General features: G+C 40.4%; 3 protein-coding genes and 2 long non-coding RNA genes across 7 annotated transcripts in view; 3 read left to right on the top strand and 2 right to left on the bottom strand.

Moving 5' to 3' along the window:
* LOC117817945 overlaps positions 1-7,884 on the bottom strand; it is an 11,685-nt gene extending 3,801 nt beyond the window's left edge. The window contains exons 1-2 of the long non-coding RNA XR_004632267.1: positions 7,771-7,884; positions 6,866-6,961 (exon numbers count right to left, since the gene is read on the bottom strand). This is a non-coding gene — a long non-coding RNA (uncharacterized LOC117817945). The remainder of the gene's footprint in view (positions 1-6,865; positions 6,962-7,770) is intronic.
* A 1,945-nt stretch (positions 7,885-9,829) lies between these two features.
* Positions 9,830-23,362, top strand: LOC117816519 (nuclear factor of activated T-cells, cytoplasmic 2). Its single transcript, XM_034688825.1, is given in 24 exon segments — positions 9,830-10,186; positions 12,622-12,920; positions 12,922-12,979; positions 12,982-13,263; positions 13,266-13,605; positions 13,768-13,939; positions 14,448-14,462; positions 14,464-14,553; positions 14,555-14,605; positions 14,607-14,653; positions 15,184-15,274; positions 15,276-15,357; positions 16,086-16,178; positions 16,181-16,225; positions 18,263-18,317; positions 18,394-18,470; positions 18,592-18,723; positions 19,981-20,192; positions 20,194-20,282; positions 20,284-20,381; positions 20,384-20,421; positions 20,423-20,506; positions 20,509-20,611; positions 22,940-23,362. Coding segments are annotated over 24 exon segments (2,724 nt in total). The 5' UTR covers positions 9,830-10,062; the 3' UTR covers positions 22,987-23,362.
* Positions 23,363-24,429: 1,067 nt separating this feature from the next.
* manbal (mannosidase beta like) lies at positions 24,430-27,357 on the top strand. The gene is made up of 3 exons (XM_034690749.1): positions 24,430-24,594; positions 25,833-26,016; positions 27,082-27,357. Exons 2-3 carry the CDS (start codon positions 25,867-25,869, stop codon positions 27,190-27,192), a joined length of 261 nt encoding a protein of 86 aa, XP_034546640.1. The 5' UTR covers positions 24,430-24,594; positions 25,833-25,866; the 3' UTR covers positions 27,193-27,357.
* Positions 27,358-30,506: 3,149 nt separating this feature from the next.
* LOC117811665 (proto-oncogene tyrosine-protein kinase Src-like) lies at positions 30,507-53,494 on the top strand. Its single transcript, XM_034682079.1, is given in 14 exon segments — positions 30,507-30,969; positions 41,778-42,059; positions 43,345-43,444; positions 45,632-45,730; positions 45,980-46,083; positions 49,381-49,530; positions 49,624-49,779; positions 50,978-51,018; positions 51,020-51,158; positions 51,441-51,461; positions 51,464-51,516; positions 51,603-51,756; positions 51,900-52,031; positions 52,250-53,494. Coding segments are annotated over 13 exon segments (1,632 nt in total). The 5' UTR covers positions 30,507-30,969; positions 41,778-41,785; the 3' UTR covers positions 52,459-53,494.
* Positions 45,535-56,439, bottom strand: LOC117811671. 3 transcript variants are annotated; one of them, XR_004631044.1, is made up of 6 exons: positions 56,391-56,431; positions 52,220-52,349; positions 51,880-52,049; positions 49,902-50,011; positions 49,613-49,771; positions 45,535-46,055 (listed from the first exon to the last, which is right to left on the bottom strand). It is a non-coding gene; the product is annotated as an uncharacterized LOC117811671 (long non-coding RNA). The 3 variants fall into 3 exon arrangements; XR_004631045.1 differs by having other exon boundaries at positions 52,220-52,346; XR_004631047.1 differs by lacking the exon at positions 52,220-52,349 and having other exon boundaries at positions 56,391-56,439.
* Between the last annotated feature and the right edge of the window lie 15,650 nt (positions 56,440-72,089).

The raw sequence follows: 72,089 nt of genomic DNA, 5'->3' as shown, positions 1-72,089 counted from the left end.
CCTATGCTGTCCCAGACTCTCAAGGAAATTAGATTGAGACCCCCTTCCTGTTTAGTGACTTGCATGGACAAGTTTTGTAACCCTTAGGCTAGCAGAGCCCAGGAAAGTATAATAAATAACAAGAGGTTAAGATAAGTTTGGGCTTGGTAGTAGGCTATGTCATTGGTTCGCAGACCTAGAAAAGGTGCTGGTCAACAGCATTCTGGGAGTCAGCAGATTTGCAGAGCTGTTCTCCCAAGCATTCCGGGTGCTTGTTCGATACTGGTTTTGATTCTTGTAATAAACGTGTTACTATGCAAGCAAGCCAGTGTCACGAAGATTCCTTCTGCATCTACACATCATGGGCAGTCAAGATACAACAAGGTAAAGAGGTAGGCTTTGTGCTTCCTAGCCAACAGCTACAGTGTTCCCACCTTTCAGTCAAGTCAGTCATGTCCTTATTTAGGCAAAACTCGTAATCTTAATATCTTCTGAACTGTTGCGTTAGTAAAAAAATTCACCCCAACAGTAGTGTGCTGATGGAGGAATTAGCTCTTCAGGCCGAAGCCCTTTTTTGAACCAGGCTGTATCGTCTTTTTTTGAATGGGTGTGTATGTGGTTCCCGATGTTTCTGCAGCCAGCCTCAAGTGGACGCTCGATGAGGTGCTGTTAAAACACTTCCGCATGGGCTTCATATTTTGAGACCGGAGTTTGCCGCTTGGTTGAGCTGCAAATTAAATTAAAGAATTATTAAACTGACCAACCCCACAGCAGAGTGACAAAACTTTACAGCCTGTGATGAACAAAATACTTAAGGTATCTGTTGCTAAGGTATCTGTTGCTAATGTCCTCATACATGACGAAAGAACTGGAGCTGAATTTTTATACAACTTAATCATTTAGGGACTTCTGGTTGACAGGCAGATGGAGTAGACGTGCTGCTGAGGTGCTCCGGTGAATTCTCAACTTTCCACACCACCCAGCCCAACTGAATCCAAACTCGACCAGACACGAGTCGCAGTGGAAGAAAATGGCCAACGTGTCTCCTCTCTTGAGCTCGCCAGTGAAGACCTCAGCCAGAGGTCGTCTCATCAGAGAAGCGCGGCGGAGAGGGAAACTCGAATTCCGTGGCCAATCAGTTCGTGTTGTGGAAGACTTCAGTCCAGAAATCATCAACCAGCGAGCAGAATATAAGGTCAGCATGGCAGAACTTTACAAGCGTGGTCTGAAGCCTGCTCTACTCTTCCCGGCGCGGCTGCGCCTCACGCTGCAGAGCGGAGCCAGAAAGTGGATCGGCTCCGTTGTGGAGGCACAAAAATACATCGACGGTCTTCCTCAGCCACCGTTATCTACCTGAACGGGAAAACCGGTCATTCTGGACACTTAAAGAGGTTTAATGGATGGTGCTTGGCACTTGCAGCATTAGTCTGCACGTTTTACATTCATATAAACATGTCACTCATGCACGTGAGTAACTCTGTTCTGCGTTCTCTGTTGATATTAACATGCGGTTTATAACTAAGTCTGGTTCTAGAAATATATGTTTATGTATACCTTCTTCTTGTGTCAGTATTATCACAGATTACTACTGTTCAGTTCTCACTAGTCTTCAGTTCAGTTATGGCGGACCAGCATTTACTTGTTCATATTCAATTTACCTATTAGTGTGGCTCTGATTGCTCGCTTAATTCCCGACGCCCTGTGATGGGTCTGTTTGTTCTTTTTTACCCCTCTTTTTGTATTTCGCCACAACTATGAAAAATGTAAGAACATAATTTTACGAGGGCATTTATGCACGATTCTTTTTCTCTTTTACTGGAGCAACACCATAGCTAGTGTAAGATAGGACGTGTGTGTTTTGACGTTGGTTGTGAAGAGCTTGCTGCTTTCTTTTTTAGCAGCTTTCTTTTTGGGGGAGGGAAGGGAGGTAAGGGGCAATGTCACTGCCAGTGATCATTTAGTAATCTATATTCCAACTTTTGGTACCAGTCTCATAATACCAGTTCTCACCCTTTTCAGTTTTAACAGAAAACTGCTCCATGGTCTACCATTTTTACATTTCAACCTTCTTTGTCAAGATGTATGGATAGGCTCCTAACATTTCTAAGTTGGAATGTCAAAGGCCTAAATCATCCTATTAAAAGAAGAAAGGTTTTCTCACACCTCAAACAGATTAAGGCTGAAATAGTGTTCCTCCAGGAAACTCACATTCGTAGCTCAGATAATGATCGCCTTTTACAGTGTTGGAGAGGACAACGTTTTCACTCCTCCTTTCAAGCTAAAGCCAGGGGGTTCTCAATACTTATTAATCAAATATCTCTTTTCACCCTTATAATGTAGTCTCTGACAAGTTCGGTCGTTATGTCATCGTCTCTGGAAAACTGTTTAATACACACGTTTTTGTAAATGTCTATGCCCCTAATTCTGATGACGCCTGTTTTTTTGAGAAACTGTTTTCACAACTCCCAGACCTCAACACATACTCCGTCATATTCGGAGGCGATTTCAACTGTTGGTTAGACTCAGTTCTAGATCGACCCTCTTCCAATAATACTACGATAAGTAAATCAGCCTCTCTTATTCAAATATTCCTCTCTAAATACGGAGTCCGCGACGTGTGGCGCTTCTTGCACCCCAGCGATAGAGAATATTCCTTCTTTTCGCACGTCCATCACACCTATTCCAGAATCGATTATTTTTTCCTTGATAGCCAGCTTCTTCCGCTTGTCCATTCCTGTGCTTATGAAAGTATAATTATCTCTGACCATGCTCCCATCACTATGACCTTATCCCTGCCTGGCCTCCCACAAAGAAGCAGGCAGTGGCAACTTAACAAAACTTTGCTGTCAGACGACAAATTTGTCAAATTTATGGAGGAAGAGATTGCCTTTTTTCTTGCCACGAATACATCGCCTGACATGTCTAGTTCAATTGTGTGGGACGCGCTTAAAGCTTATCTCAGGGGACAGATCATATCATACTCCGCCCAACTAAAAAGAAGGACCTGTAGAGAGCGATCAGAGCTGGCTGACCAAATTAAAGACATCGATAATCATTACGCCCAAACTCGAAACCCAGACCTCTATAAAACACGTGTAGAACTTCAAACCAAATTAGATCTTTTCACAACTCATTATACTGAAAATGTACTTTTAAAAAGTAAGACCATGTTCTACATACATGGTGACAAGCCTGAAAAACTGCTCACCAACCAACTCAAAGGGTACAGAGTTAAACAAAGTATCCCTGAGATACGGCTGTCCAATGGTCTCAAAACTTCAGACCACTTAGAAATAAATGATGCTTTCAAAGACTTCTACTCGCAGCTCTACGTCTCAGAGTCTCATGTTAACCATGATGCTACTGTTGACTTCTTAAGAAATCTTTTAATTCCCAAACTTTCACCAGACTGCAGAAAGAGGCTGGAAGAGCCTATAACCCAAGCAGAAGTCATCTCAGCCATTTCGTCAATGCAGTCTGGCAAATGTCCTGGCCCTGATGGCTTTCCAGTCGATTTTTTCAAAAAAGTTTCCTCTTTACTCTCTCCACAGTTATGTGCAGTTCTGTGCAGTTCCCACACAAAGCGCTCTCTCCCTCCATCATTCAATAGGGCTTATATTACTCTCATAGCAAAGGAAGCAAAGGACCCACTGGATTGTGCTTCTTATAGACCCATCTCTCTCTTAAATACAGACTATAAAATCCTAACCAAGATCTTAGCTCGCAGATTAGAAAATACACTTCCCACTGTCATTTCAGAAGACCAAACTGGATTTATAAAAAACAGACAATCTTATTTTAACATAAGGTGTTTACTTGACATTATCTATACGTCCTCCGAAGAGACCCCTGAGTGTGTTGTTTCCCTGGACGCTGAGAAAGCTTTCGACCGCGTTGAATGGAAGTATTTATTTGCCACCTTAGATGAGTTCAGCTTTGGTCCGACTTTTACTTCATGGATTAAGTTGTTATACTCTCATCCCTCTGCCTCTATCCGTACAAACTCCCAGCGGTCAAAACCATTTAATCTACATCGCGGAACCCGTCAGGGCTGTCCTCTGAGCCCAATGCTGTTTGATTTAGCTATTGAGCCACTAGCCATTGCCCTCCGTAGTTGCAAAGACATATCTGGTGTTAAGAGAGATGGCAGAGAACACAAGGTCTCTCTTTATGCGGACGACCTCTTGCTGTTCATCTCTGACCCGAGTACCTCACTACCCCATGTCCTATCTCTGCTCAGTCAGTTCGGTCAACACTCTGGGTACAAATTAAATCTCCATAAAGTGAAATATTCCCCATCAACAATATAGCACGTTCATTAGACTTAGTAACTTCCCTTTGAAAGTTGAAAATAACAAATTCTCTTATTTAAGTATTTCAGTTACTCATAAATATAAAGATTTTTTCAAGGAGAACCTTGTCAAAATGATGGACCAAACAAAACTAAAACTCTCACAGTGGTCCCCTTTGTCCATATCTCTCATGGGACGTATCAATGCTGTGAAAATGAACATCCAACCAAAATTTCTGTATTTATTTCAGGCCTTACCGATCTTTGTCCCTAAAGCGTTTTTTGTCAAACTTGATTCACTCATTTCATCATATTTATGGCAGGGTAAACATCCTCGTCTTAATAAGATCCATCTTCAGAAAACCAAAGCTAGCGGCGGCCTAGCTCTCCCAAATCTCCGTTTCTATTACTGGGCTGTGAACTTTCGCTGCTTCTCATTCTGGTCTTTCTTTTTGAACCAGCCCAACTGCCCTGACTGGGTGGGAATGGAGCTAAACTCCAACAAAAACATGTCTATTCCTGTGCTGTTAGGATCTTCGCTTCCTCTCCCTCCATTCAATTCCATTAAAAATCCAGTGGTTAAACACTCTCTCAGAATATGGGCCCAATTCATGAAATTCTTTAGGCTAGACAGATTTTCTCTTCTAAGCCCTGTTAAAACAAACCACCTTTTTGAACCTTCTATGCATGACTCTGTTTTTCGTGAATGGCACAGGAAGGGTATTATACACTTTAAAGATCTGTTTATGGACAACAACTTGCATCGTTTGAGCAGTTGAGCAAAAAGTTTAATCTACCAAAGTCGGACTTCTTTAGATATTTACAGGCAAGACAGTTTCTCATCTCAAAGTTTTCCCATATCCCATTGTCAGCAGAAACCACCATTGTTGACTCGGTTCTGTCCCTGAACCCAACTCGGAAAAGACTCATCTCAGTGCTGTATAGCATGGTGGCAGACCTAAAGCGGGACACTACAGACATTCTTAAAAGATCATGGGAGGAAGACTTGGGCCTGTCTTTATCCTCTGAGCTGCCGTAGACGTCCTCCTGCTGTGGACGATCTGGACTCCAGCTGATACGGACGTGCTGGACTCCAGCGGCAACAGCTTCTACGACTCGTCTCATCACTATCACCTCTCTCTCTCTTTTACTCCCCTCTATCTGTCTTTCCAGACCCAACTCAGTCGAGGCATGATGGCTGTCTAACATGAGTCTGGTTCTGCCTGAGGTTTCTGCCTGTTAAAAGGAAGTTTTTCCTCACCACTGTAACTAGCTAAATACTGCGATGTGCAATGCTCATGATGGATTAAGGTGGGGTCAGACTGAGTCTTACCCTGTCTTGGTGTTGGGTCTCTGTTCATAATTTGACATAGTGTGGTCTAGACCTCCTATGTTTGTAAAAGCGTCTTGAGATAACGTTTGTTGTGATTTGGCGCTATACAAATAAAGATTGATTGATTGATTGAAGACACTTGGGGCTCTATACTTAAGCGTGTTAACACAACTTCTCTCTGTGCTCGCCATTGCTTAATCCAGTTTAAAGTGGTACACAGAGCTCATATCTCTAAAGCTAAACTGTCTCTATCCCAACATCGACCCGTACTGTGACAAATATTATGGCTTGCTTAAAGCTAGAGAAAATAAGATTCTCACCTTAACGTTCAAATGCACAGTTTATTGAAATTTGGGGACCCTTTCTGGACTCTGTACACAAACCTTTAAAACCATGATTCAGATGCAGCTTCATCATCTCTCTCTTTCTGATGTAGAACTAGGTCTTTAATGGGACTGGTAAAGTATTTCACGATACCACTGGCAGTGACAGGGTAGGGATTGTTTTATAATGGTTGTTGTTGTTGTTGTTTCTGTTTGTTTATTGTTTTGTTTTTTGTTTACCTTTATATTTTCTTTAACCTAAAAAGCAAAAAAGTAGCACAAGCTATTGTTGTATGTCCATGCTTCATTTACTTACAATGTGCAGTTACTGGTTCGTTCCCTTTGCACGTCTCTCACTTTTCCCATGTAGACGTGACTGCTAACTGCTTTTGGTGTTTATTTATAACATCCTCTAATATCATTGACTGATCAACACTGCACTTCATGTATACCCTGTTTGTATCTCAATAAAAAGATTTTGACTAAAACTTAATCATTTAACTTATGCAGGGCCTAGTACCTTACAGTATTTTGGCCAAATTGGATATTCAGTTGTATATATTCCAACCAAAGTGTTCAGCTGTAGTTGCTTGCTTACAGATTTTGGTGGTACGCTCTAAGAGAAAGAGAACATAGCTTTCTTGGTTGATTAAGCTCACAATAAGTAGTTGATTTATTCAATTGACTACATTGACAAAACAGGCAATATTTCCCTTGAAGGACAATATATTCTCCTTTGATAACAGAAGTGTGCACAATTATGAAGGACGTCAGAGCAAATAGTTTTCAAGTGGCTACGAGCGATAAGCAACGCCTTTTATCAGCTTATCACACTTCTCGTTCTGATGGTGCCTCCGTGACAGTTTCACACCAATTGACACCTTGATTCATGCGACTCTGATGACTCTCACATGACTGCAGTGTGGCAATAAGACTCACATGTGACCTCAGGTGACATCAAAACATGAAGCAGTCAGAAGAGGTTAGAAATGCTCCAGTGGTACAAGCTCCAGCAGTCAGGAGGAATGATACTGCCTGAGGAAAAAAGGAAAATCCTTGTTGAGATAAATAAATCAAGCTCATTTTTTACAAATGATTTGTTAACAAAATCTTAACAACAGTAAAAGAGAAATACATTAAAAAATAAAAAAAGGCCATATTTTCACTCATATAACGTTTGAAAATGTGTTGCGTATTCTGAGACAAACTCTAATCTTTTAAAATGTAATTATAAAAGTGAAATTTCTTAAAGTGAAAAAAATATAGACCATGGATTTTTAGCAAATCAGAGAAAATTAGACACCAACATTTAACAGCAACAGAGCAGATATGTGGACAGAAATTGTACAATGCTGCCACCCAGTGGTCATGGGGTATTTACAAAAATGCTATTTGTATTCAGAATCAGAATCAGAAATACTTAATTTATCCCAGGGTGGAAATTCGGTTATTACAGAATGCTCTTATACACAGTATGAAAAAAAAGTCAAAATATTAATAGAAAGAAGGAATAAAATAAGATATAAATACAAATAAAATAGAATAATAATAAAGCATATACTGACGCGCAGAATAGTTAGAATTAGCTATGTACAAAAGCGCTGGGAATGAAGGTATTATGTACAAGGATGTTAAAGTGGCAGGGATATTGCACAGTGTATTGCACGGTTATTGCACAGAGTATAGGTTATTGTTCAGTGATCGAATAGAGGAATTATAGTCTGATGGCCACAGGCAGGAATGACTTCCTGTGGTGTTCTGTGGTGTATTTAGGTGGAATGAGTCTTGCATTCTATCACACGTCAGCCAGAACATTATGACCATCTGCCTAATGCTGTGATGACCTGTTGTCTTCTGGTCCATCAGAACATCCTCCCGCTCATCAACAAGCTGTGGCCATCCATGACCCTGTCATCTTTTCACTGGTTTTCCTTCCTTGGACCACTCTGGGTAGTTACTGACCACTGCAGATATGAACCACCACACAATAGCTGCAGTTATGGAGTTGTTCTGACCCAGTCATCAAAACATCATGGTTTGGCCTTTATCAGTCGCTCACACCTTTCACTCATCAATTTTTACTTCTTCAAACACAAAAACTTCAATAACAAATTGTTCACCCACCAATTGATAGGTGCCATTGTACAGAGAAAATGTCTCTCACTTCACCTGTCAGTGGTGAAAATACTATGGCTAATCAGCAAATACAGCAAATTTTCACCTACTTGTTAGTTAGTTACTTCAGCTTTGACTGTGTGTATTCAGCCCCTTAATTATTATGTAATGTCCATTGAACGTAATTGAATAAAAGAGTCCAATTACACTTTATTTGTTCCTCAAAGAATGACGCTTTTAAAATATTAGGTGCATTAAAACAGTCCAGTGAACGGTTAGCTGTTTTCATTAGCTGCACCATGGAATCATAAACAGAGGAGGCTATGGTGTTTTGTAATAGTTGGCGCAAATTTATATTTTGATGTCACAAACAACAGAAAACGAAGATACAGATACTTAGAAATGACAGAATAATCTACGCTCACCATGGAAACAGAATTACAAACCTGCAGCTAGCTAGCAACTGCTTGCTACCAGTGAAAAGTTAGCCCAAGAAAACAGCAGAGAACAGTGGATTCATTTCTGCCCAAGATGCTAACTTAGCATGTCAAAGTAGCTTATTTTCACATCCTTCTTCTTTACCATCCTCCTCTTCCTCCTTATTACCCTTCATCTTTAGAGCAATTAGCATCCTCTCAGTCGTAATTAGCACGGCTCGTTCTTTACCACGATATTATGATTTTATTTAGAATATCGATATTTGTTGTATGGCATACAACAATATACTACTTTTTCCACTCATAATTATACTCTTTATTTTTTTACCAATATCAAATGTGTTATATTGTACTCCACTGAATCGATTGAACACTTTTTTCATGGCACAACAGCTTAGTTCAACTCCCTGTTTCTTTTAGAATTGATTTTAAAGTTATTTTACTTGTTTTTAAAGCTCTTAAAAGCCTTGCTCCTCCATACATTACTGATCTCCTGTCATTTTGTGTTCCAGCCTGATCACTGAGGTCCTCGAATGCTTCCTTTTTAAATGTTCCTCGTATGTCTCACACAAGCACCGGCCAGAGAGCTTTCTGTTTTTATGCCCCCAAGCTTTGGAACTCTCTGCCTCTGGACATTAAAACAGCGAGCTCTCTGGGTGTTTTCAAAAGTAAACTTAAGCCTTACCTTTTTAATCTATCATTTAATTTGGATTAATCTATTTCTAGCCCTAGACTGCATTATTGTTTTCAAAATTATTATTTTAATCATTATTATTTTAATCATTGCTTTAACATTTATTTATCTTATTTAATTATTGATTTATCTATTTATATCTTGTAGTAATCTGATCTTGTTAACACTACCTTATTTTCTAACTATTCTTTCCACTCTTATTTATTTTATTAATTTTACAGTATTGATTTTTTTTCAAGTATGAAGTATGAAGTATTTTATTTATAATCATGCCTTTTATAATTTTACCATTGTTGTTTTCTGTCTCTGTTCATCTGTGAGGCACTCACAGAGATCACTGCTTTAGATCCTGCTAGCCTTTTTGTATTTATCTTATTGCAGATATTATCTACTGTTACTCAACAGAAGGAAATGGGGCTTATGTGTTTGCGTGATGTGAGTGTAGTTCATCTCCACACAGCCTCCAAACACGCAAACACACAGACACAGACACACACGCACACAGACACACACAGGCACACACACACACAAACACACACACACACACACACACACACACACACACACACACACGCACGCACACACACAGAGAGAGAGAAACACAGAAACACACACACACACACAGAGGCTGGGCCGCACCTCCTGTGTGCTCGTGGTGAGCAGCAGTGACAGGAAGCGTCTGTCGCCGCTCATTTTTCATGTCGTGCTGTTAGATGTCGTATTTGAGCAGCTGCCGATGTTTTAAACAGAGAAAGAAAAAACGAACTTGATAATTTCACTTTTTGTTTTATTTTACTCTATGTACACGCCTCAACTAAATTAGAGATCTTGAAAGTTTCTGAACATTTTTGATACTTTTGTATGAACTTTTGAGGTGATAAAAACTGGAAATGGCTTCTGGAAGTCTGGGTCTAACCGAAGGTCTGGGTCAGGACATCAGTCAGGAGGAGCTGGACTTTACAGACCTGTTTCTGTATAACGCAGCTGGAGAGGACTTTCCTGGCAGTGACACTGGTGTGTATACAGCAGTTATCTCAAATGACACCATTTACATAACATTAAGCTCTCTCCCTGGTAAATTTAAGCCTATAATTAAGGTTGAAAAAAAAAGAGTATTGGCCTTGTGGTGTGTTGTATAAGACAGCATTTAAGTGGCTTTGGGATTTCTATCAGGGAGCACTTAGCTGTCAGGTACTGATGTTCCACAGTAATCCTCCTCTCTTCAGTGTCATAAAGTCAAATGGAAAGCAACCGGAGCCTTAATTCTGTACCACACATTAAACACAGAAACACAGGGCTGTGCTGTCAGTATTAGAAAACCCATTTTCCCTTAAAACCTTGTTTTTATTGACTTCAATGTGTGATTTTTACTGTAAAGAAAGATGACCACTGTGAACAGAGCTTGTCACCAGGAGGCAGTTTTCACTTTCATCTGCTGAAGAGGGAAAGTTTTTTGTGTTCACATCTTATAACTGATTGCAACACATGGGAAATAAGATAATTTACATAGATCAGAATCAAAACAGTTTTACTACCTTTTAGCAACAAGATATTGTCACCAGTATAAAAAGAGAAAGAAAAAAAATATGACAGATCTCAAATATTTTAAATATGTTTTTGTAAGAAAAGAGCAAAGTACTGTGATTAAAATGTGCAAAAATATTGAACAAGACTGCATGTGTTTTAGGTATAAAGTGAAAATAATTATTCAATGTACAGAAATAAAAAATAAAAAAGGGCGCCTTGATGTCGCGCTTTGTGCTCGATGTGTAGCGTGTTACCCAACATAACTTTGCGGTGTGCAGCCATGCAAATGCATCAAAGAGCCTCACTCACTGCTCCCATGAGGGCTGCGCTGTTACATTGTGTGTGGAGACACGAAAAGACATAAATCAGGTTGACTGATGTGTTGTACAAATATTGGTCAGTAGGGCCCTAGGAACAAAGTAGCTCTTGTGGTTTGAGGATTTGTACCTGAAAGACTTTATTTTCTTGCCCAAGTTATCTCAATAAATCACATCATTTATTGGTCCTGTTAATTACTTACACTGGTCTGATTTAAAAACTGTAAGACTTAATCACTAATAATGCAGAGAAAGTAAAGCAGGAGACATCTAATTTCTGTCAGTTAAAGTTTAAGATACATACATTTGTGTGTAATGAATCAGTAAATATAAAGGCAGAAATGGCCAAACGCCATTCATAAAAAGTGTTTGTATCCCTGCCATATCACACATTGGTTTGCAAATTACTGCTTTAACAGCCCTGAGAGTGACAAATGGCTGTTGACATCCTGTTTTTTTTCCTTTGCAGTAAGAAGTAAAGTATTGGACAGCAGGTGGAGTGTTACCCTCTAGTTGATGTGGTAGCAACTTGTTAATCACAGGTGTCAGCACCAGTGTATACCCTGCTTTGCTATCTTTCTGCACTTCATGCATAGACTATATAAAATATGGACATAGTATCCGTGACGTCACCCATCTGTTCCTGAGAGCTGTTTTGAAGCAATTGACAGCAGCACCCATATTGGAAATGCGGAATTCAACCAGGCAGAGTGTGACGTAGTGTGAGCCTCCTAGCCATAGCTATGTGTTCCCCGACCGGGTGTCCATCAGTCATGTCCTTATTTGGGCAAAACTCGTAATCTTAATATCTTCTGAAACCGTCACGTTAGAAAAAATTCACCCCCCGTACAGTGTGTGCGGATAGAGAGATTAGCTTGTAGGGCCTAGCTGTTTTTTTAACCAGGCTGTAAACATGTTATTAATGCTGCAGAGATCGTCTTTTCCCATTCATGTCTATGTGGTTTCCGGTGTTTCTGCAGCCAGCCTCAAGGGGATTTTTGATGTATTGCAATTGATAGCACTTCCGCATGGGCTTCATCGTTTGAAACCGGAGGTTGCTGCTTGACTACATGGGTCTATTATTTAAAAAACAAGCTAATTATATGTTAAAGTAGATTGAAACTAGAGTTAACACTGTTAGCTGACAGGAAAATGTGTACAGGTACAGGGGACTACTCGCAGTAGTTTTCCTCAACCGGTTCCATAGATAAGACAGTTTTTGCAAGCCCTGAATCAATCAATCTTCTTTTGAGAAATGTCTTGAGATAACATTTACTATGAATGTGTATTTGGTTTGATTGATTGATTGATCCCTGGTTGGTCCAATGTAAAGACGTACAGATTGAAGAGGTCTTCTGCACTTTGCCCACTTTTGATGGCAAAGATGTGTTACTTTAAAGAATTGTAAGCAGGTAATTGAACACCTTATTGCAAAACAATAACAGAGAAAATCAATGATCACATGCAGAGCTTTTAACATGTTGTTTAACTAAATTTAAAGGATCTTTCCAGTTATCTCGGGTAAATTTTGGTAGAAAGAAAGTCAGGTTTCTAGACACAGGTGTCACAAAGTAATCTACTGCCTTGTTTTCAACAGATACACAGGTGTTCTCCTCCAGAATGACCAGCAGCCTCCCCTGCTGGTGGTCAACCATCACACCCCCTTCATCTCCACCTCCAACCAACCAGCCCCCAGTCAGGACCCCTCCTCTCACAACTCCACCACAAGCACCTGTCAGGGGTGGGCTGGACTCTCTAGGGCTGACATCAAGACCGGGACCATTCCTGCTCCCAGCCCCAGGATTGAGATCACTCCATCAGGGGACTCCCTGAGCTCTCAGCCCCTGGAGCCAAGCCCTGGCACCAAATCTCTAGGAGCCTACAGGGATTGTGTGAGTCCTGCAAAGCAGTAACTCCTCCACAGGTTGGCCCGTAGAAGCGTACTCTCCTTGGGCTTCACCCTGTTCTCCCCTTCTAATGGTGGCAGTGGTGGTGGCATGACATTATCTGCTTTAGACCTCTGTCCAGTCCTCCAGGGTATCAACACCTCCTCTGCCCACTCCTCTCCTGGAGCTTCGCCTCGAAATAGCATCACAGACGAGACCTATCTTCTGCCCCAGCATCAACACACTGCCTCACCGCTCCCCCACCAGCGATCCCGCTCTGCCTCACCACACGGAAAACGCTCTTATGGCCTCGTCAGCTCCTGTCAAGGGGGCACTCCTGTCAAGCAGCGCTCCCGGAGTCCCAGCCCATCCCCTCGCCCCATGAACAACAGGGCTCCTACTACCTCCACCAGTACCAGGCCCAAGCTGAGTTCCAGCCTCCAACTCAGACCTTGACTCCTGGCTTGGAGGAGATGCTGAGCAGCCTCAGCTCCAGTCAACCCAGAGCGATGACCTCTGCAGGGGTGAGAGACACATATGCACAGACCCAGAGACAGGACTGTGTGTATGGAGAGGGGTTTGAGTGGGCCTTTGAGCAGGAAAGGGGAGGTCGGGCAGGAGCTCCAGAAGTCAAGTCTGAACCCTTCTATGTGATTCCTGCTGTGTGGCCCACTCCTCATCCAGTCCACCACGGAGCATACAGGTGTGCTACTTGTCTTATTACTGGTGTTTTCTAGGTGTAGGCGGTATTACATGCAATACAGCTTTAGGATTATGTCCATTTAATTATTCCCACTACTAAGCACACCCTTTATTCACGACAATGACATGAAACTATGATAACTATGCCTTTTTTCCCCCACAGTGGTCTCCCTATGGCTCCTCTTCCGTCTTTAGAGTGGCCTTTGCTCAGTCAGTCCACTCAGTACGAGCTCCTCATTCAACAACATCCCAAATCTTACCACAGAGCTCACTATGAGACAGAGGGAAGCCGCGGAGCTGTCAAGACCCCAAATGGAGGGCATCCAGAAATCCAGGTGCCATTGTAATTTCACTTTTGCGTGTACATGGGTGTGGTGTTGCTACGGTGTGTGACTCTCACTTTACATGTGTGTCAATGCTAATTTTTAGAAGATAAAATGAAGTAGCGGGAGAGTAAATACATGATAGCATCTCCTGGATTATGTGGTGTTTATGTAAAGCAGACAGTAATGCAAATGATGACAGAGCGTCTGTCACAACTCCCACAACACAGGGACATTTCTTTGGACACATTTGGCATTGGTACATGGGTTTACATAATTTGCTGCTCTTGTAGAGTTAACAATAAACTGTAACCGTAAGTTGTTCTGCCCTTTGCTGCACGAATTGACTATGCAAAGCACTGTTCATGCTACTAGTTAGATAGCGCACTGTGAAATTGCCCCCACATGAAAATAGATTTAACTTGCTGTTGTAAATGTGTTCTCTGCAGCCATTAATAGTATTATAGTTAGTTTAATTCGGTGTGAAGCATGCTTTAATCGCCTTTGCTTCCATTAACAGCTTCGCGGATATCAAGGGCACAGCTCCACTGGCGCTGCAGGTCTTCATTGGGACAGCCGACGAGAGACTGCTGAAGCCTCACGCCTTCTACCAGGTCCACCGCATTCACAGGGAAGACAGTCACCACACCCAGCATGGAGAGGATAATAAGTGGGACCAAAAGTGTTGGAGATACCTCTGGAACCAAAGAATCACATGAGAGTGATGTGAGTATAAAAAAGGGTGTGAAGAGATTTAAACAAAATCATTTCAGATATGCTACGAGGTATTCTTGTGCGTACTGACTCATCAAGACCTTTTGTACTACTTTGATTTTCGATTTTAAAGGTATAAACATCTTCGCTTGTTCCTTTTTCTTCCCTGATCTTAATAATTCTTCTTCTTCTTTGCTTCAAGGTTTCTCGTCTTAGTTCCTTTTGCTGTAAACGAAAAATGTACCACTTTCAGCATGCCAACATTTTTACAAGAAACACCTACGGATTGTTGTGAGTCATCATACGTCAGATTCACTTTCTGCTTAACAGGACTGGTAGCAAGAAAGTAGATTTCTGTAAAAAGGTCACAGCTTACAGTAAACCTCACAAAACAACGTCAACAACTGACAAACTGAAAAAAACCACAGACCTTGTGAGAAGAGAAAGCAGAAAAACATGGGGACATTTTCCAAGCAAACCACTTTGGCCTATTTTCAGAACGATCTTAATCTCCTCTATTATTTTTTTTTTTATAATTTCAGGATCGACTGTGTAGGAATTCTGAAGCTGAGAAATGCTGACATTGAGCTGAGGAATGGCGAGACGGACATTGGTCGGAAAAACACACGTGTGGCGGTTGGTGTTTCGTGTCCACGTTCCTCAACCCGGAGGCCAGCTCGTCTCCCTTCAAGTCGCATCTGATCCTATTGAATGCTGTAGGAGTGTTTTAAATCCTCATTATCTGCTTTTTGTTCCCTTTCCCTGGATCATAACAGGTATTCAATTTCTTTTAGTCTATCATCATTTATCTATATTCTGGCTGCAGTTATTTTCCTGGAGCTTATCAATCAAATAATCATCTTTATTTGTATAGCACCAAATCACAACAAACGTTATCTCAGACGCTTTAACAAACATAGAAGGTCTAGACCGTACTCGATGTTACATTTTTAACAAGACCCAACATCAAGACAGGGTAAGATCCAGTCCCATCCAACAAACAGAACTCGGTCTGATCTTTAATCCACCATGAGCACTTTGCTGCAAGATAAAACATCCTTTAAAAGGCAAAAACCTCAAGCAGAACCAGACTCATGTTAGACAGACATCTGCCTTGACCGGGTTGGGGTTGGAAAGAGGGATAAAGCGAGATGAGACACTTAAAAGCATGTATAGAAGTATGTTTCTTCCACCAATGAGACCTTGAATTCACCAGCATCACAGGTTTATTTTCTGATTTGATTATATTTATTCAAGTAGGACCATATAAATATTGATTATTCATGGTGTGCACTTTTGTCATGCATTCAGCAACTGGCTTTAATGCGAATGTTCACCAGGAAGTCAACGTTGTATCAATTGTGATTGATTAACCACTAAAAATGTGCTAATGTCCGTACCTCCATATGGTGTTTCAAACAATTGTGTCTCCTTGTTTTCTCAGCTCAGCGCTCAGCTCAGGAGCTCCCTGCAGTCGAGAGGCAGGACCTGGACCGGTGCTCTGTCCTGGGTGGTCAACAAATGGTCCTTACTGGGCAGAATTTACAGCAGACTCCAAAGTGATATTCTCTGAGAAGACTCAAGGTGAGGACGTTGATCAGGTCATTTTCTCTTGTCACGTGACATTCTGCTACTAGCTAGCTAGCGTAATCAAGTAAGAGCTGAACTTAATCGATACAGAAAATACATGTTTGATAATATAAAAATGGATCGACTGAGCTATCTAGCCATGAGGTAAAATACAGTCGTTAGTTATTTAAAGCTGAGGTTGGTACTCAGATTTAGATACACTTTTGTTATACTGGTTAAAATTATCTTTATGTCCCGATGGCAATCATACATAATGTATTCTTAAAAAAGAGTGGAGCTATCTACAAGCCGGAAAACACCCAACCAATAATAAGCCATAACATGAAACCAATCAAATCCCATCCTGCCGTTCTGCCCACTTCCTGCTAGTACATTTCATGTTTGAGACATGAGGTTGATGTAGTGCAAGGCCGTTTTTGGTCAGCCATGATCATATGGTCGCGAAGCAGCGGCGCTTGAGCATGTGAGCAGGGGCGTCGTATTGGAGGAGCTCCGAGGGGAGGGGGGGGGTGTTAGATGGAGTCCTGAGAAATGCTACATTCAAATTCATGCTAGTTTTCTGTGACTACCAACAGATTGATATGTGAAAAAATGTGAAGATCCCCAGATTAAGGCATCTTCATCAGCAGCTCTCACATCTTGATAGTCCATCTCTCTCTGCTGCTGTCGGTCAGCAGCACACACTGACTTCCTACCACAGTGATGGAAGCTTCACAAATTGGTGGAACAAACATTGCTTGCCAGATTTGTCCAATAGCTAACAAAATCTGCTATACTTGCGTGTGAAAATCTCACACATCGTAAAAAACAAACTATAAAAGAGAGAATTTGGGGTCTAAGGTGTGATTTTTTTTAATAGATGTGATGTAAACTGGATTTGTTACCTTTTGACAAGGCCATGCTAACTGTTTCCCCTAATTTCCCATTTTTATGCTAAGCTAGGCCAACCATAAAAAGGGATGTACAAACATGAGATTAGTATCAGTGTTTCACTGAACTCTTAACAGGAAGGCAGATATGTGAAACTATTCAATTAACAAGACATTGCACTGCGTGTGTGTGTATTGTTGACGTGTGGTTGTTGTGTTTATATATTGAGTTCTGTGTTTAAAATAGACTCATACATTGTAGATCATAAGTACTTCTGTGGCCCACAGATATCCTGCTCTTGTGTATCCACCTGCTCTGAATTGTATTCACATTATTGCATATTGCCCAGGCAGCTTTAGTGATGCACATCTTCCTCCAGCCCACACTCTTCACTTTGATTAAAAGACACATTAGTTTTAAATCTTCACTGTTAAACAGACGCTGACAACTTTTGTTTATTTATGCATGGAAATTTCTCACCTGTTGCTGCTCCTTCTGCCCACAACATTGTTGTTGGGTTATTTAGTGAAGAGCAGGAGGGTACAGTTGAATGCATGTAAGGCCGCTCTGTTGCTTGGCGTGGGTTTCATGAAACAGGATGTGGTTAGACAGACTGATAAAGATTCAGACCCAGAACACTGGCTTTTTTTTTTTTCTTGTTTCAAAGCGTGGGTAGAAAACAGTCACAGCAGGTAAAAAGTGAAGGTGGGAGTTGTCCTCTGAAAGAATAAAGGGGAAAGCTCTTTTCCACGGTCTGTTCATGTTCTTACATTTGTTGCTTTGAAATGATTGACAGTTAGAATGCTTACAAGTTCATCTTTCTGGTTCCAATCCAGCATGCTTTTAGTAAGTTACAGGTCACCCATGTCAGAAAGGTGTTGTGCTGCTCGCCAAAGTTTGCTGAGTCAAGTTAAAGACCATTTGCATATCTGTATACAAATATTAGGCAGCCTGTCAGCTTAGCTTAGCACAAAGACTGGAAACGTCAGCCAAAATTCACAAAAATGTGGATCCAGTTTATCAGCTAAGCTAACTGGCTGCTTTTCCTAGCTTCATCTATTTTTTGTACCAACATAAGGATGGTATTAATCTTGGCCTTTAATTTAAGACAGCAATCCAACTTCTGAAACGCATTGTCCACTTTCATTTCTCTGAATTTAGATGGAGAGCAGATCTGGGAGGTGGAGGCCACAGTGGACAGAGACAAACACAAGCTGTGAGTTCACCTTGAGCTTACTTTACTGACAAATAACATAAATACCAACTTTTGTACATTTTTCTGACACTGTTAGAAATCCACGACTACTCAAAACTGAAAGCATAATGCAAAACCACCCAGAACCACACTTTTATCAGACATCCTACATAAGTATCACAGATAATCAAGTCAGTGCAAGTGTTTCAATGTGAAACAAACAAGTTAGTCTCTATTTCAACATGATGTTTGTCTTGGCGTGATCTGTTTCTAATGTTTCCCAACCCCTGTGTAGACATGCTTTTTGTTGAGGTTCCTCCGTATCGAAAGCAGACCATTCCCCACCCGGCCAAAGTCAACTTCTATGTCGTCAACGGGAAGAAGAAACGCAGTCAGCCCCAGCACTTCATCTACACGCCTCTAATAGGTACACACCAACGCTTATATGCTAAGACTTAAAGCCACGTTACATTAATGCCAGTTGATCTAGACACATAAACATAAACACAATATTTGAACAGTTTACATGTTGCTAGTGGTATAAATGGATTTAAAGTCATTTATCTTTTCTTTAAATCCAAAGAGTACAGGAAATAAAAACGCTATCCTATTCTCTGAAAGCAGCTACTAGCTACAAGAGCTTTCTGTGCGTGATCCTCATGTTTCACAGTTTTCAAGAAATGAGTCAGAAGCTGTTAGCAGTCAACGGTAGCTGCATAGGGGAACTACTTTCACTAGCTGTAAAAAAAAAAAAAAAAAGGGAAAAACTTTTATGTTTTCACAAGTCTCTCACCACCTACATGTAGTTCTCACAGTTGAAATAAAACTTACACTTTCTTTCAGAATGATTCATATGGTTAGTATTCCAGGGAATTAACAGACTTTTATGTAAAATAAATTGGGTCAGTCCGAGGAAAAAACATAATTACAATGCTTTTATCATTTTCTGTAATGACCCAAATGGCTTAAATACCCATAAGACAACACTCTATTGATCAGGAGTAGGACACAGAGGTAATTCATGATATGATGCAATACATAAGGCTGGGCGATATAGACCAATATATTCCCCATTTAGCCTTACATTCCTATAGTTTATCTGGTTGCCAGTAAGAATATTACTTTAAGTGTTCTTACTGTAAACAATCTTTTTACTAGGCAAAAGGCTTAGTGTCTATTCTTTTAATCAATTCAATCAACACTGCACTCGCCAATGGCCAGATGAAGCTGTGCCCAAAGCACTGCATCCTTGGTTGTGTGTTGAGCTGCACTGCTCTCACAAACATTACTCTTGTTGTTGATTGCTTCAGTCCCGTTAGGCTGAGCTTCATTAACAATGACGAATCACTGGTGTGTCTGAGTTGTGTCCCACCCCAACTATTTTATGCCACCATTCAGAGAGGATGGGACAGTGGATAAAGCACGAAACCAGGAGAGAGAGTGGTGAGTGACAAGGGGCTAAAGGTTAGAGCTGAACCAGGCCCGCCCTCCTGAGGACTACAGCCTCTTCACATGGGGTGTGCAACTGAACCACTTAGCTAAACAGGCACCCCAAAGTCCTACATGTTACAGTGTAGCACACTTTGCTCTTAGCTTTGTTTCTATTGACAGTTAATGATACACCTACATTCATCTGTCTCATCCTCCATCATGAAATAATCTTTGTGTTGTTTTACTCTTGTAGCAGTGAAAGCAGAACCCCTTGATGACTTCACACTGAATTCGTACTATTCTGACAATCAGTCCCTCTCCGGCCTGTCAATGAAGTCCCTCTACCATCCCCTGGATCAGGACAGCAATCTGCAAGCCTTGAATGTTTCTCCAACACTGTACCATCTAACCACTGTAGACCCCAGAGCCCATGTGTTAATCCCTGACCCACTGGATGACCATCCAGGTCTACTACCAGTCCAGAGCAAACACTCTGATCAACAGCCCCATGGTGTACCACACTGCAAACCAGCGTTACAACACTGCGGTTCCCCTATGGCCCCCACTCATCTCCCACTCCCAGCCAGTGCGTCGGTGCCAGAGCTCCTTTGGGACAATTGGTAGAGCATCCTCTGGTTGGTGATCCATTCGAGGCAGTTTAGTGTCTAGACATCAGAGTTTAGTGCAGGTCAGCGCTACAACTAGGGAAGTCACCACCTTTAGGATACATCCAAGGCCAGACTCCAGTGAAGGCTGGAGGTAGAGTGGAGCAGGTGGCCTGACTTTGACCCAGATCAGCTCCAGTAGAGGAAACCATGAAGAACAAGCTCCAGAGAGGGTCACCATCAAACAAGAAATCAACCGCTATGCTTGCCTGGAGGATGGTGAGTATTAACGACGAACTGTTTTGGTTATCTGGGGTCAGGATACTTTATTATAAGTGCTAGTTGGTTCTTAGCATAAAAGATCTCCCTCACATTCATCCATCCAAGCAGTGGCGGTTCTAGACCAATTTACTGGGTGGGACAGGCTGGGGCCAAGGGTGTTGTTGAGGGACACATTCAACCCTGACAAAAGAGACTGAGAAGGGTGAGGACCGGCTGAGAACAAAATGGCAAAACATCAGTGCAATCCCAATTTACTAGACATATATACTACTGTGTCTGACAGCAGCTGTTTGGCTGTTTACACTCAACATGATCCCTTAGCGCTCTAAAGGACTGGAACCAAGTGCCACACGCATGTGTTCCGCCTGTAACATCGGTGCAATACCGAAGCTTTTATTACTGTATAATATTATTTAGGTGTGGAGGAGGTGCCACAGGGGGGTCCAGGTTCAGTTTTACAGGGGCACTGGCCCCTGTAGGCCCCTCCCCAGAACCGCCACTGCATCCAAGTCAAATAGTCACTACAGTCTCAATATTTCTGTTTGTAAATGTCTTCAAAAGAGATAAGCATGTCCACTCCAAGGATCATTGAAGTGAAAAAACCCAAGCACTACTAACAAATATCTATGCATGTAAAATGTAAATTGTAACCGGTGCAAAAAGTAATGGAATGCATCAAGCAAATAGCTTCAGCCAGCGGCCACAAAACAGTCTACAATGGCTTCAATATAATCCAGAAACCAAGCCTGATCAAAATACTTGCACCAAATGTGCTTTTGCTTTGCAGACCGATGCAAATACTTTTTTTAAAGGTCTGACAAGCTATGTTACACATTCTGCAATCAAACACAACAAAAGTGTCATCCTGCAAAAAATAACCTCTTCAAGATCTCAGTGCAAAATTGTAATTTTCGGGTGAAATGAAAAGAATCCTACCCTCTCAACAAAAAGGTTTAAGACATGAAGCATGTGCACAAACATGTGCAACACCATGAATGCCTTAAAGGCCAGATTCAACAAAAGATTGTGTTCTCTCTCTTGCAATGATAATCACTTTAAAACTGTATCATTTTTGGAGTTTTATGCAAACTTGAAGGTTCAGCTGATTTGTTACAGATGTTTTTGTTCCTACAACAATAAAAAAATGGAGTACCATAAAATGTTCAAATAATTGTACAAACTGAATTTAAAAGACGTATTGAAGACTGGGGGATGGGGTGTTGTGGTCCAGTCTGCAAATGCATACTAGCATGCAGCCTCTGTATGCTTGCAAATCCTGCCTTGTGGTTTTCTGTTAGGTTTGTCTATCCACCTTCCTATCTCTGTCAGTCAAACTCCCACGCACACAGGCAAGCAAGTATCAAAGGACTAACAAGCTTTTTGACCATGGTCCATATTTTCAAATCAAATCCTGTTCAAATGACTTGAGAATCTGAATGTATTTAAGCTGATGAAGTAAAAAAAAAAAAAAAAAAAGCAACATCACCCTAAAGTGAAAGAGTGATATATATTCTGACTGAGTTATCTTTGGGGTAAAGTTTCTACTAACACCTCTGAGATCAGAGACAGAAGCAGGAAATGTACTGTATCGGAAAATATGTTTCAACGCTCCTGTGGTTTACAAAAAGCAGCCGTGTCCCTGGGTCTAGAGAATGATACAAAGTGGAGTAATAATGCAAGTTTAGGTTCCTACAGCAATCTGTTTTACTATCACAAGTCAGTGCTTAACCAAACAAGGTGAGATTAAAACACACCATAACTGTGCTTTAAAAAAGCAGTAATATATAACAATGGAAAATAGCAAATAAGTTGAAAAGCAGTATGTTTTTATGTTTCTAATGATGTTCATCAAGCATGTTTTTGTCAGAGAAAGAGATATTACATCAGCCCAGAAAACATACACATCATACATCTATGTTGAATAAAATACAGCCATCTAGAGGTTGGTAATGTCATTGCAACATGTCACATAATCACTTAAGAGTTTGCATGTCTCCTTAGGACAGATTCATGAGTGACATTAGAGCAATTTTGGGAATGCCCTGTGAGCTCTTTTCAGAAATAACTATCACACTCCCTCCTCACTTTCTGCCATATCGTATTCTTCACTAAAGTTAAAAATGTCCCACACAGCTTAAACTGACTTTGTAGACTCCCACTATTAGAAATACAACTAGTCGGAGTTGTCTCCTGACCCTCCAACAAACAGGTCAGTTGAAAACAAATGAGATAGAAAAGCAATGTTTAATGCCAGAAATGTGAATTGTCATTGACTTATTACTTATTGACACTAAAGTTGCTCACACCTGTTGTTATATTTTTCAGTAAATGATATCATAAGAAGAGACTTGAAAGGACACAACGGAGATTGATACTGGACGTCTACAACTGCACTGCCTGACAGAAAGTCTTTAACAACAATGAGCAAGACTGTGGGAAATTGTTCCAGGATGACATAAAAATAGGTCCATTATAAGTTTATGTTGACTTAATTTTAGGTTGAATTTGTGTTTTATTATTGATTTTGATACTATTTAGCGGAGCTCTTCACTCTGCAATATTCAGGTTTTAAACTGAGCTATAACATTGTACATTAAAACCAGGTGGGCACTGTAAGCCTTATTTTATATACACTGTATACTTAGCTAAACAAACTATTGTCACAGCTTACACCTTGTATCTGTTTTGCCTTTATTTTATGCTATATGACTGCTCTATGTTTACATATTTGTACCATTGCTCATTGAAAGCATTTATAATATATTTTATAATAAATAAACATTTTTATATGAATCTGTGTGCACACCTGACTGAGTCTACATAATTCCTGTCCTGTTATTCAGTCATAGTTCATCCACCTTACCCAGTGTATCCCTTCTACAATGAATAAATAATCATCCTCTGTAAGTGGTGCAAGTAGGATTGAGTTTATATTGAAGGGGTCGACCCTGAATGGTGTTTATCAGCTGTCCTAATCAGTGAGGGTCACATCTACGGTTGCCAACTGTCCCGTATTAGCCGGGACATCCCGTATATTGGGCTAAATTGGTTTGTTTCATACGGGACCTCAATTCTCCCGTATATTGACTATTAACTGTTGTAAATACAGCAGACTGCACTCTACAGATCCTAGATCAGATAAAATGGCAGTGGCAGATCATGTGCCAATCAAGACGCCTGTCATCCAATCACAGAGGATATTCTCTCTGATGGCAATTAGTGATTCATACTCCTCTTTTGCATTACATTTTTTCTTTTGTCTATTTTTTATATAAAGAGCCAAATTGTGTTTCTTTGAGGTTAATTCATATGAGTTTACATAATGAAATAGTAAGGGTTAAAGGGAATATACTAACTTTCTGCATTTCCAGTTGAATCAGAATATGAATATATGCTGAATTCACACATCATGCTCAAACCACCATTGCACCGTCCACATGTCCCTTATTTAGTAGTGAGAAAGTTGGCAACCCTATCTGTAAGATGTGCAAGTAGGATATTTGAGTTTATATTGAAGTGGTCGACCATGAATGATGTTTATCACCTGTCCTAATCAGTCAGGGTTTACAAAATGAAGAAAAAAATCAAAGACACACTCATTCATCAGTTGAATATAAAGTACTCACTTTGAAGACTCGCCTCCACCCTTTGAATCGTTGATCAAACTCATGAAACACACGACATTACTTTAATGTTAACTATTCCTTCATCAGCTGTCTGTCCAGCAAAGTCATCTGCTAGCAACACTTCCAACACAAACACTAGAGAGCGCCATTGTCAAACCAATCTTCCATCGAGCCGGAAGTGAAACATGTGTATTATGACGCCATTTCCGCTTAGCCAATATACTTTTTTTCCTCTCTCCTCTGAAGCTAAATAAGCTTTTCCATAACAGTGTGTCTTCGCTCACCTATACATTTGTGCATTGAATTTAAAATAATATCCTGTAGCGAAAAGAAGAGTGGAGCTCTCTTTGACTGGTAAGCTTTTCTTTCAGACTGTATTGTATTTATACGCAGCTCAAGTCGATGCATTGAAAAATAGAGCTAGCCACTCAGCTGTGTTTGCATACGATGTATGTTTAATAGCTGTGTTGTAAATGTGTCCCAGCTTGGTGTGTCCTGCACAAAACTACAACGTAAAATTGTCAGTACATGTTATCAATGTATACTGTTTTAAAAGTGCAAGCAGATATCAGCATTTTATCCACATCTCCGAGCTAGTCGTTTGTTAAAAGTAAATCTCTCACATATCCAAACCCATCTTTCTGGAGTCAAAGACATGTTGATCTTTCTGTAAAGAGTGATCCTATTATTTGCATATGCAACTGTGCAGTTCCACTAAGACTAAACTGGGCTATAACTGTATCATTTATCCGACTGTGCAATGTTTTAATGTGAATCTGAACTCTGCACTTTTTTTGTGCATATTTTGTACTTGTGAAGTTTCCAATTGTGTTCATATATCTCCTGGACCTCTATACCTGTGCTTAGTGTTTTGTACAGTGGCCCTGAAGGACAAAACAAATTTAAAAAAGATGAAACACTTTTAAAAAGTTGGAGAAAAATTTACATATTGGAAAACATTTTTACATTTTATTAAACAAAATAACATTAGCAAAACACTTTTACCAAGACCAAAACAAATTTTAATTTAAGAAAACAAATTTACAAAATCAAAAAAACACATTTCCAAGCGGTGAGACAATTTTACAAACAACGGAACACTTTTACCATTCCTGAAACAAATTTACATTTTATTTTTAACAGAAAGGGAATGTACCGAACACGGAAGTGTTCTGGTACCAAACAGAGTTCTAGTACCAAGTGTTGTTCCGTTTGGTTTCTCTCCATCCAAACTAAATGACCCCTCACTATGTAAATTTGTTTCAGGAATGGTAAAAGTGTTCTGCTGTTTGTAAAATTGTCTCGCCGCTTGTAAAGGTGCTTTTTGATTTTGTAAATTTGTTTTCTTAAATATAAATGTGTTTTCCAAAATGTAAATTTTTCTCCAACTTTGTGAAAGTGTTTCATCTTTTGTAAATTTGTTTTGTCCTTCATGGCCACCGTAGTTTTGTGTATTTGTATTTTATATGTACTTGACTTATTTAACATATTTCCTCCACATACCTAATACTTTCCAACTAATATTCTGCACAAGAGCAAGGGCACCATTTGAATTTCCTGACACAAAGAATAACTGGTTCTGATTCTGACAGGATATTGAAGTTGGAGACGACACTCGGCAGCATAATGTCTGCAGAACTGGACCTGTCCCCACCAGAGGTCCCTGAGCCCACCTTTCTAGAGAGCTTACTGCGCTATGGTCTGTTTCTGGGTGCAATCTTTCAGCTCATTTGCATCCTAGCTGTCATCTTACCCACATCTAAGGGACATGAACAGGTAAGGAGGGGAATTTAGCTGAATGCCCACACCAATAGTTAAAAAAGGTTGTTTAAAAATATGATTATATTACAACAGAAATGGAAAATAAAATAGTTAAAATATAGATTAACACAGTGCTGATTGTGACACAAAAAGCCTTTTTTTCATCGGGTTATTAAACTATGCCGATGTTATAATTTTTTTATTAGGATAGACCCCTTGAGATGTACCATCTAATTTCAAGGGGGTCCCAAGCAGAAATCATGTGTGTCAGCTATTTAGGCCTTCCTCTGATGAAGTCCTCAATGGTAACATTAAGTCATACAGCTGGATATTTTAAGACTTAATAGAAATAGCTGTTAAAAAAAGGTATTTCAACAAATACTTAGAATGCCATAAATGACAATGACATAATTCCAGAGCAGCAGACTTGTGTGTTGGCTTGCTGACCTATTTTAGGCTATTTATTTTCAGAGTGAAACATACCATCTCAAGTTAAAGAGGACAGTTCTTAATTATTTTAAGTGTCCATGAAGACGGAGCCACCAAAGGGCTACTCTCTCAATCTCCATACTAACAGTTGTCAGGAGAGCTTATTTATAGACAGGAGAAATTAAATTCAGGGTCTAATTATTCTATTTTTAGACGTTGTCATCAGATGCACTGGCTATTCTCTATAGTATGTCACCAGTTCATTCATTATGAAAATCTGCTATCTTACTGCCTGGCTGGGGCATAGGTTTTCTTAAGATAGTGTGTTCTGTTGTGCTCTAAAAGTCAGGGATTTTATTGAGCTGCTTACGAACAGGTATTTTCTGCATGGAGTGATAAAAATTGCTTTTTTAACAGTGTATATTGCATTTTATCACTTATTACCATCCTCCTATTCCATGTAAAGTAGATTGTAAAAGACAATCTTTACTTGGGAAATAATGCATATATGAGAGCATCAAGCAGCAAAGTATCCAATCACATCTTGAAAAAATACTTGTTTAATCTGTAGAGCCAGTTATGAAATTAAATGGACTTGGGGGATTTGTTTTGGAATGACATGGTACTGAATATCCCGTTTTTGCTTTACAGGATGAAACTGAGTCTACTGATGGCAAGACCACTGAACAGATGAAGAAACCTAAAGGACCAGCGCCACAGATTCGACAGAAGCCAAAGAAAGAAAGCAAAAAGAAGCGATAGAATGTCTTAAATGCAGTGTGTATGTGGGTGTGTGTGTGTGTGTGTGTGTGGATGCTACCTGCTTGTCTGAAAGGTTGTGTAGTCATCTGTGAGTCAACATTGGTATTTTCCAAAACAGTTTCCACTAAAGGTACATAAAACACTAAGTGGTTTAAAGAAGTTGAATTATTGTTATTTGATTCATGGCATTTCAGAATGACACAGGAAATTGTCATGGCCATTGTTTATACAAACATTTTATTTTTTACTCTCTTTTTTAATAAATTGAATTGCATTTGGGTTTAAACAAACAAATAATCACATTGAGTAATCATTCAGATGGTGGTTTTCATTCATTGCTAAATTCCTGTTTGTTCTGAATGATTCAGAATGAGATCATATCCTGTCCTTCCTTTTCCCCATTTATTATGGCAGGATACATCATGATATCCTTATAAAGCTTCAGTTATATTGAACAAGCAGAGCCTATTTCAGGGTGGTTTGAAATTATTTTTTCTTCTCTGTAAACACATTATCAGCCACTACAGGGATCTGTGTGTAATGGTTATACGATCCATATCCCAAGAAGTGCATTAATCACAACAAAAAGTAGGGCAGTTTGGTTAAAAAACAATTGTATTGAGTCTCATTTTAAAATGTTTGTTTGAAAATATTAATCCACATGCTCAAAAAGGAGTCAACCAAAGTATAAAAACATGCCTTTATTCGGATCCCCATTAGCTGCCACTAAAGAAGCTGCTACTCCTCCAGGGGTCCACATAAAACAAACATCACATACAAAGAATACATGAAATACAAAACCAGAAAATACCAGAACCATTTCAAAGATTACAAATAATGGATGTAGAGTACACGTTTCCATGAATTCATACCAATAAACATTAAATAACATCACATCTAATTAAGATGAATCAGAAGTGTTCACTGAAATTCATTAATGTTGGGGTTAATGTTAAAGGGTTGCTTTAAGAGTCCTTTAAAACTGGCCTTACTTGGTGCTTCAATTATGATAACTGGTCAATTAATTCCCATTGTCATGGCTTCTAAAAGTCAGGATGAGTTATTGTCAGGACTTGAAACACTAAGTCACTGATCTGTCTTTGAGGGATGAGGTGCAGCAGCCTAGCAGGTGTGTTACATAAACTTATTTCACTGCTAAGGTACACTACCAGTCAACATTTTGGACACACCATCTCATTCAATGGTTTTTATTTATTTTAATTATTTTCCACATTGTAGTTTAATACTGAAGACATCAAAACTATGAAATAATATGCTTTTACCATAATATGGATTACAACAGTAGTCAAATTGAGCTATCCAGTGTACTAACCCTACCTCTGAACAACACAACTGATGGTCTCAAACACATTAAGAAGGCAAGTCATTCCACAAATTAACTCTTGACAAGGCTCATGTTAATTAGAAACCATTCCAGGAGACCACTTCATGAAGCAGACTGAGAGAATACCAAGAGTGTGCAAAGCTGTCATGAAGGAAAGGGGGGGCTACTTTACAGAATCTAAAATATGATACATATTCTGGTTTGTTTAACATTTTTTTTGTTAATTAAATAATTCCATGTGTTCTTTCATAGTTTTGAAGTATTTTGTATTAATCTAAAGTGTTTCAAATAATTAAAATAAATACAAACCCTTGAATTAAAAGGTGTCTCCAAACTTCTGACTGGTAGTGTACATAATAGAATAGAATAGAATAGAATGTACTTAATTCATCCCCGAAGGAGCAAATTCAGGAGTCTGGCAGATAAAATTATAAAAATCACATAAAACAAAAAACGAGTAATTCAGGTGTCTGTTAGCTCATGTCCCATTGGCTAGAGAGTTATGAAGCCTAATGGCTGCAGGGATGAACGATTTTCTGTAGAGATGAGCCGTCCACTGCCGCTGTTTCTCTGGTCCACAAAGAAGTTGTGAAGTGGATGATCTGTGTAATTTAGAATGACCTCTTGCTTCTTCTGTGTGTATCTCTCCACCACAGCCCCCAGTGAGTCCAACCTGGTTCCAATCACAGTGCCAGTTTTTTTCACTGGTGTGTCTAAGCATCTTTTAGACATATATAGTGACATTAAATGATTATTGAATATTTTTCCTGACTTAATTTGGTTATATGAGTTAACACAAGTGTTTCCTCTTTTGGTATATTAGTCCCTGTCCTTAGTTGGGATTAGCCCTTCACCATAAGAGTGCCAAATAACACCGCAGGACGGTTGAATTTTAAAATCAATGCGCCAACCCGTGCACACCATTAATAACCGAGAAGTTGTGTCGCTAAGCAACGGTCTCTGGTAGCCTGTCATTAAACGGATGACTACAGATATTTAGTGTCCAGCTTTTCAGTCTTACCCAATTAAACATTGAAATTACCTTTAAAGCCTCTGAATTATTTCTATAAAAACGTGAACCGGGTGTTGTCGTGCTCGCTGCCAACGCCTCGGTGAATTCTCCCGTTACGGCGTCGAATTACGCAACACTACGTGAATTAGAGATGTGAAGTTCGCGAACGAGTCGGTCTTTTGAACGGCTCTTTTAAGTGAATGATGAGAACCGATTCGCAGATGCCAGCCGTTCATTTGGGAGCCGATTGCCCACGCTGCCTTCACGTGTCACCTGTGGGGCCCATGACTCTTTTTTTCACACTTATTATCTACACTTTATTATTGTTTACATTGTTTTGATGTGGATTCGCATCAAGGAGCTGAGCTCCTGTTTGTAAAGTACTTCAGGTGTAGAAACACCAGGTGGGGTGGTTCAATTTTGCATTCACATTTTTATAATGTCCTAGTTTATATTCTAATTGTATTTATATTTTTTATATAAATATATATTTATAATTTTTTATTATAATTTTTTTTTTCTGTATTGTTAAAATGTTCTTGTATGGAAAATTTACAGTAAAGTTGTTTTGCATGGAAGTTATCGGTAGCCTGCATTGTTTTCATAGTGCCACAAAGTTTTTTAGGTGAGGGAAAATTCAAAATAGTAATCTCACTGTCGAAACATGGGGATATGGCACCATCTTATGGAATGTTTACAATGCCAAATGAAATTATAATCAACATTTCAGAATAATTCCCACCAATAGAGTAGGCTATATATATTGGTGGGATGTGTAGTTTGAATGATTCTGATCCAAATCTTATCTTATAACTCCTACCAGTGACTGTTTCCTTAATAAAAAACGAGTTACCCCTGGTTGACTTCTAAAAAATAAATAAATATAACTATGAGCCAAAGAGCCAGTCTTTTGAACGGTTCCCTTCAAAGATCCATTAATCCCATCTCTAACGTGAATCCTCTCGACTTCGCCGCTGCTGCTGCGTAAAGGACGTAAAGTCCAGGCTCATCATATTTGCGCTCTCGTGTTTCGTCAGTGATGCACTATCCCGTGCCTTCCCCCCCTACGAGGCATGTCTCCTCCACACCACACCACTCCAGCTTCCTCGCATGACTGTACCGCGCCGTGGACTCTTCCTCGCTGAACGCGCTCCTCCAGCCGCACGTCTGGTGTTCGTCCGGCCCACCGCAGCCGCCCGGCAGCTGTGCCCTCTGCTCCTGAAGGCAGTCCTCGCCATGACCTCCCCTTCCTCCAGTACTGCCCAAATTCGCTAAATGGGATTCGTGGCTGGCCCGAGGTTTCCACAGCAACTGGCCATCCGCTTCCATTATTCTTCTAATGAGGACAGCCTCACGGATTTAACTCGCTTCCTCGCTGCGCGTCTCTGATTTTTGGGCTGAATCTCAAGACGCGTCAAAGGTGAGTTAATTACGACTTGTGACGTTTTAATGCGAGAAAATTAGCTTTATCTCCCTGATGGCCTACACCAAGAGCTTCTTGTTTGTTTATACGTATTTTCCTGTCCTGATGTTTTACACAGCGTAAGATCCCCCCCTTCCCACAGTGACTTGTATTTCATTGTTGCACAGGCCATTCTGTCAGTGTTGCTCCCACATTAAATTCGGTCAGTGCCGCTCAGTGTGAGCCAGGGCTGCGTTTGTTGACGATTTACTACAACCCACACTAAATAGGCAGCGCGTGTGCAAATCTCATATTTTTCCACTTTCCCATGACTAAAAAATCATCCGAGAAGATGAAGATAATCGACTGCGCCTGGAAATTAGAGCCAACAATCCATCGAAATTCAAAATGGAGCTGTAACAGCACCTGTTTTGATTCATCAGGCCGCATATGCGCTGTATGTGAGCCGGAGCCAAAGAAAGCCACAGCAGCATTGTCGCCTTTTATCCCTTATCCCATTCACAAATCCCTGTTTACGAGCCTAATGTGGATGAGTTTGGCTCACACGGACTGTTGATGTTTCTGGACTGGTGTGTTTTTTTTGTTGTTTTTTTTTATTCCCTCTCGTAGCAAAGACATTATCATCTTGACAGCTGCTACTCCTGTAAGCAGCTACTACCCCACCCCTTGTTTCTTTGAAAGCAGCTTTGCTGACAACTGGTGTTTAATCCCGGGGAAATAGAATTTTAATTATGCGGTTAATCTATTTACAGTCGGTTTTCGGATTTGGGCAAGTTCCAGCTAATTTCCATAAGGAAGTGGATTCAGGTTTGCTTAAAATGAGACAGATGAATCATGGGAAAGCTGAATATTGGATTTTGAACATGGGGCAACTGATTTGTTAGCTTCGTGTGATAGACATGCTAGCCTTGCATGGGAATAAATGCACAGTTGACTGGCTTTTGCTTAAATAATGTTTTATTCCTTGCTTAGACTACTTAAAAATAATATTCCTAATATAGAAATACATTTTAAGGTTAGGGCTGAAACCATGAATTTAATTTTGATTAATGACTTCTCATGTTTTTTTCTGTTATTGTTAGGCACAGACTTTAAACATAAATAAGTCCAAGTTTAGATCAACATGTCTTGTTTTGTCCAGTCAACTTGGGTTTAAAATGGAGATATGTTCAAGATACAGGCTTAAAGACAAAGAAAATACAACATTTCAAGATTGATTTTTTCCCTTTGCTCAAAAATAATCTGTTAATTATTTATTTCTTGACTGAGTTATTAAAAAGCAATAAGTTATTTTCACCACATTTTATTATTTTATATAAAAATGTAATCTCTGATTGCCTTGGAGTGTTAATTTGACAATTTTTTGTCAGAAGTCAAAAGCGCGAGATGTTTAAAGGCAGAAAACATTCGTTTAATTTAGTATCCTGTTAAAACACAAAGAGAAGCGGTCTAAACTTTAACCACAGGTTACAGCCCAAGCCCTTTGATTTCTATGGAGTAGTTAATAATTTGCCAAGACTTTTGCACTTCATGTCCTCCTTCCCCGCCTTTCACCCTTCATCTTTGAGTCAATCATTTTGTAGCAGCTTTTCCTCATTGCCTGATCCCTCGCTACAGCCGGAGCTGCCAGTTACAGATGGACAGAAAACGGAAGTGAGTTTTATCAGCCAAGTGCCACATGCCTCTTCTTGTTCTCTTCTTCTTCCTCCTCTCCTTTTATTCTACGTGTGTTTTAGGGAAGATGAGATGCACACCTCTACAAAGGCTGAGAGTTTTGCAAAGTGATTGAGGTCATGAAAAGATAACACAGAGTATCTGATTGAAGGAGCCACAGGACTAAAATGGGACAAGAGTTGATAGTTTATGTGAGTGTGTCGTCTCTTTTTGTCCCTCTTTAAATCAATTGCCCATTCTCTCCATATAAACAAGGCTTAAAGAGATGATGTGCATTTTTAACATGCATGTGGACTGCGCTCTTTCATGTTATCATCCAGCATATTAGAGCAGGAGAGGACAGTGACACTAATGTGCACATTTCCTCCTGTTTTGATCTTGAGGAACCATCATCGCTGCCCCCCCCCCCCCCCCCCCCACCCCCCACCCCTCCTTTCTTCTCCTCCCCAGGGCAAACTGTAATTTTCCCATTCGGCTGAAACATTGGCTCGGGCTCTTTTCTTTCTCTGCAGCACAGTGGCAACTGTTACCGTCTGTTGTGACTCAGTGAGGTTTGTCATGGCCAAATGTGCTTATGTGCCTGACCAGAAATGTACAGTGTGTGTGCTCAGCTTCAGATGGAGGATTACAAATGCTGATTAGACAGGAGAGAGTTTAATTCTTTGTGTAGTTACTTTTTAGCACTAGAAAGCAATTTGAAACTTAATCCTCTGTAACAAATTGCTGAATTTATAGTGTGTAACTTTATTATCTCGGCTGATTGTTCATTCAATTTGTATCAAATGATGAAATTAGATACTAGAAATTTTATTTTCTGTACTGTGCGCAGACAAATCAGCAGTTAGCCAGTAGTAAAGGTGCTAGTCCCCCAAGCACAGTATTTATTTTACATAATCAGTTTTTCAAAATAAAACTAATTAGACACAAAACCTCTCTTTGGCTCCTGCTCATGCTAACTGTGTAATCATCCTCAATGTAAATCAGGAGTCCCCTTCCTGTACAAAAATACATTCTTAAGTTCATCTGAAGCTAATGAAAGCAGTTAGAGTTTATTTAGTCATGTGAGCATCTTTAAAGGTAGTCCTTTTGCCAAGTAATCTTTTTGTGTCATTAACAGTTTTATTGTTGAGCTGTGATGGACTACTACTCTCCAGCTATGCCTTAGTTCTAATTTGCGTTTTGAACTAAATTCAAACAGCTATCAGCGTGCTAACATTTTCACAGAGGGAATGCGTTAACATGCTAGCATGTGCAAGTTAGCTGTAGAGTTAGGAACCAAAACTATTTTTCTATCAATTTAAATGTATTAAAGCTGCTGTTGTTAGTCACAGGTCAAACATCTATTCAGAGAGAGGGACTTCGAATGTCAACACTATCCCTCCCAACCAGATTTCCTGTTAGCCCCCCAACACAGCATGTGCAGTCATGACAGTGCCGGACTGATAACCAATCAGAGGACGTAGTAGGAGCCGCCCCTTAATGAATCAGGACAGAGGATTGGAGATTAGCTATGATTGGTCCGTTATAACGGGAACGGGGGGTTGGTCTAACTTCTCGTTTCCACTTATATGTGTGTACAGACAAGACTTAAACGGAGGCGCATTCATTCCTATGGGAATCTTGGTGATATCCAATGTGCCTGCGAAACTTGAGTGTGTTCAGAAAACCTAAACTCTTGCGGTGGGTTTAGGAGAGACAGTATGACGGTTTGCTAGCTTAGCTAACAGACTGCTTGCTAGGTAATTGGATAGTTCCTTCAATTTTGCTGCCTACGTTGATTGTAGAGGCCACGGATGAGGATTTCATCGTGCTAGTACTAGAACAGTCAGTGGATAACTAAAGTTAGTAAGATTCATCCTCTGGGGACCACAAATGTGACACTGAAATATATCAGAAGTTATCATGTGCTTTGTCTGAAGGCCAGTCTGGACACACTAAGAGCACATATAGGGATGGTATATGATTGCTGCTTTGATTTGAATCAATGTGAGCCTTTCCTCTCATCAGTAAGTCAGATTTAAAATGACAGTGTGGGTTTCTGTACCACTGTTTTCTGTACCTACTGCCCACATGACACATTATGCAAATACTGGCCCTGTCATCTCTGATTTGATGCAGTTGAAGTACCTGGCAGGTGTTCTGACTTGCCTGCTTTATAAACTTACATTCCTCTTAGTCATCTGAACTCTATTCCTCAACTTTATTATTCTTTCACTGTTCCCTCCACCACCCAGTATTCGGTTCATAAACACAGACAGTTCTATAGATACTGCAAGACTCGTTTAAGCACTGAAGAAAAAGGTTAGTGATAAATGTGCTGCAGAAATTGAAGTACTCTTGAACTCCAACAGGGCTCTGAGGTAAACACCACTCAGAGAGCAGTCATTGAACAAAACCTCTCTTTGCAGTGATTCATATCTAATCCCTTAAATCACCTCTCCTGCAAAACAACTTGGCATAATGTCGCTGCAGTAAGTGTCACCTTTCTGAATCTCAAAAGTCATGTTATGCTTTCTTTTTTCGGCACATCATACCAGAAACACAGCCAAACTTTAGGTCAGGAGGAAAGAAAGTCAACTTTGAATTATTCATAGACTCAATGCTCTAAAACAGTCGAATTTGGTACATTTGTTTTGAGTCAAGAAAAGTAATTATAACTATCTATAAAGATCCTGTTAAGCTATTTGCAAGACAATAAGCTTTCTTTCGGAATTAAATATTGATTCGTGTCCCAGGAAATCATGAAAACAAAGCTTCTTTTGTTACCTTCCCTCTCTCTTCCAACCCCATCTCCCTCCTCACTTCCTTCCTCCCTGCCTTCCCATCCCGCCCTCCCACTGCTCAGGTGCCTGTTCTTGTTGAAGTCATTGGCAGTGGCAGCAGTGCGTTGCAATCTGGTTCCTACACATTCCTCCGTGCTCCTGTTGAACAGAAAAGCTCACCAGGGACTTACATCCCTCCTCATCTCCACTTACTCAGAATTTTCCTATTTTTTTTATATCTCTCTTTCTTCCCTCTCTTTAAGACGTATAATATCTTGTTGTCTAACCCATCAGTGCTTTTATTCATCCATTTGTTTTGGTAATGTTGGAGGTAGTCACATGTTCTTGTCATTGTTACACTCTGACACCATATTAGGGAAAGGCGTGAGGCTCAGTGCATGCTCTGTTGTTTACATACAGGCTCTGAGGCTTTCAAGGGTACTCTGGTGTTTGCAGCATCCTGCAGAGACTCAGGAAAAAATCTCTCAGAGGACATGTCTCTGCAATCAGCGTATCTGGATATCATTGCAGTATTGGTCGAGGATCATTACCCTCCATTATCAGCGTGTGCTTAAACCTGATGATTAGTCACTTTTCAGAATCGACTTGACTTTCCTTCAGGCAGAGAATCAGGGTGAAAATGTCCCTTTTTTGCTACATTCTTGCTTCTGCTGAATCGTCCATGAGAGGAATTCCCCAGGCTTTAGTAATTAGATGGAAGTTTTCAGACATGCAACTATATTTTTAGTTCAAATTACATGTGGACTCAGTGAACCCTGCACAATCAAGACTGTGCCAAATTACTCTGTACCTTTTTTCCAGCATCATCCAAAGAAGGGGACGTGTTCTGAACACATAAATCACACTGACCAAGAACTGTATCTGCCATCAAACAGAGCTTTTCCACCATAAAAAGCCAGTTCAGATAAAAAACTAAACCAATTGAAACTGTCGAGACTCTGAAAGCTGCCACTTAAACCAATGTTACCGTATGAGACATTTCCAAAACAATGACTGCGCTTTCCTTTTGTCCGCTGGTTCTTTGGGCTTTTTGGTGTCAGGCTATAATACGATGTGTCAAAGCGTACAGACAAGGACAGTGAGTTGCTTTCCAAAGTAGAATTGGTAATAATTGATAGAGGGCTGGGAATTGGAGGTATACTTATGGTACCATACCATACAGCCGAACAGAATACGATACAATGAGATACGATACAATACGATATGATGTGATACAATACGATGTGATACAATATGATATGATACAATAGGATACGATTTGATACAATATGATACAAAACGATACGGTACAATACGATACAAAACGATACGGTACAATACGATACAAAGCGATACGATACAAAACGATACGATACAATATAATACACTACGATGTGATACAATATGACACTATACAATACAATAAGATATGATGTGATATGATACGATGTGATACAATACGACACGATATACAATGTGATACGATGTGATACGATACGTTACAAAACGATGTGATGTGATACAATACGATACGATGTGATACAATACGACACAATACAATACAATATGATACGATATGATACAATATGATAGAATACGACGGAAATCTGTTCTGAGTGCTCTATAATTTTATGATGAAAAAATATCTATATATAAATTGTGAATGATAAAATGCTGTATTGGCACTTTTTCCCACCCCTATATATCCGTCCATCTGTTCAGGGTCGTAGAGGGGTGGAGCCTATCCCAGCTGCCATTGGGCAAGTGGCGTAGGGTACACCCTATACAGGTCGCCAGTCTATAACAGGGCTAACATTTAGACAGACAACCACACACACTCACACTCTTGGGCAATTTAGAGTGACCACTTAACCCGATGAGCATGTTTTCAGACTGTGGGAGGAATCCAGAATACCTGGAGGGAACCCACAGGGAGAACATGCAAACTCCACACAGAAAGGCCCCAGCTGGGATTCAAAGCAGGTATCTTGTTGCTGTGAGGCACCAGCGCTAACCACTGCACCACAGTGCAGCACATCTCTAAAGAGGAACCGTCAAACATAGACAAAAACGTAGAGCTGGACAGAAATTTGAAACCATCCACTGGAGCCTCAGTGAATACCCAGGGGTCTTATGCAAATATAATCCATTAATTTCAGACAGGAGATCCTCCCCACCTTCTGTCAGTGTCTCCTGTCTCTTATTCCTGGAACGGTTCAGTGGTGAAGAGGAGTTGGTGTCACCTCTAATGAGTCGAGGAAACACTAACAACAGCCTTTCACATGAGGATGGTGGTGATAACACTGGACATCTTGGCAGCCCACAGACTCTGAGAAAAAACATACACTATGTTACACAATATCTTCTGGTGTACCCAAGTTTCAGCAGTGTCCTAAAAAGATTTTCTCATGATGAATTTTTGGTCTGAAATAGCCACAAGTCTATTCTGAAATGCCTACAATATTCAGTGTTTGTTAGCACTGTGAGTGACCTTCTATTAGGTCACATGTTTCAGTATTCAGATGTGTTTTTAATAATGTAGACCCTCATGAAGAGAAGGACAAAAAATGCCAGTATTATAAAACCCATGCAGAGCACTACCCTAAATTATGACCCCAGTAAAAAAAAACGGTACAAAAAAACTGCAATAAACTTCATCGCAGATATGATATCTAAAAAGCTTATTTAAGTTTTTAGTAACAAGCACAAAACCAGTATGACAGTAGTTTCATACATCAATGTAAAACAAACAGTGACCCATGTGGAAGTATCTACTTCTCTTGGTTAGTTCCAACTCATGTGATGTTCTTGGGGATGTTCTGCTTTTACTCTGCGTTTTAGAGCACATGCTCAAGATTTTGGCCATTGGTGACAGGAAGCAGCACTAATATATTCAATATTAGCTATACCAACCCCTCTGGAAGGCATCTCTCCTGGGGTTAGTCTGGGTCAAGCTGGAGTAAACTAACTAACTTCAAACCATGCTGGAGTCATGGTTTGAAGTTAGCATTAGCTCTTTATAGTGTTTTTTGCAATTTTTGCATTTTATGTCATCACTCAAGACACATTTTTACAGGAAAGCTTTTATCATGTCATTTTATTTAATTTTAGCTCTGATTTTAAGGGTCTGTTTTATAAGTTTGTCGGGTTTTTAAGCTTTTATTTCATTTTATTTTTAATCCCTTCATTTTGCTTAGCACTTCTTCTTTTTATTGCCCACTGTAAAGCACCTTGTTACTTGTATTGAAAAGTGCTATACAAATAAAGTATTCTTTTTTTTAAAATTTTTTTTTTAAATCAAGCACCTTGTGTATCGAGTTGTTAGCATAAGCCAACCATGAGGATGGCTTAAAATATCCCTCCATTAGTGTCAAGCACATTTAATATACGCACTATACTCCTGCAATTACCTAATATTTTCCCAATGAGTAGCATGTGTGAATGAAAACAGCCAAATCCATTCACAGAGACTTAATCCTGCTAGCCTCCTTGTAAAAAGCCCAGTGAAGTTAAGGCTGGTTTATACTTCTGTGTTGACCCTATACAGCAGTGGCCGATGCGGACGTGAACATTACATACTTGTGCGTCGATGTGTCTGTGCCGCCCAGCAATACTCTGCCAATTTGATGCATAATTAATTATAAACCAGGCTCTAGAGTGAGCCAATGTGTGAATGCAGCAGGTAATAGTTTGGAACATTGTTAGCGAGTTGGCGCTGTGATAACGTTAACATTGGGCAAAGTTTTGCTGCTCTTTACTGCTTGTCTCAGCTAGTTTTCTAATTTCTTCAATTGTAGTTGTTATAAAACATCTTCATACATGTTGTGGTGATGATAACTGCAAAACAGCCAAGATTACAAAAGTTTCTCCTCTTTCTTCAGCTCTTGTTTTTGGCACTTTTTAATCTTCATTGGGCTAGTGTCCATACTTGTCCATGGCATCGACAAGTGCATCGCACTACATGCAGTTCACACAGTCAAGCTTTCATATGGGCCTATCTCTGTGTGACTCAGTGTTGCACCATGGGATACGTTAACCCCCCAGCGCGCCAGATTACATCCTGGCAAGAGTTGAATCAAAGCTTGCATGACTGTACGCGTGTGCTTGAATGTGCACATGCTCGTGCACATGCATGCAGCTCACATGCCCACACATCTCAACAGTGGGATCCTTCCATATCTTAGAGATTTTCCCATACCTGCGTAATTATATTCTACTGGCACATTACACTTAAAAAAAAAAAAAAAACACCCACTAAGCCTCAGCTGTCCGTACAGTACACAACGACCACCTACGCGATCTTTTTACAGCTACAGCCGGTTCCTTCCTCCCCGTCTGTTAATAACCCACTCTGGCCTGTCTATCACACTCACACGGACACACGCATGTGTTGGGAAAAAGGATGTGAGACGACACTGTGGCTGGCTGTTAGTGTGCAATATAGCCTTGTTTCCCAGAGACCCAAGGAACAGCTGCTCACACACACACACTCACACACCTACATACTTTGTCTGGAACTGAGAGTGCCTGTATTCACGAAGGAACAAGGCTGTTTCATGTGTGTATGACTGTCTCTGTTTCAGCTGGACTGAAATAGCCGGTCTCACAGTGAGTCACTCAACAATGACTCCAGGGATGGTCGGACTCAGTGTGTGAACGGCACTCCAACTTTCTGTGGGTGCTCTTGACTGTCTGAACATGTTTGTCTTTGTTTGCGCTCATGATGACTGCGTGCTTTTGTTGAATTTCAAGCTCTTAATAGATGTAATCTCCTCAAAGATGGCAAAGAGAAGAGCGATTACGCGCCCGAGGTGAAACTGTCTCCGTCCTTGTCATCTTACCAGCATTAGTGCTCGGTTTCATTACACTGGTGCTCAGTTTGAAGCTGTGTTTTCCTTGTAGATGTGTATTGATTCAGCACAGATTGAATCAACAGATAGGGATGACCTTGAATGTGTGTGTGTTAACGGTTTGAAGGTGTCCTGTTCGCAGAGTATTTGCATGCTAAACGATTCTAACTGAACCGGGAACAGCTCCAAGGATGCTCTGTGGTGGATTAGGAGAGACAAGATGAATGCTCACAGCACTCGCTGCAGAGAGGATTTTGTTTGAGAAAGGTGAATGAACAGAAACTAAAACAGGGTCAGTTCCTGTTTCTGAATGAACAACTTCTATCTCCTCTCAGGATGGATTAAATCTTCTGCGGTTATACGGGATTATTTCTTTCTATTGAGCCCAGTCACACTGAAAGGATGATTATTTTACAAATGCTTCAATATAAACTCTGCTGCTATGAATTTGCATCTTATTTTCCCCTGAAATGACATCAAGATATTCTTTAAGTGGTTCTAAAATCTTGTTTCCTGATGGATGGGGATGTGTGGGATCAGAGTTGATCAACAAGACCGCTTTTTCCTGATGGCGGTCATTTTTCAACTCAAGAAATTAAGATTTTAAATGCATCTCGCATGCATCTGACCCAATTGGAAGTGTGATGAAATTACAACAATTTTACAAGAAACGGATTTACAATAATGTACAGTATTTGGCATTAGAGCTTACTTATTACATTATTGATCAATCTGTGGCTTATTTTTCACGCTAGATAGAAGGGGTGAGAATCGCAGGGTGACTCGTGATACGATACGATACGTAATACTCAATACTTGTTCCACATTAACAATTACATCATGATATTGCAATAGTACGATAATTGATATATTGCTGTCAACTTCTTCGTGAGCCAGTTAGCTGCCATTCACCTTACCCTCTCTCATGCCATTAGCGCCCCCACCAGGAGTCATGAAGTAATGAAGCTGTGGGTCTAAATGGCGGGGAAATCCTATTTTAAGCGCCTTATTTGTACAATTAAGATTTTTTTTTTTTTTTAGGGTATATTGATAATTGTATCGCTGGTTGACAATATATTGCTGTATTGATATTTTGTACTGTCCCTAATGAATGGTAAAATTTGTATGTCTGTAAAAAGGCACAAACAAAATTCATTCCTGTTCTCAAGAGTCCAGAGAGACTCTTTGAATGTCTTGTTTTGTCTGACCAACAGTCTGTGATGCAAAGATATTTAATACACGATAACAAGAGATAGAAAAGAATAACATCCTCACATTTAATACGCTTAAAACCAGAGATTTGTGGGTGGTTTTCCTTTCAATTTATTTCAGTGCATTTGATTGATTCATCTACACATTTGTTCTTAAGGTTTGTGACATTATATTTTCTCTGGTTTGGCTGACTGACAAATCCTTTCAGACCTATTTTACTTAAAACAAGAAATAGAGATTACAACCCGGCAATCCCTCTTGGGACATGAAGTACTGCACTCTTACTCATCGCTGGCTCTCTTCCCAGGTCTGCACATGGGGGCGGGCAAGAGCAAGCCCAAGGAGCCGGGCCAGCGCTCCATGAGCCTGGACGGGACCATCGGCACAGGCTCGGACAGCGGGCACTTCCACCACTTGGGCCCTGCGCAGCAGACTCAAACCCCCAACAGGAGCCCTGCGGTGGGGACAGGCAGGAGGGTGCATCAAGGGCAGCACCAGCATGCCCCGACAAACACTCCTGAGATGGCTCTGTTTGGTGGGGTGGACCACACGGGAACCATCACCTCGCCTCAACGTGGACCTCTGTCAGGTTGGTCACACTTTGTCAGACTAGTGCCGAAAAGCTGAAGACATCCGTGATTGAAGGGCACAGCTGGGATTCTTTTTCTGAGTATTATGGCTAAGCTGCTGAGTAAGACTGAGTTTCATTTGTCTAAGTTTTCTCTTAAGCTGTAATAGACTCTTATTTTCCAAGTTGCAAGACTAAGATGAGTATATTGAAGTCTGTCTGCTCAGTATGATCTGGTCCAGCCAGCGGCTGGTTGATAACATTAGCTTAGACTGGAGACCTTTAGAATAGAATATCCTGACCCTTGAAGGGTTAAAAAAAAATCCACCAAGAGGTATGTGTAAAACTCCTGATTAACACTTTTTATCTGTGTCTACTTTACAAGGGATTAACTAACTACTGAACAATATCCAGGAGTGTGACTGTTTCCTTGCAGCCTCATAGTTACACGTCTCCATCAAATCTAAGCCTGGCAAAATTGGTCAGTCTTGCATCAATTTTTTCAGGCAACTCTCTCAAGAAAGCAAAGTAAGCAACATGGGGAGACACAGTTATCTTGCATGCATACTAACCAAAAGATTGCATAAACAAGCCACTAGTTCCCTGGTTAGAGTGTAAACATAGATATGAAGCTGATAATTCCTCTACAGATCAGATTTAAAGTTTGATGAGAACTTGATCCTCAGTTTGAGAACAGAGACATATCTAAAACATTGCTCATAAAAAGATTTCCAACTGTTTCTGGTTCCCTGCATCGGCTGTCAAACCCTCTCCTCCACTCCGCAGCCCGCCCCTCCACCCTGTCCAGATTTTACTCCACATCAAGCTGTAATGTGTCTAGACCGGCCAGATGGTTCAGTTAATGTTGCTCCATCCAGATAGTGGAGAGCTGCTGGTATCGGGAGCTGCTCTGCTGGCCGCCTCCACCCATGCAGCTAATGAGCCGATCGATGATTGGCTGGAGAGTTCCCAGGTGGAGATCACAGGTTCATTAAAAGGAAGGAGGAGAAAGCGGCACAGAAAATAGAAAGACCTCGGCGTGACGGGTTTGTCCTTCATGGGCGATCGGTCATGAGCAGCCTGAATGTCGATATTTCTCATTAGAGCCGTGATAAATTGTTTTATTTGGATATGGAGCAGAGGTATCATAATAAGATTTATAGCCACATAGAGGATGGAGCAAATTATCATCAAGGGCTCGGCCTGTAATATTGAAGAAACATTATGGGAGTAAATGTGAATAAGGCTTAAGGGGAAGTTTAATCACATTGTTCCCTAACTGTGTATATTTCCGTGTTTCTTGCAGGAGGTGTCACTACTTTTGTAGCGCTGTATGACTATGAGTCACGGACAGCGTCTGACCTGACCTTTAGGAAAGGCGACAGGCTGCAGATTGTCAACAACACGTAAGAAGCAACCGTCATCTTCCCCTCTCTCTCTCTCTCTCTCTTCCTCTTTCTGATACCACAACCTAACCAAACACCTAACGGAACAGATTTGTAGTCGCACAAATGTGTACATGAATGAACACAGACAGGGCTGGTAAGTGTGGAGAGATGCAGACAACAGAGTCTGATCTACTCCATCTGTTCGCTAAAACCGAGCAGAGCGTCTCTTTACTAATGCAATCTGCTCATGTTGGGCGACTGTCATCTTCATCCTCTTTATAAGGAAGCCTGTCTGCAGCATCTTTACCCACACTTTCTCATAACACCTTCAGAAATCTGCTTTGAGTTTGAAGTTTGTTTGTGTGGTGGTGTAATTAAAAGAAAAACAACTGAATGTAAGTTTGCTGTGAATGTGACTACATTAATTTTAAAGCCGTGATGGAGTAAAAACATCTGCAGCGTCATTTTCATTTGGAGGTGTTTTGTTTTTTCTGTCCCTATGAGCTCTTTTCATAACATCCAGCGATGAATGTGGTCTGTTCTTTATAGTCTGGAGCTACATAGTGGGGCTGACTTTCATAGTTAGCTCAGAAAAACACTTCTCAAGACAGTACTCAACATTTTGAAAAACATTTTAAAGCACATGCTGACCTAAAGGAGTGAGATATATCTACAGTGAGTCCCTCCATGATGCTATGATCATTTATGGACTTAAATAAATGGAATACATTTCCACCGTCTTCCATTTAAGGGTTATAAAAACTACAACAAACTGCTCTCGGATTGAAAGTGGAGCTTAAAACTTTAAAAACATCGCAGTTCATTCCAACCCCACTGTGTAGTCCCTCAGCATTACCAGCTCCTCTGCTGTCTGACTGTCTGTCTGTGTTTCTTGCCTTGCTGCGTCTCCTTGCTGTGTTTTTGATGTGTCTGCTGTGTCTGTTATCTCTCCCCCCTCTCTCTCTCTTTCCTTCTCATGCTTCATGGTTTCTCCTAGGAAAAAGTACAGCTTCAGGTCAGTAATACTTAATGCAATAAAAAAACCTTGTGCAACCTTTTGTTCACAGTCCCTCAGCTGCTGCTCGGATTTGTTTGATCACGCTCGTAGTGTAACTGTAATAAATTAGTTATTACTAGAGATGGAGCGATTTTGGCGCTCGAGCATGCTCTGCAGGCAACATATTGAATGTGTCAGGGAGTGAAGCAAAAGTTAATGTTTAAAATGTAAAGCGAGGGATTAAAAGTGGAACAAAAGGTTGCCTGTGTTTGCCTATTTCCTCTTTTAACAATGATTTTCTCACATTACCTGAACTCTGGTGGTGTGGGTGTGATGTGTATTTTTCAAACCACAACCTTTAGGCCTCCTCTTTGCTCTGGAAACATCATTTTAGCTCTTAAGTCTGACGTAAATGAGATAAATATTCCACTATGACACAATCTATAGTATCCTGTGGTGAAGACACTGTTGTACTTAACAGATACTCTGATACAGGTTGTCAAAGTTGTAGAATATCCCATAAAAAGACCAGAACCAAATGTATACTACACACAAGTTATGTCTCTGTGGATCTTAAATATTACTAATTTAAGACACATGAATGAGCAACTCTTGGTCATGCACACTGGTTTTTATTGAGTCATTCCCCTGTGCAACTTCCGTCAGCTGTAAATGCACCCTACCATACAAAATGTATTTGTCTGCATCTTTAAATAGTCCCTAATGAATGTGTGTGCTCCTTTGCAGTGAACTGCAGCACACTGCTGTTTCTGTAGATGATTAAACCTGCATTTATACAGAGCTATAGCCATGAGTCTTGTGTTTAAGATGTGCTTTTAAGTAATACAAAAGGTAGATTGGTGTCATTTGAATTTTGTCTGACTGTGTCTTTTCACAGTGTTAGCTACAATAAGAAATCCATCAAATATCATGTTAAGTAATGGACACTCTGCTAAAAGATCCTTAATGCTGTGTTTGCCTCAGTCAGTTTCTTGATTTTGGTTCTCTCTCTCTCTCTCTCTCTCTCTCTCTCTCTCTCTCTCTCTCTCTCTCTCTCTCTCTCTCTCTCTCTCTCTCTCTCTCTCTCTCTCTCTCTCTCTCTCTCCTCTCTCTCTCTCTCTCTCTCTCTCTCTCTCTCTCTCTCTCTCTCTCTCTCTCTCTCTCTCTCTCTCTCTGTCTCTCTGTCTCTCTCTGTGTCACTGTCACAGAGAAGGAGACTGGTGGCTCGCTCGCTCATTAACGACAGGAGAGAGCGGATACATCCCGAGCAACTACGTGGCTCCTTCTGACTCCATCCAAGCAGAAGAGTACATAATCATCTCCTTGTTTCCCTCCATTCTTTAAGGCTGTTTTTCTTTGTGCAGAGCCTGAATGTAACACTGTACTCAATGCCATTTCTATTTCTAGGAGCTAACATAGAGTATATAGAGACAGTATGTTCTGATATACCTTCATGTGTAGCCTTCTATATTTCAAGTGAAAAAGTCTTCCTGCCTGCTCCAGACGCTCAGTAGTAGCTTCACACTGATCTCATTCTCTGTGGCCCACTTTGGCAGGTGGTATTTTGGGAAGATCACTCGGCGCGACTCAGAGAGGCTTCTTTTGAACTTGCAGAACAGACGAGGAACCTTCCTGGTGAGAGAGAGCGAGACCACGAAAGGTGAGAGAGAGCAGACGTCTGCATCACTTCAGAGGCTACAGTTGTTATCAAGATGGGCCAATTAATCCTCCTGCTTTTATCTCTGTCTGTTGATAATGAAGCATGACATCTGTGTCTCAGGTTGTTCTGAGGTTACTCTCTCTCAGATAAATGTTGAACTTTGATTTAAAGGCAGAGCACTTTGTCATGATAGTATTGTTTTAAATGACCATAAGTCTCAATGTCTGCATGTAAAAGCTCCTGTGGAGAACTTTCAGTTTGCGTCGATTCTGGCCAGAACGGCCTATTAAATAGTCAAATGTATTCCTCACTGAGAATGTTTGCTGTGTAACATATGAATAAGTCTTAATCATCAGCATATGAATCACTTAGTCTGACGCCTACACTCCACCAGTGGTTTCAGACATTCAAAATAACCACTGAGTTATAGTTCCTCTTCTTGTTGATGGTCTTGATTGCTTTTTCAGGTCATAAAGAGGCGTCATTATCAAATCCAGTCAGTTTCATAACCAGGTAGAAAATTCTTGCAAGACTTCAAGGTATAACAATAACTGGTCTACAGAAAATAGGAGCCTCTGATTGGAGTTTTAGCTGGTTATTAAACAAACTACAATTATTCCTGATGTCTCTTTATGACCGTCTACAGCAAAGAGCATCACAGAGAAGTTTGACTGTCTGTGTAGTTATTTTAAATGCCTGTTACACTCCCCAAAGACCTTTTGTTACATTTTCTTAGGCGTAGGTTCAAAGGGAGTGATATATTTTAATGTTTTTATTTTTCTTTAAGTTATGTTTTTGGGTATTTCTGCCTTTAGTGGATAAGAAAGCTGGAGAGAGACAGGAAATGTGGGGAGTAGAGAGTGGGGGGAAGACATGCAGCAAATGGTTGTGACCAGGAGTTGAACCTGCGACTGCTAGGATGAGGACTACAGTCTCTGTAAATGGGGCATGCGCTTAGATCGCTAGGCTAACGGGGCCCCACATTTTAATGTTTAAAAAGATTTTTCATCAGAAAATATTTCCTACACATGAACTGGAAAAGAACAACACAATGGTGAGGGTACTACATCTGAATTTTTCTCAAAGAAGCTCTTATTGGCAATGATTTTTGCACTTTTTTTAACCATTTTTTAAAGTTATTTTTGGGCCTTTATTTATTGAATAAAGAGACGAGAATCATGGGGTATAGAGAATGCGGGATTGTGTGCTGTAATGGGTCAAGGCCAGGAGTCAAACTAGCAACCACTGCAGCCACAACTATAGCTTCTGTACAGGGGGTGCATGCCAAACTGATGCCAAATTAATTTTTTAGATAATTTGAAGCCAAAAAAAGCCCCCAAAAATGTACCAGTGTTCTTAAATGTAAATACTTGTTTTTATTCTTAATAAAAAAACAAGCAGCAACCTGAACTTGAAGAATATCTAATAGTAACTTTTCACAAATTATCAAGTGTTCAATTAGGAATGTAATTGGGGCGCAGTAGGCCTAGCGGTCTAAGCGCCCAATATACAGAGGCAATAGTCCTGGTTGCAGAGGTGGTTCGACTTCTGGCACTGACCATTTGCTGCATGTCTTCCCCTGCTCTCTGCTTCCCACATTACCTGTCTCTCTTCAGCTGTCTTATCCATAAAAAAGGTGAAAATGCCAGAAAAATAGAACTTAAAAATAAAAAAAAATTAATAACTTTTTTAAAAAGTGGGGGAAAAAAGGAGACGCTTAAAGTATCAGCATTATTTGTCACCAGTTTGACAAACTGAAGCTCCAGATAAGCAAAGATTATAATCTGACAGAGAGAGAGTTGTTCAGCTGCACCTCCTGGAAGTTCACCAGAGTGTCAGGAGCTGTGTGTTTTCTAGTCAGAAAAAAGTCTGACTAGAAAACACGATACATAAAAGCTTTTTATTTTTTGCACTCTCTGGGTTTCTTAAATGTGTGAAAGAAGGAGGTGATGACGCCTCCGCCGTGTCCCCGGAGTTCTCTCTTCACAGCGAGTACCAACTTACTTTGAATTAAGTTGATCTGCAGGGACTCAATCTAAAAGAGGATGGAGCTCGTAATTAAGTCATTTGTTAACTTTCACACAGGCCCGTGGCACTGTATCTAGATCTCTGAAACTCTGCTGCTGTCTGATCTTGTCCCTGTGACGTAGGTGGGCTCTTCAGGGGGTTGTTTTGGAGGAAGTGGGGGGAGAAAAGGGAAAAGAGCTCAGTGGAGTGGAGTGGAGCTGGTGAATGGATAGGGGTGAATCACTCTGCCAGAACTAGGTCAACCTAGGAGGGTGCTGGATTTCCCTGTGGCTATAAGTCTCTGTTCTCCAACTATAAACACACACACACACACTGAGAGAAAGAAGGAGAAGCATGAGGAGGGGGAGACTTGTTGGAAAGGGGGAGGAGCAGGGAGAGCAGGAGGTGTGTTGGCCTTTGGCTGCGTTTGTATTAGATGTCAAATGTGAAGTTCAGAGTTTGACACAGAGGAGCAGAAGCACGCTGCTCATATGTTGCATGGAGCATATGTCATTCAATCATTTCCTCACAGATTAGAAGAACTCAAGCTGCAACCATGTTTTATTATTTATGTCAACGCAAAGAGCAGAGGTCTTCAATTCTGCACCAACCTAGAAAACCACAGGAAAGAATAAGTGAAGGATGTGTTATGTGGTTTAATAAAGGTTTGTTTTTAGCATGGAAGTTAGGAGAGGTCCTGGGTTTTAAACAGTACCTTTATGATCAGGTCCTCTCTGGTCTTTAAACTGTCAGTTCAGTTTATGAGTGTCTACAGTCATTGTGGGAAGTGTGTGTTTCTTTAAGAAGGTTTTCCTCTGAAGCGAGAAGATCGGTCAGCAAAACTCCAGATCAAAGGGATTGATTTTTAATTTTACTTCACTGCGTTACATCCTCCCTGTGGAGCTTAGGTTGCAAACTCAGCTCAGCCCTTTGAGTCGCACTTTTAGAGTCTTAAATACTTAAATTCTGTTTTTTTCTACCATATAATCTTATTTTGTTCCTGAACTTTCCTGTTTGAATACTCTGCAGAGTTGTTTTCTGTGACAGAGCTGCACAAAACAAACCCAAAATGATCAATGTTTGACTTTGTGAGATCAAACTGCACTCAGCTGTGGGCCAGGGGCAAGGACAGAAAGGCAGAGTTGCATTTCAAGGACCCTTTGAGGGGCCAAAAGGGACTCACCCGGCACAGCTGCTGTGTTAGGAAACTCCACAGAGCAGCTGTCACACAGGCCCGGATCTGTCTGCTTTTACTGCTCTAACCTGTCTGCTGCTTTGTCTCACTCACAGGGGCATACTGCCTGTCAGTGCTGGATTATGACAACACCAAAGGCCTGAATGTTAAACATTACAAGATCAGGAAGCTGGACAGTGGCGGATTCTACATCACCTCCCGCACCCAGTTCACCAGCCTGCAGCAGCTAGTCTTCCACTACCGCAGTGAGTGCAGCTGCCCTCTTATGGTCAATAATCCACAGCAGACATGATGAGAATGTTTCCCTCAGCCTGCCCCTTTACTTACTTGTTTTTCAGAGCACTCTGATGGTTTGTGCCACGCTCTGACAGATGTGTGTCCTGTGGCCAAACCTCAGACCCAGGGACTGGCCAGAGACGCCTGGGAGATTCCCAGAGAGTCCCTCCGCCTCGACCTCAAACTAGGACAGGGCTGCTTTGGAGAAGTCTGGATGGGTAAGAAATACACACCAAGCTTTTTTTGAATGAACTGATGCTCTCACTCCATGGCTGTTAGCCTCATTATGCCATAAAAATACAACATGTGTGATGCTGGTGACCTAATGGTCTAAACGCACCCCATGTAGAGGCTGTAGACCTTGTTGCAGGGGTCGCGGGTTCGACTCCTGGCCTCGACCATTTGCTGCATGCCGCTTCTCCCCACATTTCCTGTTTCTCTTCAGCTGTCCTGTTAATAAAGTCGGAAATCAAATATCCTTTCTCTGAAGTGCACTGAGTTTTAATTACTGATTCTTCTTTCTGCCTGGCAAAGTGGAGATTACATAACAAATATATGTCTTCAACCATCAACTATTAGCTTTTGCTTTGGAGAGATATTTGAAACAGGCGGGCGGGGCTAGCTTTATTTTCCTGATATGTGAGCAAAGAGCAGCTAGTTTGTCAGTTTACCTTAGCTATAATAATTTTTTTCATTTTCAAGCCATTTTTGTCTTTTTCTGATTGGACAGTCAAAGAGAGACGGGACATTTTTGGGGCAGAGTTTGAAAGACATGTAGCAAAGAGCTGAGGCCAGGAATGGAGCCTATGTCAGCTGTGTTGAGATCTACAGCCTCTGTATATGAGGCGCATGCCTAACCACCGAGCTACACCGAAACCCCCCAAGGATATGTGTTTTAAAGACTTAGTGCTAAACTAGGCTATCGTACGTTTATCAATCAGTCAATCAATCAATCTTTATCTATACAGCGCCAAATCACATCCAATGTTATCTCAAACTTCTACAAACAAAACAGGTCTAGACTGTACTCTATGTTATATTATTAACAAAGACCCAGCATTAAGATGAGAAAAGATCCAGTCCCATTTTACAGACAGGACTTGATCTATTCTCATCTTAATCCACCATGAACAGAGCACTCTGCAGCATTTAGTAAATTTACAGCAGCAAGGACAAACTTCCTTTAACAGGGAGAAAACCCCAACAGGACCAGACTCATGTTTGACAGCCATCTGCTGAGACCAAGATGGGGTAGAAAATGTATAAAAGCGATATCTATTCTCTTATCCAACTAGGCAAGAAAGTGGATAAGCTTTGTTCCTGATTTATCAAACTCCATCTTAAGTCTACTTAATACCAGGACATAGATCTTGTACCTTACGTGTAAAGTGATCTAATTTTGTCTTTTTTTTACAGGTACGTGGAACGGTACAACACGGGTAGCCATTAAGACACTAAAAACCTGGCACCATGTCTCCAGAGGCATTTCTTCAGGAAGCTCAGGTCATGAAGAAGCTGAGGCACGAGAAGCTGGTGCAGCTTTACGCTGTCGTGTCTGAGGAGCCGATCTACATCGTGACTGAATACATGAGCCAAGGTGAAGCAGGAGGCGGACTGTAACAGTGCTGGGTGTCACACTTTTAACACGTGATGTTTTTACCTGCTTCTGTTTCACAAATATATTAAAAAATGAATGATTGTGTAACAAAATCTAGATATCTTCTTAGCTGTAGTGTTGAACCTTTCAAAGGTGACTGCTTCCATCTTTTATTTATTTTACAGGAGTGCTTAATAATATTGAGTGTTAATTATTGGCATTTATCTTTCATTTGCTGCATTATCTACAATTTAATAAACCTTGTTAATCTTGTGTTCACAGGTAGCTTACTGGACTTCCTCAAAGGGATGCAGGAAAGATGCTTCGTCTGCCTCAGCTGGTCGACATGGCCGCTCAGGTAACATTACTCACTTCTCCCCCACACTGATACTCTCTTTAGTATTTCTTATAACATCCCTGTGTTCTCTTCCTCTCTTCCTGCAGATTGCAGCAGGCATGGCCTACGTGGAGAGGATGAACTACGTCCACAGAGACCTGCGTGCTGCAAACATCCTGGTGGGAGACAGTCTGGTGTGTAAAGTAGCCGACTTTGGTCTGGCAAGACTCATCGAAGACAACGAGTACACAGCGAGGCAGGGTAAGCCCACACTTCCTCTTTCCACAACAGATTGTTCTTTTATCCCTCTGGCTGTTACTGAACTATGATTCAAACCTATAGTGTTATTTGATTTACATTATGGGTTTTATACATTTTACTCACTCATCTCTTTGGTTCTCTAGGAGCTAAGTTTCCCATCAAGTGGACGGCACCGGAGGCAGCTCTGTACGGTCGATTCACCATCAAGTCTGACGTCTGGTCCTTTGGTGTGCTGCTCACAGAGCTGGCAACTAAAGGCCGAGTCCCCTATCCAGGTAAGGACTTAACAAGACCTAGAGAACAGAACAAGTCAGCATAACCCTGACACTCAAAACTGTGCTATGGATTTATGACATTTCAGGGATACATATAAAGAATATATTGGCCTTAAAAAAAGTAGAATGCTGGTTGAATGCTGTCATCCGGCAGAGTTACTGTATTAAAATAGCTGATTGTGTTTTACCTAAATCTAACTCCTGGTTTCTCTGCTCAGGTATGGTTAACCGTGAAGTGCTGGACCAGGTGGAGCGCGGCTACAGGATGCCCTGCCCGTCTGAGTGCCCCAGCTCCTTACACGAGCTCATGCTCTCCTGCTGGAGGAAAGACCCAGAGGAGAGGCCGACGTTTGAGTACCTGCAGGGCTTCCTAGAGGACTACTTCACCTCCACAGAACCCCAGTATCAGCCAGGGGAGAACCTATAGAACCACACTGAACCAAACCTTGGGAGGGGGGAACCTCTACACTGAACAATCTGCACTAAATGACCTCAGAGGAGAACCTGCGGGAGGATCTGAGCCTGTGAAACTCACCTGAGAGGAACTCGAGATTCTTCTGTAGGAGTAAAACCGAGAGAGAAACTGTTGAAGCTATCATGTGCCATAAAGGAACTGCTACAGAAGAACCTGGAGGTCCTCCTCTCTGCAAGCTCTCACTGTTTACTCAGTTTCCCTGCAGGAGTGAGACATCAGGCTGTGAAAGGGAACTCCTGCTGGACCAACTCTGGCTCTGATTTGACTGGGGGAATTATACATTTGTGGGTAAATGTTCCTGAGAGGTACGACTGCTGTGGGAGGAACCCAATCAGGATTTCAGATGGATCAAGAGGAAAAGAATAACCTCCAGACGAAGAGAGAAGGTCAGGGGAGGTTGTTTCAATGAGACATTTAGCGAACCCTCCCTCTTTCCCTCTTCTGTCATGTCTCTCCGCCCTCGTCTGGTCCCCTGCTCTGCCCACAGGACAGCTCCTCCCGCTGTGGCTCAGGTGCAAAAGTCAAATCTGTCTCCTCTCCAAACGTCCTTTATGTCCCTTCTGCCTCTCTTCCTCTAGTTTTCTGTCTGACTTTAGTATCTCTCCTTCAGTTTTTTTCTCAAGTGCTGCTTCTTCAAAGTGTCTCCAAAAAAAACTCAGCTCTGGAACTCGACTTTGCATCTTGATTTAGGTTTATTTGGACAAACTGTGTCCTGTATTTGAAGGTTTTTGTTCAGTAGCAAACAGAGACCCCTAGTTTTCCTGATTCTTTCTGTGATTATGAGTAGGAAAAGCTATTGGAGCCTCTATTAAGGTAGTGCTGAGGTAACTGTGCTCAGCAGGCTGATCCTGTAACACTGAAAATTAGGTTAATTGAATTAAAACTTGAGGCCTTCTCTTGTTTAACCCTCCTCCTCTTCTCTTGCTGTATTTGTCCTCATACAATCAGCCGGATCAAACCTCGACTATTAAAACTACTTTTGATGCAGGCAGTGTTTGAATTCTTGCTGATTCTAATGACCCTGATTTCAACTGGAAATCGGCACACTTAAGTTCGAGCAATTTAACGGTTACTTCCTCTGAGGCATAAATGGGGGTAACTTCCATCAAACATTCATGTGACCTACTAAGAGGCAACCAAACTGATCACATATCCAAGTCAGCTCAAGACTGAAGAGCGTAAAAGCCTTCTTTGTTGTGTGCCAAACAAATCAGACTTCTTCACTGCTGTCCATGTATATAATGTTTTATTACTCCAGGGTTTTAAGTTCTTACACAGGCGACACTTTCCTCAAAATTTGTAATAAAACTGCATCACCTCCCTTGTAAACTTCTCATCAGTAGATAAACAGGACACATAAACCTGTTGCAGATTTCATTATTTAAAAACTGTCGTGTCCATAAAAATATGCAACTAGGCGGCCCTAACTAAACTGTAAACCTTGATCAGGTAACCCTTATAAAACTGTGTTTATGACTTTACTATGAGAGTTCATTTTAAGACCAGTTAGCATGCTTTTGTGCCGTTCTTCTCGACCATTGGCTGGGTTTGTATTTATGCTGTACTGTACATCTACACGTGTATGTTTACTTTACTCAAAGTTCAGGCAAGTAGAAGGGCATCATGAACAGACTTTTGTACCATCAACATATGATTTTTTTTAATCTCTCTCTTACCCACTGCTGTCATACTGTACATACTGTAGCTCTTTAGAGTTGGTTTTTGTATCATGTACGCCACTTTGAAATGGCAGGTATTTATGTTGGGTGTCACACATATCACAATGGTTTAGTTTATGAAGTAGTTGATGCAGCAACAGTAGATACAAAGTTAGAGATTGTTACCTATGAATACAATAAAACCAGTAATAAGAACATATGAGCCATGCAGCCATTAGAGAAACGATCTGTGCCCCAAAACACCGCAGAGATAACACCAAGTGATGTGAGCTCTGATGGCTAACCTAATCAGTGATGTGGACAATTCTGAAACCTGAATAAAAAGGAGATTGATAGGAAAAATGAGGTCAAAGATGTAAATAGTATCTTAAACAAATGACTGTGACTATCATGTAATTTTGTTTTTGTGTAGTTTTTCTTTTATCGCTCCTCCATTATGAGGTTTTTTTAAATGACGCACGCCTGCCCTCAAAATGTTACAACAATAAGACGTGACTGTGAACGGGGCTGTGAGGAAGCTTTTATTTTATTTATTTTTTTAAATTGGACTTATAAAGTAGTTTGAATCATATCTGCAGAAGACAATTTAAAATTGGACTTGATGAATGAATATTTCCAGGAACACATTTGAGTGCTTTCCTCTTTTAGAAGGAGAAATACCCCGTTTGTGGTGATGCACTGAGCCGCCTGTGACTCACTGGGACAAAGTAGAAGTTTGACGGGCTCATGACATGTCTAAGTAACGCCAAGGTCTGATTGGATTTCCTGTGCCATATAAACAAAGTGTCTGAGTCTCTTTTTTCATGTTATTTTTTTATGAATCTATGCAGTTTGGGTCTGGCATTCCTGCAACTTCACGGCCATTTTGTTCTCAAGTCAGAAACGACTATCATAAACGGAAGGTGTGAGCGTTTTGTAAGGACTTCTTTTGTTTCAAACGTAACAGGATTGAAATGGGTATCGTGCCACTTTATGTTGATCTTTAAATGTGCAATAAATTATATTTCAAATGTGTTTTGATAAGAGTGTGTGCTGGTGTGTGTGCTGTCCTTTGACCTCTGAATGTCGCGCTGCTCTTTCATGCCTCTGTAACTTTTTAAAGTGATAATCCTGCAGCATCGCAGGATAAACGTTTGGAGGAGTGAGCCTGTGATACAAAAATGATCATTCAGAGTTTGAGATATAGAAGCCAAGTAGAAACACATTTGTTAAAGAATTAATTATTAAATCAATGTTACATTTGGAAAATAATTTCAGTTGAAGTGAGATTCATAATCAAAAGTTGCATTATAAATAGAAGAGCTAAGTGAAGGTGGAGGGTCTGTTCATGCCAAGGCAGGTATGAGTTACGATCTGGACGTTCAGGTCCCTAAAAAAAATAAGCCGCATGTCAAGATTGTTGAGTGGATTTGTTCTATAACTGTAGAGGTATCGGAGGGCTGGAGTTTATGGAAATCTTTCAGTTTATTTGAAGTTGGGTTGTATGAGTTTTATGTCACTAGTGATTTTAGCAGCCACTACGGATGCCGCTCAGCTCGGCCCCTTTAATGAGAAACTCCAGGGAGAAGCAGCACGCAAGCTAGGCTACAATTTTCAGCAGACAGGAGGTCAGTTCTGCCACGTAATTTAGCCAATTTTCGATTCCAACCCAGGCCCTCATCTCGGTTTAGGTGTACGCTCTACGGGGGATTTTCTTAGCCCTTCACTTTGCCACAAGAAAGCCCATTTGATTTTGAACTATGTGCTGACACAGCACAGACGTGCTCTTCCGACTGCAGCGCACTGATCAACTGTTCAGGCCTGTGGGCATCAAAGTGACAAAAGTACAACCAAATTTAAATAGACATAAAAAACGTATACAACCCTACTTCAAAAAAACTGAAATATCCCTTTAAGACATTTGATAATGGAGTGAATGAGTGTCAGCAAGAATGCAGACTCCATCCTGAAGGACTTTTATTTAAGCAGATTATTGTTTCTTTACTTGTTAAGTGGTTTTTTCTACATTATATATGCAAAAAGTGGGGGAAAAAAAGCATATACTGTAAAAGGGTCAGTATCATATTTTATCCATAAGATTAATTATGCTTAATTAAACAAATACATATTTTGTTGATACAATCATTTAAACTAAAAGAAACATTAACCATACACTAGGATATGTTTAAAATAAGCTTAACATCAATGATCTCCGGAACAACTCACTTCAGACGCACTTGACAACAAAGAAGGGATTAGAGGTCTGACATGGTAGAAGACAAACAGACTAATGGACACTCCTTCTATTTATATCACTCCTGACTGAGTAGGGATTGAGTTCACCTGTGCTTCATTACCTCAGTCAGCTGGCACAGGTGTGTGCTGCTTCTATCAGAGCTCAAAGTGGTGTGGCAGTAGACATAAATGATTTCAACAATAACCATGTGTCCATATTTATTATGCAAAGAGCTTTTAGCATGTTCTAATACGAGTCCTGTCAAATACTGAAAGAACAGGGATGTTCCATGACATCAAACACACTTTGCTGCAAGCAAGCAAGGATGCCTTTGAGATTTTCTTTCCTAGCCTATAGCACCATAACTAAGAGCTGGTCCAGGCCTGAGCCAGCTCTAACTATAAGCTTTATCAAAAAGGAAAGTTTGAAGCCTAATCTTAAAAGTAGAGAGTTATCTGCCTCCTGGACCCTGACTGGTAGATGATTCCAAAGGAGAAGGGCATAATAACTCAATCAATCAATCAAGCAATCAAGCAAGCAAGCAAGCAAGCAGCAAGCTTTATTTATATAGCACCTTTCATACAAATCAAATGCAACCCAAAGTGCTTTACAGTGATTGAAAAACAAGAAAGAAGCAGAAATGAAACAATGGCAAGATATATTATGGAAAATAATAATAATAATAAAATAAAAATAATAAAAATAAAAATAATAAGAATAACATCAAATAAAATAGAGACACCGCAGACAACGCACACCAAAAAATGTGTTATTAAAATAAGTTAAAGCATCAAAATTAAGAATAAAATAGTTAAAGAAATAGATTTAAAAAAGGGTAAGGATAAGAGCTGAACAATATATACTAATGCTCAAAATATCAATAAAACTGAGTAGATAAATAAAAATTAAGTAATGAATGAATGAATAAATACATAAAAATAGAATAAGATAACAGTTAAAATTACTAACTAATAAGGCAACATTTAAATCAATATTATAATAAAAGGTAGGTAATAAATTGTTAAACCCTAAATAAAAGCCAGACTGAATAAATACGTTTTTAGTTTTACGTTTAAAGTCTCAAAGGCTCTACCTCCCATATTACTTTTAGAGACTTTAGGTGCACCAACACAGATACATACTTGTAGGAGTAGCTGCAGGTTGTACTCAACTAAAAGGAAAGTTTAGAGTTTGGAGAACAGAGATGATGTAAGTGGAGGTGAGAGGGCTGAAAGTTTCCTTCAAGATGTAAAAGTTGTGGAGGTAAGACAAGTATCAATATTTTTATGTTGCATTATAGTTTCCAAGCAATAATACAAATGTTCTTGCTTGCAAAGAGCATGTGCATCATCTACTCGTACTTGGCTTGCATTTTCTGATCAATCCAGCACCCCATGGGTCGTTTTTGGGTGTGCATGGTTCCCTTCTTGAATAATATGACATCATTTAAGATGTGATTTCACTTAATATGATCTCAGTTCATGCCAAGCTTAAATTATGTGTTTCTTCAGTCAAAAACCTCCTATGAAGCAACAATTGGCAACAATTACAATTGGATATCAATGCATCTGCATATCACATCTGCCTTTTGAATATGATCTTCATGTTTGTTGAGTCTTTAGTTATTACTTCATGCATCTAAATGTGATTGAATACCTTTTTTGTTGGTGAGAAAGGGACACTGACAATGGAAATTAAGAATCCCCTCTAATACCGGATCTGTTTAAGAGAGAAACATTGTTCCTTCTTCTATTTGTGCCACTTCAGCTTGGTTCCTCAGCTGAGATGTCCTCTGTCCACATGGGGGCAGTATTTGTTCGGGGGATCAGGGACATGGGCTGCAGACTTAAGCAGACCAAGCATGATGAGACTGCAGGAGCAAATTGAAACCCACCTGCTGTGTGAGCTTGTTTAAACAGCATTGAGCTTTGATAGTCATTTAAAGGCAGCAAGATGGATGATGGCCTGTGATACATTCTCAAGACAACTCAGTCATAGCACTGTAGTTCCAAATTGATAACTTTTTAATTATTTTCTCTGGTTTTCGACACGTCTAAACCTCTAGTAATGAAGATCTCACTGTAATAGCTTAAATCAGAGATCCACAGCTGGTGAGGCGAAACTTTTCCTGCTTTTTCTGATCAGCTGGGATCAAAAGCAAAATATAGCAAATCATAGCATACTTATTTTCGTGGTATATGCATGCGTGCGTGTGTGTATATGCATGTGTGTGTGTGTGTGTCTGGGTGTTTTTCCCATCTGCTGATCTGCTGTGCGAGTCATTTATCTCAGTATCCAGACAGTGTCAGAGCTCCATCTGTGAAAACAGTAAACACACTGACTCACACTCTCTAAGTGACTGCCAACTGATAGCAGGACAAGAGAGTGCTGCAGATTCACACAAGCATATAGTATGTCTGCACCCACAAAGAAACTCTCTCTTTCACGCATGCACACACACACACACACACACGCACACACACACCACACACACACACACACACACACACACACACACACACACACACACACACACACACACACACACACACACACACACGGGGCTACAGTTACTGTTTGTTTTCATCTCATTACAGTGACAGCAGCATGGCAACCCCTGAGAGAAGCGAGGTAATAGCTCTATTTTTGTTTTGCTTTTTTCTCACTAATAGAGCGAGCTGCTCCTCTCCTTTAAGTGGTTGCCAGGTTTGTCTGCATGCAGTGAGTGTAACTGAAGACATCAGAGCCCTTTGGTTACAGTTACAATAACGTGATGCATTCGTTTGGTTTGCTCAAAGTTGCTTTTTGTGTCTTCCCTGTAAATCATGTTACACACCGAGAAACAGATCTGGGAGAAAAAACTTAACTTCATATTCTAGTCCTCTGCAAGCTGTCTTTTTAAATATCAAGAGGACATAATCCAGATTTGAGATTACATATTGCTTCAATCAACAAAATTATCAACTGTTTAAACTCTTGTGGGAGGTTCTGTACAATATTTAATTCATAAGTATTTTTGTGCCTCAAGGGCAGGTACAAAATGTTTTACTCTTTTTAGATTCTGATTTTATGTTGCTGAAAAAAAAAAGGCAGTTTTGTTACCTGACTGTTTGATACCTGTTTCTGATTCCTTAGTACCTCATAACAATAGTGTGTATTCTTTACAACAATCGTTGCCTTATCCCACACATCACATCAAATCAAATCAAATCAAATCAAATCAAATCAAATCAAATCAAATCAAATCAAATCAATCAATCAATCAATCTGTGAGTTGTTTGGTACATTTCTCCTCTGTCTGTTGACACTGTGGCAAAATACTAGTTTCTGTTAGCATGCTAAATAAGAAACAATATAGAGGATATTTTTAATACTACTATTAATTATTTGGAGAGGGACACAACTTTATAATTGTTTTCTCTGTTTTTTTTAAGTTATGATTTGAGGCATTTCTGCCTTTATTGGATAGGAAATGTGGGGAGTAGAGAGAGGGAAGACATGCATCAAATGGTTGGGCCATGAGTTGAACCTGTGACATGGAGCATGCTTAGACCACTAGACAAACGGCGCCCCATGACTTTATGTTTGATGTATGTATGTAAGATGGCTGATCAGTTACCTACTAGACAAGAACAGAAAAGAAAGGAAGAAAACAGCAACAGAAAAAATTGTGAAGGAGGTTAAGAGAGACATTGAGCTGCATGAACAAGACATCGACCAAATCAAAGAAGACACAAAGCAAACCCAAAACAGAACACAGTATGGGCCTTGTCTGACTTTACCATGAATTAAAGTACTAGAAGTAGGCAGATAAGATTTTAACAAAACCGAAGAAGCACTACTAAATCTATGAAGAAATATAAATTGAACTTCTGGACTCCAAATGACCAAGAGAGGCAAACGAGAAAATCAGCCCGAAGATGACTGACAAACCAAGAGAGTTGATTTCACAGAGAGTAGCTTCCAGTCAGTACCAAGGAGGAATGAGATTTTTTACTCTGAGAAAAATGTGTACCACTTTGTCAGTGTGACCACCGAAGCAACACAAATGAACTATTTTTTTAGTTTGCACTCAACATCTCAACTCAGTGATATCTGAGTGTAACAAAGTCTAATATCTGTAACTCAGGGGCTGCTGGCCTCTACAACTCTACAGGTAAAAGGTTTGCTCTGTCTTGGTGGTTGATCAGTATCCATGGAGTTGATGAGTGTAAGCATAATGGTCCATGTTTGATTAGTTTTTACTTTTGACATATTTTTGTTTTGTTTCTTCCACGCCGTCACTCCACTTCTCATCTTCGCACGTTGCCTCTTCATCTCCCTCCCTGCTCCTTCTACCTCTGTCTCTCTGTGCAGGCTCAGAGATTCTGTTTGAAGGTAAGACTTGAAACTCCAGGAGGTGGAAACTGACTCACATGTTCTCCATCAGCTCACTTCAACGGCGGGAAAGATCACTCAGCTGCGGTGTACGAACCATCCATTCAGCTTCCTCTTATGACTCCCACAGACTCTGAAAGATGCCGGGCCTGTGAATGGAAACAGGAGATTCTTTTTGATATCAGGCATGAACAGGTGTGCAGACAGCCCCTAACTTTAATCAGTCTTCCTTTGTTGTGCAGTGTTGACAGAGCTGTTGGAGAGCAACCTGCATGACTGCCTTACAAGTTGCCTGCCAAGTTGCCACAGGTTATGGAGCGCTTTGTGGCATGAAGTTGCAACCCTGTAGCTGTTACTGATATCAGTCTCCTGGCAGCAGACTTTACACTCATGGCTCAGTTCTGACTTGCCAGCAAGGACTGCATCGGGACGGTTTTGATTCGCATGAAAACTTGTGCACACATCTTCAAGAGACCTGAAAATATGCCCCGTCTCTTCCAGTGTTTTGATGTCAAGACGGGACGAGGATTTAATCTCCCATCAAGACTCACATAATTACCTCACACTTTTCATGGTTTGTTTACAGTTTGTGTACTGGAGGAGAGAAAAGGGTCTTTCTGTGATCGTTTCTTTTTGTGTTTGTGATAAATGTGTGTTTGCAGGGTTGCCTGGCAAGTACGTCTGCTTTGGTTAGTTACTTTCTTTGCAGCAAATTTGTGTTACTGTAAGATAAGAATAAGAACTTTCATTTAAGTTTGTAAAAACACAAACTTGAATGAAACACACACATAATATCTCAGTGCATCTTCCATTGTCTGATGATTATTTATTTTAATTCTTCACACCAGCAACATCTTAAGGGACAGAAATGTGAGCCAGGTTCATCATTTTTGAGTTATTTTTGGATGTTTATCCTTTAATAGGGAGGACAGCTGAAGAGAGACAGGACATGTAAAGAGTAGAGAGTGGGGGAAGACATGCAGCAAAGGGTCATGGCTAGTATTCGGACCGACCAATGCAATGGGGACTCAAGCCTCTTTACATGGAGGTGTACTCAGGTTGAAGCACAAAAAGTCTAATAGGTGTTTCCAGTTGGATTCAATTGATCCATTTTCTATTCATTCATATCCTCACCAGTTATTTACTTTCATCTATACAAAAAGCTTACATAAGTACATTACTTAACACAACACATAGCACATTCAATGTTATCCCACTGAAACTTAGTTCCCACACCTGATGGAGCTACCTGTAGCCTTGTTTCATGTCATCATTGGACCAAGACTCCGCCCTCTGTTTCAGGTCAAAACTATATTTACATGAGGTCTTATGCAAAGATAAAAATGACTCCAACAATAAGGTTCCAGACGCTATGTTTCAATATGCAACAAAACATGATACAATGACTTCTAGGTCAACATGCTAGAAAAAAAACATAGCCCTCCATGTGCCTCGAAAGCTTACATTTGTTATTGTTGGCTTTTCACCAGACTGACTCTTTTATCTGATTTTATTCTGCCTATCTATTAATTTCTCAGTCTGTTCATATTCAGTCTTAATATTGTTGCTCCTGTGTGTAATTCATTGTTGTCTTTATGCCTCTGTGTTTGTATTTATGTTTTTTTTTCAAGCTGCTCCAAACAAATTGCCCCTAATGTTGTCTGAATTTAATTGACTGTGTTTTTGTTACATTCTGCATAGAATCTACACCAGTCTGTGTTGGCATTCTGAGCCAATATTAGCATTTAGCTTGAATTCAGCCCTGCGGTGCAGTTAGCATGACTGAAGACTGTTAATCTTGTGTCCTTTATTTTCTTAGCCTCTGTCTTTATGTCTTTCCTCTCCCTCTGTCCACTCTTCTGCCGGCTCATAAATCCTCCCTCCCTCCGTCAGCTCTCCTCACCTCGCTAACACTATGTCACATTTCTCTTCCCCACTCTCACTCCTTTTCCCCTCACTTATCACTCCACGCACTCTCGCTCCACCTGTCTCTTCTATCTATCTCTATCACTTTCTTCCTCTGCCTCCCCTTCTCTCCCTCAATTTTAACATGTTGTTGCTAAATTCATGTTTCGTGCCTCCCTGAGACGGTCCACCTCTCCCCTCCCTCTCCTCCTTCTCAAGCTCCCTCTGCTGTTATCCATCATCCTCTATTGGTCCATTCATCACTTAGCCAGGACGCTATTGGTTCATTATCAAGCGGCCAGCAGCCCACAGCTGCAGACAGCAACCAGCACACAGGCCCAGGAATGTATGGGCTCAGAGTTTGGTCCCTAATGTTTCACGGCACAGGAAATTTTGCAGTGAGTATCCGGGGAAATAACCCCAGAGGAGAGACTACTTTAACAGAATCTATTATAAAACACTCATAAGAAGAATATAAGAGTCTGATAAGAAAAGAAATGTGAAGCTCTGGTCATTATGATACTGCAAAACCCTGTTCTAATACTTTCATAAGAAACTGAGCCAAGGAGAGAGACTTTAGATAAAGAGAACCTTCATACATCACCTGCAGACAACATAAATGTGAGCGTAACACTGGGTGATGTGACGTTTATGGTATTTATAACATAATTGCCATATACTATACTAAGGCTTTGCTGCCATGCATCTGTATATAAATTACACATATTGAGGCGTAGCTTTAGCTCTGTAGATAAATTACCCGCACTATGTAGCCATGCTTCAGTACTCAGAGCTGCAGCCCCAGGTTTGACTCTCACACTTGACCTTTTGCAGTGTGTCATTCCCCCACTCTCTCTCTTTGTTTTCATCTATGTCCACTGTCCTATCCTTTCAATCAAGACATGAAAAATACCAGAAAATAACCTTACAAATATGTTATTCCAAATGATTATTTTAACTTTGACATTTCTTCGTTGACAAGCAGAAGATTGCACATTAGTCAACAATTAATAGACCACTGTATGGAATGTGGTGGTGTTTATGGGTCAATAAAGGAAAAGAAAATAACACTAACAATAACAAGGCAGAAAAACCCAGTGAAGTGGTTTGCTGACTCATGCAGGCCTGCTCACCTTCTCTCCTTTCACAGTTGGTGGAAATGTTCAGTTTAATGTAAGCTTCCTCAGTTCTGGAAGGCTACAAAGTTAACTGTTAATTTAGATACGGCTCAAGTGTAACAGACTATTTTCAGCAGAAGAAACATAAACATGTTCAAATCAATAAAGTCATACCAAAATCAATATTTAATAAGCTAATGATTACATTAATTTGCTTATTAAGTAAGTAGCCATGTAATAAGTGGGAGAATGAATGTTGGGCAGGTTGTTGTAACAGACAAATCCCAAGAGGGTAAGGACCTTCCCACTCCAATCAATCAATTTTTATTTATGAAGCTCCAAATCACAACAAACGTTATCTCTAGACCGTACTCTATGTTATATTATTAACAAAGACCAAACATTAAGACAGGATAAGGTCCAGTCCCATTTTACAGACAGGACTCAGTCTAATCTCATCTTAATCCACCATGAGTAGAGCACTTTGCAGTATTTGGCAAGTTACAACGGCAAGGACAACTTCCTTTAACAGAAAGAAACCTCCAGCAGAACCAGATTTATGTTAGACACACATATGCCTCGACCGAGTTGGGGTTGGAAAGAGGGATAGAGGAGATAAACTTCATGTCCTGCTCACCCTGTCCTGGTTCCAATGTGAAATAAGAACCTGCTCACTATACAGTACCCTTTACTTTTTCAATAGGATATAACATAAAACTTAAGTTTGTGTTTCATGCTACAATTAACTGTAAACCCTCGCCAGTAAGACTGAGACACTGAGGTTTAGCATGACAATACATACAGTCATTGACAAAATACTGATCTTATAACTAGTTCTCAAGACAAGGCCTCACTGACAATTATCAAATCACCATTAACCACACACACATGCACCACACACACACACCCACCACACACACACACCACACACACACACACACACGCATGCACGCACACACACACCACACACACACACACACCACACACACACACACACACACATACAAAAGGCCTCAACTGACACGACTGAAAGCAGTGGACAGAGGGCTTCTTTTGAGCTCCAACCTGACTTACTTTCACATGCTAAACACACACAGTCAGAAAGTAAACGACCTCAGTATCTACATATGATATAAATTAAACTGTGTACATTTTTTATGCCTCTATTAACACGTCTGCTCTCAAAGGACACAGCTGTCTGAGCCTCTGATGGATCGGCTCATTCACAGGTTTGCTGTCCGCTCCTCGTTCTCACCAGCCCGACCTCCTGCACTCCTGAGAGCCCTGAACGAAAGACAGACGGGACATTTACACTCACACATGTGGATGTAGAGTTTAAGTATCTGTCAGCTGAAAAGTTCACAACCCCTCACGACCTCATTTTGATGATTTCTCATTATTTATCTTCCGTTACAGTTGGTGCTTAATGTTCTCCATTAATGTTGCCAAATTCTTTCATTCCCTGGTTTATTCAACATTTTCATACCCAATTAGCTCTTAATAAAATGTGTGGATGTAAAGCAAAGAAAGACTGTGCATTTCTCTATGTAGACATGATTGAGTACATAACTTCTCCTTAAATGAAAAAGAAGGGGCCCCAGCTGTCAATGCCATGGCTGAAATATTAATGTTTACAACCCTCAAACTCTCGGATTCTCTGCGCGTCGAGGGTTAGTTCACCCAGAGCACAAGACAGTATATTCTAACTTACGTTGAATATCTCACCACGATATGTAGAACCAGAATTTGTGCGAAGTTTGATTTGGTTGCGATTTTAACATTCTTCTAAATCTATCCACTCAATATGAATGGTGGGGATGTGCGCATTTAGCCAACTAAATGATCAAACATTGTCATCCTCAATTTTACCAGTTGGTTTAAATTACTTGTTCATATTTTTATTACTATAAGCCCAAAATACTGGTCACATGTAATTTCTAAGCTGTAGTGCAGCCACCCACCAATTAATGGCTACTCCCATAATGCTATAATGCTCTTCTACCTGGATGTAAACAAGCACAGATGACAGATGTCATCTCATAACACAGCACGGTTTGGCATTATTTTGATCTAGAAAATGAAGATAAAGTTGTATAGGATGCTTAAAGTGGCCTAAAACCTTCCTACAGCAGGAGCAGCGTGTAACCAGCACAGGCGTGTGGACGTTAACCTGAATGGGGGATCAAAGGCTGGTGGTGCTTGCTCTGCTAACTTTATTCATACCCAGCAAACATTCAGACTGTACCAACTTGTATCAAGTTTCTATTGAAACAGTCAGGAAATGAGTTGCTTCGGAGCATCCCAATAACGTGACAACATAAACATTGTCAGTTAACACTTAGCAATAAAATCCTTGTTGATCAGTTCCACTTCCCTTAAAATTTGTGTGTTGCCAAACAATTATAAAAATTAAATCTGCAAGGAAAAATGGCTCAGTTTAAGCTGCGACCAGATTAAATGTTGGGAAACTTAACTTAACCCCCAAATGTTAACACATATAGCTACTTTCTCCTCCTTACATCTCAAAAACATGGCTTTACTTAAGCTATTATACATTTGAAGGTAATATTGGATTATTTTTATTTTCATCCCTCTGGCTCTCATATCTCCCAATATGTAGATTGATTTCAACACAATCATGACCCATCAGTAAAAATCACAGGTGATGGAAATGCTTGGGCTTGCAGCACCATGGATGAAATTGAAACAGCCAAGTAACTGTGGCACAGAACAGGTCGTTTTAAATTTCTTTCAGAGTTTTTTTTTCTTTTTTTTGACACTGAGATAATTTTAGAGGCTCTACTTTTCACTTTTACTTCAGTAAAGTTGAATCACTACTTCTACTTTGACTGAGGTGATTATTTTATTCAAGTGCACTGCACTAAAACTCTGCTTCTTTGGTTTGCACTTTAAATGACCCCACTGGTGCATAAATGAGTGAGTATGCCACATATACATGGATGTCAAATGACTTGGTGGTCCTTCAATGTGGTTCATGAAACATTCACGCCCACAGTATTAAAGAATGTAGACATATGTGACCCAGGCCACTTCTGAATGTGGATCACAGTGTCATTTCTCAATGTGAATCTTGATTTTACTGGTGTGCACTGCACTCAGAGCTGAGCTCACCAGCTGCTAATGAGTCACCAAGGACCCACATGAATGGCTGGTGTAAACAGGGCCTCAATATAAAACCTTTTACTGAGACTATTTTGTTAACTGCTGTTTGTCAATAGTAAATTAAAGCTTCAGTCTTGGGTTTTGGTTTTATTTTGCCTTCTTCTTCAAATAAATTCCATTGTTCTGATATGTACTTACAACCCTTAACAGATGTTTGATGTGATCAACTTAGTTACATCAAAGAATCAAACCGCACTTATCCCTCTGAAGATGCTGAAGCCATTACTTTATAGAATTCCAAGACCTCTCTGTTAACTGTTTTCATTGAAACTACTTTTTACACAGAAGATTAAAACTAGAGGAAAGAGGCATTCTGGTGTAGCCAGCGGTTTGTGCTAAACTATTTCCAGCCAAGACTTCCACATCTGTGCGCTGCATTACTTAAGACCAATTAACAACTTGAGACGCAACTGTGTTCAGATAAGAAGATAAGCTAATTTTTCCTATCAGGTATGCCTGCAAAACAACAGCGTAATTTCTTGGTGCATAACTTGCAGCCTCACAACTATTTTCTGGTGAGTCTCAGTTTCACTGTAACTAGTTAATTACACTGAGGCTTACTTCAGGGGTGTGAACTTGAAGAAAAAACAGTCTCAAGTTTCCAAACTAACATCATGATGTAAAAAGTAAAACTGCAAGCTCTATCAGGTCTGTCGTCATGAGAAGAAGACTATGATTTTTAAAATGCTTGTTTGTTTGGTGGAGGTCGGATTCTAGTAAATGTGTTAACTTCCACTGGATCCACTCCGTTGTGTTCCGGCTCCGTCTCTGATCTGGCAAGTCGGAGCCCTCCTGATCAGACACACAAAGCGAGAATTTTAGCCAAAAATCAATGATTCAGTAATTACTTGTGGGGAAATCTCAGTCACATGACTCCAGCTGTTGGGCGGTCCTGCTCTGTGCTCCATTCTAAAAACACAACCGGTGAGTGTTGACGGACAAGAGAGCACGGAGCAGGACTGCAGCGGATAGGGGATGGACCAGATAACAGATCTGGTGGGAGTCTGATGTTAGATTACCTTCCATAAGAGCTTTTATATGAGTATGATGAATGCCTGCTTTTGCTCTCCATACACAGGTTTTTCCTGCTGAGATCAAAGCCTGCTGATACATGATGAGTCAACATCACTCAGACTACAAACCTACTTCAAAAGGAAACCAGGACACCCCTGAAACCAAGGTCCCTGAATCTACATTTTTCATGCAGAATCTCCAATCAGAGATGACTTATTGCTTAACTAAATCCACATCATGGAGGATGTAGAAAGTTTAAAGATAATCATCCAACAAAAACTATTTAAAGGCTTTGTTACAACTGTGATCTGACCCCTTCACACATGCTGAACTCTGTTTTTGGATATGAAATAGGTGAAATATTCAGAACACGGTGACATATTGAGGTCAGAACTTTCTTCTGACACTTGTGCAGAGCACAGAGTGTGTCTGGGCTCACTCTCACACAGTTACTCTGTAATGACTGAATGAGATGGCGTGTCTGTTCCATACAGCAGCTCATACATCAGCCTGTGACCACACAGCCTCCAGTGGTGCGACAGGGCACAGCTGAGAGCCCGCTGCCAATGATAACAAGGGCTCCTTCAGTGCCACGCTCCCTCCTGCAGCGTCGCACCTGTCGCCATGTGTGTGCATCTGTGTGTGTGTGTGTGTGTGGAAAGCATGTAACTGAAAAGACATGTGGTGCTCATACACATTCCTTCCGCCTCGCTCATGAATCACTCTGCCCCCTCTGCAGCCACCGGCCCGGGGTCCAGAGGGGAGGAGGGTGGAGGAGGAGGAGGAGGAGGAGGAGGAGAGGAGGAGGAGGGTGAGGGATGGAGAGGGCGAATGAGGAGAGTGGTAGGAGGTTAGAGCATGTAGAATGTAACAGCCATGCTTCATGTATGTAAAGTATGTCCACTATCTGCCCATCTAGGTGAAGGCTTAACTGCTTTGATACAAGGTACACATGTGATTTTACAGATTGCATTAAAGGATTTATCTGTGAGGGATAAAGAAAGAGCAAGCTGTAAAACACACACATACATACCTACAGGATGTTTGAGGCTTTAACAGTGTGTTTCCTGTGGACAGATAAACTCCAGCTGGCTGTTACACTGCCTGAGAGAGTTATGAAAGCAGATAGCATGTTACTATCTGCCAACAATTTTTACATTTCATAAACCCTTACAATCTACTTTCCTGAGGGAAACTCTCGAACGCAACATTCTCACAGTTTCCTTTTGCATCGAATGTAAATACTTTACATCAGCTATTTCCCATACTTAAGAAATCTGCTGCCAAATTTAAAATCTATAAATAACCTGGGGCCTACTTGTGCTTTTATATTATATTTATAATTTAATTGGAAAACATTAAATCCTCCCCAATATGTCTTTATTCAATCTCCATAAAAATAAGTGAGCTTGTGGCAATGCAGTTTAAAAAGCTCTTCCCACATACACAGTTTTTAAGCAACAAAATAAATGTGGAGAGTGAACTGTGAAAATTAAAATGATTTTATCATGTATTTAATGTTAATAGCCTCTAACCTCCTGCTCTCTGAGAGCTGCAGCCCACATTCTGTGAATCAATGCAGTCATGTGAAGAGCTTGACTTTTAAAACCTTTCCTTAAAATGTAACCTGGCAGAAGTTTGAACCTTGAGTGGTCTTCTTGCATCTTATCTGTAATGAGTGAGGGCAGACTGGTGCATGGGGCAAAGTCATTCAGCTACTGTAGTAGTTATACAGGTGTGATGGGAGGAAGACAGAGGCAATGTGCAGCGTCAGAGCCAGCAGGGTAGAACAGTGCTGTGTTTTTGTGCATATATGAGTGTGTGTGTATATGTGGAGCTCCTGCCTTGCCTCTTATGCTTCCGTAACATTGGGACACTATTATGCCGTGGAGGAGTTCAATGGCAATTCTTGGTTTGCCACACACTACTTTTTTTTATTTTAGAAAACTTTAATGTCCTCCAAGAGGCAATTTGTGGTACAACAGAGCTTTAAAAAATACAACAACATGAAAGGTACATCAGACACACACAACAAAATGATTCAAACAGATCCAAACCTACCTATGTTTTTTTATCATACAGACAAGTTCTGGGCAGTATCTATTGTGCTCCCAGGATCTTTTTATGCTTTTCGATCCAAAAGCTTTAATAGAAATTGGAAAAGTGCTTTTGGGTATTCTGCACCCTCAGCCTGGAATTTCTTGCAGAATAACTTGAAACTCAAGTAGCTGGTGTCATTAATGTTTTTAAATCTAAAATGAAAGACTTTGAAGCTGAATCTTGAGGATGTCGCTGTTTTTAGCGCACCTGGTTATACAACAGCCTCCTAGATAATTGCTCTTTCAGTGACAAATGTCGTGCTTGTAGCATCTGCTAAAGACATTATAATTGTAAATTGTACTTTGGTTCTCTGTGTGTCTATGTCTGTAACTTTGTGTTTTTTGCTGCTTACTGTCTTGGCCAGGTCTCCCTTGAAAAAGAGATTTTTGATCTCAACGGGACCAACCTGGTTCAATAAAGATTAAATAAATTAAATGTGAAAGTACAAAGGAGTGATGACGGCAGAACTTTGTAACAGCGCTGTTGTAGAATTGAAATGTGTAAGAGGCCACTGTTCAAGTTCTATGAATTTGAACAAACTTTGACTGCCAAACGGAACAATCATTACAAGCTGTTTTTTCCATGTAATTTAATTTTCATTATGGTCCCGGAAGAAAAGACTCATTGTTCAATCCAAGTTGGGTACAGTGTGAGAAAATTTAAGGAGAACTTAATTGAACTGATGCAGGCAACATTAAAACCTAACGTGGCCAACATTAATGACATCATGAGAAAGGCAAAGTTCACATCAGCTGTCCATGTTGCTTAAATGATTTTCTGTAACTTTTTGTTTGCATCAATAAAACCTCAGAAGAGTATAACATTTTCAAAGTTGAACTATTGTCTATTAATTATTATTTTTGTTACAGGACATACAATCTTTTATCATAGATTAGTTAGGGATATATATATATTTCACATGTCTTGATCTGTCCTGTAAGATTTCTAGATATTTAATGCATATTAAACGTTTTTTTAACTTGACTGGAAGTGGGCTCAGATACTGAGAGCAACCCAAACATTTTCAGCACTGTGGCTCTCTGTGTTTGTTTCCATATATCATGCGTCAGGGAAATAAGAGTCTGCTGACAGTCACTTTTGTGTGACTTTGAGGTATCAGCCAAATCACCATAATAAGGCCAAAGACCTTCTTCTGTAATGTTAATTCAGATCATTATGAACATCCACACTCTACTGGAAGTCTCAGTGCTGTTGTAATCTATATCAGCACACATAGAATGCCTCTTGTCCAATCAGATCACCTTGTTGTATAAAAACAATCAGACCCTTATACTTTCACTCATCCTGACTGTGCTCTGAAAACCCCTGACACTGCTGTCTCCCGTCCTCTCACACTCTCCCATCGGGGGCCTGACATGCCCCCAGAACATAATGTCAAATTCCACATGGCTGAGCTACCTGGCCGAGCTATTATTGGACCACATGCCTGACAGGAGCGCAGAAGTGAGGGGCCGGCAGAAGACAAAAAGCAACTGTAGAGAAACTGATTAGCAGGGTGCTGGAGACAGACATGAGGACAGGAAGCATCCTGACAGGGGAGACGGCAATAATTACTCTGAGAGAGAAAATACAGATAAAAGAAAACTACCAACTTGAGTGATATAATGAGCAATGGGTGGGTATAATCTTAAGCTACAAAACTAGAGACATAAAAGATCATCTAAAGTAGCATGGAAGTACCTCAAAGTCAAAACATAGTGGTAAACATTTAGCGTCAGTTAGATTTCAACGATTGTTTTTGTAATTTATAATATTTTTTTTGTGCATTTTATTCCCTCATGTAAAACAAAGTTACAAAAACAGAATAACTAGCTTGTTAGCATTAGTTTGAAAGTTAAAATGTTCTCTTTTTTTTTTGTTTTGATTGTTTAATATTAAGATGATGCCTCAGCAGAAGTTGCTGCATATGGTTGAATGCTTTATATAAGTCTATGTATTTATGGAGCGCCGCCTGCAAGCTAGTTCAGGCAG

The sequence above is a fragment of the Notolabrus celidotus genome, chromosome 1 (genome assembly GCF_009762535.1).
Source record: "Notolabrus celidotus isolate fNotCel1 chromosome 1, fNotCel1.pri, whole genome shotgun sequence".
Lineage (NCBI taxonomy): Eukaryota > Metazoa > Chordata > Actinopteri > Labriformes > Labridae > Notolabrus > Notolabrus celidotus.
This window is presented reverse-complemented; position numbering and strand designations above follow the sequence as displayed.

What these genes read in the sequence shown, in the direction of transcription:
- manbal (XM_034690749.1), top strand. Translation starts at nt 25,867, where the DNA reads ATGTCTGCAGAACTGGACCTGTCCCCACCAGAGGTCCCTGAGCCCACC. An exon ending in CATCTAAGGGACATGAACAG is followed by an intron (nt 26,017 to 27,081) that starts GTAAGGAGGGGA and finishes TTTGCTTTACAG; the next exon opens with GATGAAACTGAGTCTACTGA.